Here is a 72,089-nt window from a genome sequence, read left to right as displayed (position 1 = left end):
TAATGCAGTGTTTCTAAATTTTTGGCAGCAATGCTACATTTTTACAGCATTTTCAGCATCATGTGCTGAGTTTTGAGACAGAAACAATTTTTTAAATTATAGGCTGGGGATCATTATCAGCCCAACTATACATAAAGACATCAGAGGAAGTGAACTGGCAGCTTGTTCTTGTATTGAAAAGGAGAAAATCCAGCAGGGTGCAGCTGGATACAGCACCCCCTTTGCACTGCTGCTCACACTCGTGTTTACTTCCCACCACCCATGGCTGACAGACTGCACACTCTTGGTTTTGAGGCAGAATTTTGACTCAGAACAATGAGTTCTATCCATGGAGTAGCTGATCTGGGGCCATGAGTGCATTCCTCACGAGGGGAAATTAATCATTACCAGAGAACACTCCACCATAATGTTCTCTCAGCTATAAAGCTGCTCCACTGGAGATGGGTTGGCATTTTCCAAGTCCTCATTAATACCAGTCAGAACAGAAATGCTTTTCAGCTTCTCCTATTTCATATATATTTATTCTGAAATTATGAAAAGTACCTTTGAAGCAGCAATTGTGTGAAGTGAGTGACCAGAACAACTTAAATGGAGAAGTATCATCATTTTGATATATTACATTTCAAAACACCGTACCTTGGGCAATACCTCACATGAGGATGTTACTGCACATTAATTTTGAGAATGTTAGGATCTGCCCACCACTATTTCAGCAGTAAATGCCATGGCAATAAAGAATAATCGCTGCAGTAGTCACACTATTATAGTTAGAGCTCTGTTGGAGTTTCCATTATAAGTTGTAAATGCTCTTTTTGAAGGATTTGCAACTTGGTGCTTTTGAATTCACATTGGGCTGCAACTTCACATGGGGAAGGATTAGTGTATATAATTGCTTCGGGTTTGTTTGATGTTTGGGTATACTGGCTGACAGAAAAATAGACCAGCTCATTGAAACACCAGCCTTGCCTGCACACTGCTTTTTGCCCTAACTTTTTGATTACAGTGCAGTTTTACCCAAGGATAATTACACTGGAACAGCCTCTCATGGAGCTCCAGTGTAAAGATGTTCCACCAGTATAGCTGATTCCTTTAAATTTTGTGGAATGAACTGGTTTTTATGTCATGCCATTACATTCTTAAGTCCTAATTATAGATCTTTTCCTTTTCCTGTATTTTAACTATGTTGGCTTCTACATCAGCAGGATTAGAGTAAAGCAGAACCCATGGAGGAAAGCCCTAAGATGCTGCATTTGTTTACACGACATGAGCAAACTGATACCTTTTCTCAAGTTGTTTCATCATGAAAAAAAAAACCAAAGTGCTTTTATAGCTTCTTGTTTTGGTTGGTTTATTTTAGAGGGTAATTTGGGAAAAGCATATTTTCATATTTTTTACTTTTCTTCATTTTCCATTTGCAGTGCTGTAGTCCTAAAGTTGAGACTCTTCTGCTGAGAATTACTTATGCCTTAAGAGAGCTTCAGCACTTTGAGTGATCCATTAAATTGCTGGTACTTAAAATCACACAGGGTCCTGGAATGTGAAAGAACTCCACATCATATTTGGCAGTGAGGAGCAGCAGGCATTGGAAACAATGAAAAATACCAGTAATTGGCCCAGGAGTTCATGTTTGACTTAATGGTCAAACTGTTAATATTTCCAAGTAAAGTGAAAAACATTAATAGAGGAGTTTGTAGCAGAATTGCTGTGAAACAAAAAGGATTCAGAAGTACCCTGTAATTATGAAAGCCCAGACATACCAACAAATAATGAGAAAAAATGGGTGTAAAGACTCTAATCTTTGGTAAATTGCACCAAAATTGGAGAAGAGCAGTATCATTACTGTGTGAACAAAACTCCAGCCTCAGTGCAAAGCTTGTCACAACTAATACAATCAGCTCTAAACCTGATGCAGGGAATCATGACCCTACATCTCCACTGCCACACTAGACTTCTCTCACCCAAAAGAACATAATTAATTAATTTCAGCTGGAGGATGTTCTCCAGTTTCATAATTAATAACATGTACATCCACCACATTAACCTGCTGCAGCTGAAACAGTATGTAAAATGATTAGTAAAGGTAAATTAAGGCTGATTTCCATCCAAAAAGAGGCTGGTACCAGTTGTAGTCAACTTTTAAAAGATCAAAACCATGTCAAAACTTATTTATGGACACTGAAACACAAAGAACAGTGCACAGATTGCCAATAGATATGTAGTATTTGAGACTAGGTAAAAACTGTATAGAAGGAAAATAAACATGCCATTAATATGTGGTTACAATGTGTTCTGCATCTGATATGGCTGAAGCAGATCTGTGATTTTCTATAGAATTTAATGTAAAGAGCTTTAAGGAGATCTGAAAAAAAAAAAAACAACCAAAAACCAAAAACCAAAAAACCAACAAAAAACCCCACAAGAAAACCAGCCAAAACCACAACCAAAAATCAAAGCTCCAGATCAATCACCAGCAGTGAATTTTACTGTGTCTTCAGGTGGGTTACAGTTTGTTGGTTCATTACCTTTCCCATGTACAACAGGAGAGGGCCTGGGAAGCCAGACATTTCTCAGCAAGGCTGTAATTGCTTTTGCCAGACTCGTTGGAGACAGTGCCAGTTTTCCTGTGGAACTCCCTGGGAACAGGGATGGGGATCATCAGCCTTGAACTGGCAGAGGGGATGAGCAGCCCCTCTGAAACTGCTTTTATTGAGAGACCTGATTCACAAATTCCATAATTCAATATCCCTCCCACCTACCTCCTCACACTCACATCAGGTTATATTAGCACATACTAAGCTTTAAGAGGCAAGATTTCAGCAAATTGCTGATGTAATTGGAACAAAAAAACACCAAAAAAACCAAACCAAACCAAACCAAAAAAAAAACCCACCAAAAAAAAAAAAAAAAAACAAAACCAAAAAAAAAAACCCAAACCAAACCAAAAACAAACAAACAAACAAACCCCCCAAAAACCAACCAACCAAACAAACAAACAAACAAAAAACCCCAAAAAGGTTATAGTGCCTAAAGTGTTAACAAAAGGTGAAATCATTAGAAAGCTGAGAGAGCTGCAAGATCCTATTCTGTTAAAAAAGTTACCAGATGAGCCTGTTTGGTCTATAGCAGGATTGCAGAAGAAAAATTGGTGTATTAGCTGTAAGGGCTAGAAAGGAGACACAAATAAGAAACAATCATTTTTACCCAGAGGTAAGAAAGTCTGGGGTGTATGAGATCATTTTATTGAGTTCCATTATTCTGACTAAAATATTAATTTGGGGACCCAGAGTGCTAGAGCAACATTGTGTCGGAAAATGCCTGTCTGTGACTTTTCAAAGTTCATCCTCAAGGAGAAAACTGATTTTCTGTGCATCATTCTTGGAGAAACGAAGCTGCCTAAAGCATTTTATGTTCCCACCATTAACACCCCATATGCTTATACTGGCATGTGTTCAAACTGTCATTCTCTGTTGTACATGCTGCCCACAGAAGAAAAATTATCAAAAAAGGCATTTAACATATTTTAGCTTTGACCACATTTTAGCAGGTGTAATAAAAATTAAGAGAAAGTTGCAGGTACCATAATGTTCCCAAAACTTAGCAAATATTCTGCCTCAGAGCTGCTGCTCAACACTAATTCCAAGATAGCCCTGTTTTGAAAATCAACCTCTAATTTGTGTAGTTTGTCACACTGTGAATGCTGCCTACCTGGCTGTGCATGTGCCTGCCTTTTCTGGTGCTCTTTTGGAAATATCAAAACATATCACAGGTGAAAAATATAAAAAGAGACTTTCCACTTCGAGGTCAAAAAAAAACAACTTCTTTTTTTTTAATTCAGATCCCAAAATGATCTGGTTTGGGTCAAACCCATTTAAGTTATTCAATCAATTTATAAACTACTAAAGATTATTTTTAAAGTGGATTTTTTTAACATTAAAACTAATTTTAAAACATTGAATATTTTTCTTCATATACTTCCAAATTCTTCCCCTTATTACCATCAACATTGTTATCTGAATGCAATGTACTGCCCGTGTTCTTTCCTCCACAAAATCCCATGAATATTTATGCATAGCCAGTCCTAGATTCATACTAAAAAATCTTTGTTTTCTCATGTTGTCATGGTTTACCATAGAGCCATACATTGCATATGTACCATTTCTGTGTCTGTACAGATAATAATTCCATGATACCTTAGATAAGGTTTGAACACTTCTGCTGCAACCAAGATTTAAAGCTGTGGTATTTAACTAAATGTTATAATGGAGAATTGAAGCCCTTCCTGCCCTTCCTACCTGGGAAAAAAAAAAAAAAAAAAAAAAAAAAAAAAAAAAAAAAAAAAGGAAGGTCTTGTGCTCTTGTGCTTGCAGAGCTACACAGGACAATCCCATGGAGAGGGAAATTAGAATGAAAGGTTCTGCCTCAAACCTCACTGAAAACACTGGAAGATTCCAAAATGTCTCTTCTTATCTGCAAAGCAGGTGGTGCTTTAACAGTTTCCCTATTCCCCACTGGTGTGTTTCCCAATCTAGCCTCCAATGATAAATTGCATTTCATTGGCCGAGTTATTTCACAAAGCAGAGCAGTAAAGGAAGATTTCTGAACAAGATGAGCCTGTATAAACAGTCTGCCTTCATGGCACTCGTGTGGAGCCTCTCTTTGCTCATCACTTTGTTTATCCACATTCTGTACGTGGCAATCCATCAGCGAATGTTGCATAGGAAGACTTCAAAACAGAAACAGCAGTACCCTGTTTACTGCAGAGTCAAACTTTGGCAAATAAGCCCCACCAGGCTTCTCTTGGAAAAGCTATCAGAATTACTTCTGTTTTCTTGCTTGAGATGAAAAGCCCCCTATTGGCTGCCAATATTTGTATATTTTTACATTTGCATTATCCATGCAGGATTCAGTAGGCAGAGTTGGTCCAGGAGAAATAACAGATTTGTGTGCCCAGAAACACACATTTGCAGCACTGATAGCCTTTTTCTACACTACTGTGAGAACTTTCCTGAGAAAGGAGGCCCTAAAAATGCTGTAAAGATTTCCTAAGTACAATGCTCCCTGTGGAAGGGTAGAAGAGGCTGTAAAGATTGGGAAGGTCTGCATATCTGTATTCCAGGGTTTCAAAGGATCCAGTCACAGCCTGCTGTGTCTGAGACACTGTTCATCGTCTGCCTTTCAAATTGGCATTGCCAGGGCTTCCCAGCAAACATTCCCTACATCACACCAGTGCTGCTGCCTGCCCTTCAATCAGCTCAGGCGAAAAGATGCTGCTGGAGATGCAAGTGCTTCTTCACAAGAGCTTTAACTCTCAGCACTGCTCTGCCAAGCCTTCCTCTGACAGACTGCGAGGCACAGAGTGGGGAACTGGGGCTGAGTAGGACTCTCGATGCTCTTCTGATCTGTTTGTGTCCCTGCTTCAGCTGAGTTTGCTCATATTTGATGTTTTACTGACAAGGAGGATCGTGCTGTACTCAGAGACAGACAAGTTACCTGGCTCATGCTGCTGGAAAGGCCCAGGAGGAAAGCAGGAAAAAAAATTCTCAATAAAAATCCAGCAAAAAAAGCTGAATTTTCATTCTGATTTGACATTAATTAACTCTAGTCTTGCAGGATTGGGCTAACTAGACAGGTGCAGCAGAAATTTACCCTGTACTCAGCTGAAGGATCAGGACATCAAAGTCCTTGCTGTGAGGGACAGTTTTCCCTTACGTGAATTATCACACTGGTTTTGAAAGGCCAGCTGATGTCAGAAAGAATTGATAGGTCTGGCCCTAAATTGATATTCTCTAAATGCTTTTGGCATGATTAAGATTTTCACGTTATCGTTTGATCAATTGACTGATGCATACACACATATTTTCTTCCCAAGAGAAAATGAGGTAATAAAGAATTACTGATGAATGAGTGATTACACATCTTTTTTTTGCACTAGGAATTTTTATCAAGCACTTAGAGATGAATATAAGCCAATAGTAGTAATAAACAGTCTTCCTAAAAAGTGTGTTGCTGGAAATGCACTTAACTTATCAACACTATAATATTGAATTTTAGCAATGCTATTTAGATTATTATACATACTCTGGACAACATATTATGGTAGATAAGATGCTCAGAGAGACTTTTATAATAAATGGATGGCAGCAGAATTTCCATCTTAACATAAAGACTTATTGCTTGGCATTCAGATGGATTCTGTAATCCCAAGCTAATTGTTAAACATTGAATTACCACATTTAATCATTAATGCTGCAGGGAGACAGACATAAACAGATCATTGAGACTGGGATATGACTGTGGATTATTAACACTACTATCCATTTTATTTTTCTGAATGTGTCTTCCAGTGCTGGTGCAGTGTTTGCTACACAGGAATAGTATTTTATTTCCATGCTCTGCAGTACAAAATAACCCTGAGCCCTGGGATGGGTGAGGCTGTCAGTGCCCAGGGGCTCCTTTGGTGCCACCTCCCTGCTCCAGCAGGGCCATCCCAGAGCACAGGGCACAGCAGTGTGTGCACAGGGCTCTGCAATATCCCCAGGGAGGAGCCTGCACAGCCTCTGGGCACAATCTGCTCAGGGCTGGGCACTGCCAGGGCACAACTTGTGCCTCCTGTGCAGGGGCAGCTCCTGGGCTCAGCCCTGCCCGTGGCTCTGGGGCCATTGCTGGGCCTGGAGCAGAGCCTGGGGCTGCTCTGCCCTCCCTGACACAGGGACAGACATGGGGACACAAAGGAACAGACACGGGGACAGACATGGGGACACACAGGGACAGACAAGGACAGACAGGGACACAGGGGGACAGACATGGGGACACACAGGGACACGCAGGGACAGACATGGGGACACACAGGGACACACTTGGGGACACACAGGGAGATACAGGGACAGACAGGGACACACAGGGACCCCCAGGGCTGAGGGCCCCTCTCACTGAGGCTCCTCTCCAGGCTGAGCAGCCCCAGCTCCCTCAGCCTCTCCTGGGCATGGAGATGCTCCAGGCCCTTCCTCAGCTCCAGGAGCTCCTGTCCCTGCTGTGCTGAGGATCCAGAGCTGGACAAACACTCCAGAGGCGTGGCAGCTGAGGTGGATGATACCTTAGCCCACACAGCCTATACAGAACCATAAACCTGAGACCGTGGGAGGCGGGATATGGATATTAGGGTGCCAATGGCATCATTCCAAAATAGGTCATGTCTCCAGTTCTGGTTCTGCCTTGGTTCAAGACTGTTGACATGTATAGTCAAGCCTCTATCCCCCATTTGGGATAGGACTCCTGCCCCAAGATAACCTTTTATATTGTTAATTTATCCATGCCCTGGATCTTCGGATGCTGCATCCCAGACTATGAGGTTGCTGACTTGTGATCAGACCACCATTAAAGTTCTACTTTCGGGCACTCCAACATTCCCATCCTGTGTATTTTGCCACTCTTCCCCTGAGGCTTGGCCAGACCCAAATGTTATTGAGGTTCCTGCAGGGCTGGGCACAGGGGCAGGATCCCTCCTCACCCCTGCCAAGGCTCTGCTGTCCCCTCTGTGTTGGTCACAGCAGGAACCTGCAGCCTGCTTGGTGCTCTGAGCCTGTGTCTCCTTCTCTGTCCTTACACGATTTTTGTCACCTCTTCCCTCTCTGTGCCAGGTGGGACATAGACCTGCTCAGGCCACATCTATCATGAGCTGCTGAAATCCTTTTAATTCTCCCTCCTTGTAATGAATCTGCAATTTTAGTTCTAAATCACTATATACATTTGGCTGTAGGAGTGCCCATTTTATTTGTTAAAGTTTTTAGATTATTTCCAGTTCTAGTTGTTCTGAAGACTTTTCCACTCATCTATACACTAATTTTTTGTCACAACAGGATACATTTGCCTCATACCTGTTCAGTGGTTTCAGATGCCTGTTCAATATATTTATCTCACATAACTTCAGCACATTTAAGACTTTTCACTCTATTTTGAGGAAGTACTTGGCTTTTCTTATAAACCTGTAATTTTCAGTTTGCAGAAACACTTATGCCTTCAGGGAGCATTGTATTCTTTTTTTTTCCCAGTGCCTTTTAAATTTGTTTACTTTCTCAAGTATCAACAAAAACATGCTGTAGTATTGTAACCATCTCTTGTCATATCCAAAGAATATATTTTTACCAGGCAAAAGCTTTAGTTTACTATGGAAATGTAATATGGTATAATTTGTCTAATCTATGTTCAAAATCCAAAAACATTATAGAAAAAAAATCCCTTAGAAAAAAAAAAGAAAATTAAAGTAGAACTGCAGTAAACTGTTCTTCATACATTTGTACTCCAAGAAGCCTCTTTTAAATCACCTTATAAATCCAGGACCAACCATATCTTCATTTGCTCATTAGGTACTCAGTTTAAAAGAAGGGAAAAAAATCAATACTTGTTCCTGTCTCATTTCTGAAGAATGGCACTGAGCCATTTGAGGTCTGGAATGCCTTCAAGTGAGTGACATGCTCAGATAAAGTTCAAAACCTCAATATCACCTCAGCTCATTTTGAACATCAGTCACAGGATTCTGATTTTTGATGGAATCAGAATTAAAGCAGAGGGAGAGAGGGAGGCACACACTGTGCCACAGAAGAATGGATACACTTTGGAGAAGGGAAAAATTCTTGCCATTCTTTAGCGAAATTCTATCACCAAACAAAATCATGATTGTTCTTAGAGTTCATTTTTTCTGCTATAGCTATTTGGATGGTAAGACTATAGATATAAGGTAGATGTAAAGATTGCACTTAGGTGAAATAGATGAGATCTATTAAAGATGCAAATTAGTTTAAAATACAGGAAAGTTTTAGCTATGGCGCCTTGTATGATATTCTAAGGATTTATTTTTACTGCTTTTAACCGCACATATTTTTCAGTGAGAGTGCAGAGAAAGGAGGTAATAGTGCTTTACTGCTTTTCCAGGACCAGTGCTCTCTCAAGCAGTGTCAGAAAAGCCCTTTTCTGGTGTCTGGTTTAAAAAAAAACATATTGACAAACAGAAAGGGCATTCAGGACTAAGGCCTTGAGAAGGCTGATCGATGAGAAAAGGCTTAAATAAATAAATATGTATGGCTTATCTTAAAGGTGACTTCTACAAAACTTTGTACCACATCACTGTTCAACCTGATTCTTAGGATGATTCTGAGAGAAAAGATAGCCAAACCAGAAAAACAAGCTAAAATTTAAAACTGAATTACCTAAGTATATAACTATATACATTACAGAAGAACATTTCTTGTTCAAAATGATCATAGAAAGACTGTTTTGTAAGCAAGTCGTGTAAAAATATTATGTAGATATTTACTACTGAAAAATATAGGTACTGAATGATTTAACAGGGTTTCTGGCATCTGACTCGATCCAAGTACTAAAAAAAATGGACCTAATCATTAACAGGGTATGATGAGGGCCAAATTAGGGCACAGTCAGGCCTTCTGCATTGTAGGGTCTGACTCTTTTCCAGATGGGACAGTTATTATGGCCAGTGTCAGGGGGGCACTTCCACAATTGAACTGCCAACATTATTGTGAAATGGAGGATTTTTAAATTCTTTTCTTCAATGCCTTGGTAGTTTTTTTGAGGAAAAGTATGAATTGGAATATATATATATATATATATATATATATATATATATATATATATATGAAATTGTGCTCTAGCATTGGGCCTTCAAACATTTAAGAGAGGGATTAAAAAACAGGTTACACACTTTAGGTATCAGGATCCTTCAGAAACCTCTTCTCTTTTCCCCACTCATTTATAGCCATGATCCTGTCAGGAGGCAGAATTCTCATTCCCTCCACAGCACCCAGTGAGTGCCTGGAAGCAGCAGCTTCCCAGCTCTGCTGTTCCCTGGCTGGCAGGGGCACAGTGTCACCCTTTGTATCACCATCACCATGACCTGGCCATGGTGCTCTGTGGGCACAGTGTCACCATTTGCTATCACCATCACCCTGACCATGGTGCTCCATGGGCACAGTGTCACCCTTTGCTGTGACCATCACCACGACCCAGCATCACTTCACCATGGCCAAGGCTCCCTGAGGGCCTGGCAGGTGACACTTTGGGGCTCTCTGGGACAAACTGCCTCAGACTGAGCCCTCTCAGCCCAGGCTTCCAGAACCTGCAGCTCAGATTTACGCTGCCTGTGCTAACTGGGCTTTCTTCCTATAAATTTCTTTGTTGACTGCAGAATTTGCTGTCTGCTGCAAATGAACCCTGGGGAAAGAAGCAGCTTTTTTCTATATGTACAGCTTTGACTAATGCCACCTTGGGTGTCAAATTCCAACTTGTCACCACCCTGCCTGCTGGTGCAGGTGCTCAGCAGACAGACACATGATGCTTCTTACAGAGGATTAAAATGCCTATCTCTGAGAGACAAAAAGGGAATACTTTAATGTTTAATATTAAATCATTCTCCTAACTGGAGCAAAGCTATAAAAACAACAACAATAACAGACTCCTAGAGGAGCTGAGATTCAGTCTTTATCTGACAGAGGAGAATATGTAATTATAAAGCTATCAAAGCCTTAAAAATATAAATATCATTAAGAATAAAGATATGCAGAGAACAATAGTGATGTAACCACTTCACATACTTAAGATAACTGTGTAGTATTCTAGTATCATAGAATAATATGAAGGAAAACACTCTGCTATAGTAAAAATGTGATCCCACAACTCCCAGTTTGCATGCAAGAGCACACAGAACCTCAGATGTTTCACCTCTGTCGTGTTGCTCTCTCCAGTCAACATCCACCTCAGGAAGAGACTTCACTGAGATTCACACAGAATTTTAACACCCACATTTGCAACAGGGGCTCGAGGGCTGAGAAAAGGAGCATTTGCCAGGCTGATGTAAGGAGGTAAAGCCAGAAATCCTCTCTCTCATGTGGCTGATGTGCTATTAATAAGTCACGAGGTAAAGCGTATTAGTAGGTGAAAAGTGCTGCTGTGGGAATTGTATTTCCATGTGTGTAATGCACCCACCTAAAGGAGCTCAGTTGCATCAGTCCCAGGAGCAGCAGGATGGGAGAGGGCCAGCAGAAATGGAACAATGTTGCTTTATTTATCAGGGAATGTTGCCTTCTCCTCCCTCAATTCTCTGTCCCTTACAGAATTCTCTGGTAATTCCCATCAGGCACAGCCTTTCTTCAGTTTCAATTCATGTTCTCTAAAGTTCTGTGACACTGAATCAAGTCACTTTTCTCCAGCCATCCCTTAATTCTTCCCACAATTGTGTATCCTGCACTGCAATGCAGTAAAGTCTCCATCCCCTGCTTTGCAAGCTTTCCAGATCTCTGATGACTGAGCCTTTGTTTTCAGTGTCATTCCCAGGGCCCTGTGCCTTCAGGATTAAATCTAGGAGTTTCTTTCCATAGCAATTATTGTATTGTTCTCCTCTGATTTAACAGAGCTATTGACAATTGCTATTTTGCATTAAATAGTAACCTTTTCTCAATTTTTTTCTCCTCTTTTTTGTTACTTTTAGCATTTTCAGCGTCTTCTTCCTGTCTGCTATCTTCTGGCACTATTCTGTGCCTTAACAAATATTCTTGATAACAAAAAAAAACAAAAAATGGTGCCCTGCTCCCTTTATCTATCACTTTTATAGTCTTTGCCCATCACATATCTTCACTATTGAGGTTCTAACTAATATTTTTTTTTTCCCTTTTCCAACATAGTGATAACTACCTTCTAATTTTTTTTGGCCCTCCTGTGAGTTTTTATTTTCTACCAATGTTTGTGCCTCACACGCTTTCTAAAACTTTAAAAAAGATTTCTCTACAGTTTTTCTCTATACTCTGTGCAGTGGAGTTACAACATATATATGTAAAAAAATAATTTCCTTCTTGACTTTTACAATCTCACTAAATCATACCCAACATTCAGGCTTTCCAGATTTTCTTCTCAGAACTTCAGGCCTTATACCTTTGGCTTTTACCATGCAAAACCAACAGATGAATTTTCTTCTCCTTCCAGTGGATTTTAGTATAATTAAAATCATCAGCTATGGTTGGGTGTCTATCTCATGGGTTTGGGGATACAAAACTTGGAGAGGGTAGAATTTTAGCAAGTACTAAAGAAAATCTATAACCAAGAAATAGCAAAAAGCTCCTCCTTCATTATCCATATCAGCTAATGTGATGGGCTCAATTCTATGATTTTTTAAGGTTTTTTTCCTCTTCCAGACCTGTTCTTTGTGCCTGAAGTAGGCTTATAGCCTCCTTCAGCTTTTTTAAAATCAAAATTTAGTATCATGATTGCAATCTTGTATTTCTCTAATTATTTGAAGCTATCTGGAAGCATTCCTTGGTTTGTTTTAATGGCTACCTTGGTATACAATACTGAATATACCAACAGTAACACACTTCCTGGGGTTTGCAAATACAGTTAAATAACATTTTTATTGACCAAAGCCAGAGGGAAATGACTCAGCTTTCCATATGAGTGAAGTTGGTAGCAGCTGATGGGTGGTATGAGACTCTGCCATATTCAAACATCTCAGTGATTCAGGAAAGAAGCAGATAAAAATTTTGATGGAAGGAAATACAATGGAGGGAGACAAAGAATCATGATAACTCTGTGGCAAAGGCTTATATTTTTATATTTGTAGGACAGAATACCTGGTCCACCTCTCCTTTCTCCTTCACTCTTCAAACAATAATTTTTAAGGAAAATGCTGGTTCAAAATGGTACCAAATGCACTTTTTCAGCAAAATTCCAAGTGACAAGGTTTCAGAAGGGCAACAGCAAGCTGTCAGTAAAAGGATAGGACAATTAGGTGGAAATGCTGCTTCATGTCAGCTTCTGGTACAACTAATGACATTTTGCACTTAAAAAAGATGCAGCTGAATTCTGAGTGACATTGGCCATGGACACAGGCTGGCATCATTCCACAGACTTCAGAGAGCTGCAGCCCCTAAACCCAGCAGGCAATGAGGCCACTGGTCATAAATTGTCCATGGGATTTTTTTTCATTGCTAGTAAAAATTGTTCTGCTGCTTGGGCTAACACTTAGTCAAGCTCTGTATGAGGGCAGAAGCAGAAATTCAGTTCAGCTCTCACTGAGCCTCAGATTCAGGGGTTTGACCAGGCTTATGGTTAAAGTGCTTACAAGTCAGTTGTGATTTTCCTAAAAAGAGTGTTAAGTATAAAAAGATAAACAATAGTTGGCTCTAAAATTGCTGTCTAGAAATCTGTCACTTAAGCCCTAGAAACCTGAACTTCAGGGGGATCTTGCTGTTTGACTTTGAAGCTTTCTAGTCACCCCTGGATAAGGCCCCAAATTACATCACTTTTGACAAGCCTGACACCTAAATTCAGTTGAGATCCAGTCTAGGTGCTACTCCATGTATTTTCTTTCCTCAGGAATTTATTCTTTTAACTTTCCTATGATTCCCAGACTGGAAACTGCTTCTAACCAGTGTCTTTTTCTTTGAAAACCTGGCTGCTGTTGTCCAAGGCAGGAGCTTCATTTTTTAGCATAGCTCAGTTTAATTATGAGCCTATTTAGCCTAAGTGTGATCCCTGGCTGGAGGGCTGGGGAGCTCCTTCTCCTGGCAGTTAAAATACTCATTTGTAAGTAAGTCTGTACTTACCTTCCTCCTCTATAGAAAATAGAACTGAATTTTATATTCTACAGGAATTGCATTCAAAAACAGAAAGGAGAAACAGGCCTCGGAGCAGAGACCAAATGTAATGAGCACCTTGAACGCTGAACTGCCGAGTTATCCATCCTTTCTGACCTTGTGAGGGTTGAGCTTTTTTCCTGCACAAAGGTACCGCTCTGAGAGAACAGCAACATTCCCCACCTCCTGAGTAGCCTTGTTTCTTGCGAGCCTTGTGTTTTGGGCACTCATCTGGAAGATAAAAGGTTAGGTTTGAAGTTCACACAAGAGGGAATTGAATCCGTGCTTGCCTTTTACAGGGCAAGCATTCTTAGCACTTGGCTATTGTGCGGGAAAGAAAGGCTCGGTGTCTCCTCCTTCAGTGCTGTTCTGAAAGGGAAACGGGAGCCCTGCTCAAAGGGACTGTGCTCCTGCTCCCAGCACGGGCTGCTGGCTGAGGAGCTCAGCTTCCAGAGACCACTCACACACACACAGGATTCATATTTAGTCGTTTAACTTGCTGTTGGGTAGCCGGAGCTTGAGGAATCCTGCTCAGCCTGTTGGGAATTCAGTCCGTACACGAGTTATCCCTCCCTCAGGCTGCAGAGGGGCTCATGGAATAGGAACCCCCTTCCCTCAGCCAAGCATTCCATTCCATGGACCAGGGCGTGGAAAAGAGCCACTGCAGCACCTCACACCCCACCCTGCCACTCTTTAGTTCAGGACTGGGACTTTCTGCATTTTCTTGGTTCATTTGATCATTTGAGTTTTTGCTTGTTGTTTTGGGTTTTATAGTCCTTGCAAGATGATTGTAATTTTTTTTTCTTTCTAAAATAATATGATTTAGGTTTATAAAAGGTTTTTTTTCTTTTATTTTTTATCTTCATCTTTGTATGAGACTCACAAAGTTTTTGGACAAAACTCCTCACTATGTCCAGAGATGTAGGAACTGGTAGAGGCACCTGTGAGACAGAACCAAGAGGGTTTTTTATAAAATATGACATGGTATGTTTATTAAAAAGCACCTCCACCTCATGAATATTCCAGGAAGCTTTGACCCTTTCAAAATTTCCTCTAGGGATGAAAAAGTACCATTTTTACAGGCTACTTTGTTTTGATACATGCAACACTTAAATGACAGCCAGAAAAGCACAGCAACACATACAGCTCTACTGACTGATGGCACTGATGACGGAAATAGGCAAATACCTGACTTATTCATTTATTTTTCAACCTTTCTATTCTAAGGTATCCAAACATATTCAGATATTCTCACCACTTCTAAAACAGAGTGTAGGCATAATGTGAAGTAATGACTACTGCCTAAAGAGCTGGAGAATATACTTCTTTTAACTGCAGGAAAAGTTCAGATTAAGCTGTTAGACTGAAAAAAAAAGATCTTATTTGGACAACCAGGCAGAGATGTCAGTTAAAATAAATGTTGGTATTAAATGAAGAAATTTTATAGGTTATTGTGGCCTGAAGGAGACACACTGCATTTGTGAATGGCTGAGATCCATGGTCTCAGACAAAGGAGGAAAAATGCTTACTTGGTTTCCCTAAAATCTGCCAATAGAAATACAAATATACTGGCAAGATGGAATTTATCTTTTGCTTTAAGTCTTCCCCTCCAAAAAAAAAAGTCTTCCTTGCAATGAGGATTAAAAACGTGCAAAGATACCTGAACACTCAGACAGGGACCCTTGGTACTTTCTACAAAATCCTGGCCAGGCTTTGTAATGCAGACTTTTGATGCTTTGTGATACATAAGCATCAGTTCCAAAAGAACATCAGGAAAGCAAAAGCTTTATGTGCTGTTCTGGAATCCAGCAAAAAAAATGCATAGCCTTAGGCATTGTATTCAAATGAGCTTTCCAAGATCCTCATGAATGTTAGCTCAGACAGAGTTTATCTACCAGGGGGAAACCAGATTCAGCTCCACTGCCAACTTTCTTAATAAACATGAGCCACTGGCATTGTCCAAAATAGAGCAGATAAGCAGAAGTTGCACATCCCACTCATTACTATGCTATGTTAAAGCTTAGCAAAGTTGAGGGAACAACATTTCAGAAGTTATTTACAGTGATGTGAACAATTTAGTTTATAAACAAATAAGCAGTAAATGTCCTTATCCAGGAGATTAAAAAATAAAGTTAGTTTTTACAAAAAAGTCAAACCAGATTTTTTTCAAGCACTGATTACCAAGGGAATCAGTGCTTTGGGTGTGTTTAGTAGGTTATTTATTTGTTTCTATTTCAATTAGCTAGTGCTCTGTGTGCATGTTAGAGAAAGGCTGCTGCTTTTAGACAATACAGTGTCTGACCAGCATTCCATCTGATGTGGAAAAAAGCACTTGGATGCAGTAGAAGTACTAAAATTTGCTTGGGTTTTACCCTTTTCACAGCACCAGTTCACACCATTTGCAGCTTGTGGCAGCGAAACGGTACCAGGATTAATTGCAATCATTTCCTAATGCAGCAATTCTTGCTTTAGACACTCTGAGCTCAGAGTACTGATCTTTGAGAGAGACTCAGAACCTGAAGGTCCTGTTGGGTTCCCTGCCAAGGTGTCAGGACAGGCTGGGCACTGAAACCCCCTCAATCTCAGTGGAGATGTGCAGCCAGATTCCCCAGAGGGACCCACATGTTCCCCACTCACCCCAGCTGGAGAAGGGCCCCACTACCAGGGCCCCTGGAAGCAGGAATTGTTTTTTCTTGTGACTGCTACAAAATCCAAGGCTTTGGCATCATTTGCAGGTTGCCTTTTAACTGCCAGGTGTTTGTGAAATACCTGTATCATTTGTGAGCCTTGTCTTCAGGTCTGTTATAGCCCCAAAATCACCTTCCACAGAATCCTTGGTTGGAAAAGACCTCCAAGGTCCTCAAATCCAACCTCTGACCAAACAGCACCATTTCCCTCTGCAGCCTAAGCCAAAGAGTGCCAGAGCTGGGCCTGCAGAGGGTAAGGATCCCCACTGATCCATGCCTGTGCTCCCAGAATTCAGAGGCATTTGGGAAGAGACAGGCATTTCAAACCTCCCTTTATAGCTTTAATTAGCATGATTGTCTGCACAGATATGCTAATGGTAATTTTCTTCACTCAGATCTAGAAATTAGGTTGAAATAAATATCAACATTTAAAAAAAAACATGTTGTATTGGCTCAGTGTTTGCTCCTCACCCAACCAATGACACATCCTACAAACCCTGCAGTTCCCTCTACAGCTTAGTGAAGGGTAGAGGTGTGCATTTTCAAATAGATTGTTTCCAGGAAAGCAGCACTTCTTTGATTTGTACATTTTTACACATCAAAATAAAACAGCAGTGTTTCCTTTGGTGCCCAGCAAGCTGAAAGGGGGGAGTTTCAGGAGGCAGTTATTTAGGACACCTGAAATATCTTGAAGAAATGGTAAGAAAATTGTATATTTTGGCAATAAAAGTGGTTTGGTGACTTGGTGAAAGTCCTGAAAATAGCAGCAGCAACAATATTTTTCTGATATTTTCTCCTGCAGAGTAATCTTAATTTTTCATGGAAAATATATTTGAATTCTTTAAAGTCATCGAGCTATTTATTTTTCCTAGAGGAGACTCTAACATGGATCCTCTGATCACTGCTAATTCTACTTCTTTTTTTCCTAAATGAGAAAACAAATGACAAAAAGAAATGAGACAAATCTGAAAATTTGTGAAAATTCAATAGGCTTTACTTTTTTCCTATTTCTTACTTCTCTGGATATCTTTTTCATCTACCCACTAATCTAACTTTCTTTACATTTTGTTTTTACTTAAATAAACATTAAGCATACTTGCCTACAGTAAGCTCTCTTGTTTTATTCTCTTTGCTCTCCTTTCCTGTACAATAAGTCCATTAATTTTTAATACTTTATTTTCTGAGTTTTCTCTTTTGTTATTTGATTCTTAATGAATTCTCTCTTAAGCTTATGATATCAATGCTTATTTATTATGGATGTATTGTACAGAAACATTTTTACTGTGATTTGATTTTTCATCAGAAGACCTTGAAGTTCACTTTATATAGAAGTAATGACAAAAAAAAAATCTTTGGGAAACAATCCACTCAAAATAAATATAGATAATTCAGGAGAGGGGAAAGAAACCCAAAACAAAAACAAGGAATAACAATGAAAGTAAACTGGGAAAATATTTTTGGAAATGAAATAAGTCCATTGTAAAAGACAACCTACATTAAACCTGGCATCGTTATGTGGGATTTTTTCAGAGGGTTTGGTTGGTTGGTTGGTTTGGTTTTGGGAATTTTGTTTGGTTGGTTGGGTTTTGTTGTTGTATTCCATGACAAGTTGCTTAAATTTTTTTAAGCCTAACATTTTCATGGAGATTGTGTCAATCAAAGGAAAGTAATTTTCAACATTTATAGTTACACCAGGAAAAGAGAAAAGGTGTCTTGGTCAGTGGGACTACAGAGCATCACTCTTGTATCCGTTCAGCTCAGATAGAAACGTAATTAATGAGAGATATAAGGAGGAACAGAGCTCCAGGCAGCTCAGGAAACACTGATCAGAGACCTGGTACTGAGACACAGATGAGTAAAAGAGTCTGGAGTGCTCCTTTGGTGCCTGGGCTCCCTAATCCCCTTTTCTCCATCGTTTCTGGCTGTGTGTGCTGAAGTGGGGGTGAAAGAAGATGCAGCCAGGTATTTTGATCCAAAGATTAGATTTTGGGAAATTTTAATGTTGATAGACTTAGAAACTTCTATAATTATCAGAAATTCCTAAATATGAAATACAACGTGGTTCCAGATGCTGCCTGGTAAAAAATGTTTCTAAAATAAATATTTACTCCTGGTTTTTAAATGATAGTGTTTTGATAGCAATTCCAACCCAAGCAGTGTAGGTCTGAGTTTAGATGATCTTGGACAAGTTACTTAGCTGTTCTTAGCTTCTCTGCTTTCCCAGCTGAGTGGGGGATTGTCAGGATGAATTTATTGATTAGGATCATTTAAAGGAGGCCCAATAGCTGGATTTTAGACAGATTCACAGGCTAGAGTAGTTTTCAGAAGAGTAACTATAATGTTAAAAGATGTCAGCAGTGTTTCATGTCATAACTGGACCAGGAAATAAACAAACAATGAATAAAGTGTTGAGAAATACTTGAAGAAGCTTAAAGTTTTAAACAAGAAACTTATCTGCTTATTTTTATCAGTTCTTGCAGAACTTGAGTATAACTTGAAAACTTCCTGCATGTTTTCTGAATAATGGGGCAGAACAAACCCATGCTGTAAGCAATTAATAGAATGAGGGTTTTAATTTTTGTCAGGGCCATCATTTTTTGAATACTGGTATGGAATAGGTACTTACCTGTCCTGGGTTGTAGTGTAGGATGTACACAAGTATTTATTCTATCACCATCTTCATGAGCTGTTGGAACCAGGTGGGGCAGTGTTTTCCCAGGCCCCTCCTTTGGGCTCTTCTGCTCATGGCCCATCAATGCCTTGCCCAGGACTCACAGGGAACTCCCTCCAGGAGTTATCTCTGTTTAATGGGCCATCAAGGACCCACTGCACGACTCCTCATCCCATTGGGAGATGTTCTGCCCAGGGGGAGGAGCCAAGCATTCCCACCTGGATATAAGCTGGGATTTGGGACAGGACAAGCAGCCCTGACCCACTGGATTCCCAGAGGACCAGAGCTCCCAGACTTTTCTACAGGATCACTGCTTCAGGAAGAGCACCTCACCTGGACTGCTTCCACCATCCTGCTCAGGTTGTATTCTGACTCTGTCAGTGGTCCTTTGTGTTATTGCATTTATTTTATTTTATGGTGGGTTTTTTTTTTTCCTTCCTTCTTATTAAATTGTATTTCTGACTTGGAGCCTCTCACTTGTTTTGCTTTCAAACCATGACATTACCTGATTTTGTAAAACAGTATTGGGTATTTCAGAGATGCTCTGATGGAAACAAAACTGCTCCTTTCTTACCAGAAATCAGGAAAACGTTGATGTTTTCATTTGGTGAAGCTGTTATATTAGCTGGAATGGATTCATGTCCTCCCGAGTACCAGTCTGAGTTCTGGATGCAAACGGATGCAGAAAGCTCACGAGGGAGCTCAGCTGGAAGAGCTCCATCCCTTTTGAAGCTCCAGCCAGAAACTGCCCCTGGGTCCCACCTTACCCAGAGAACAGAGCCAGCTCTGTCACAGGAGAGCACAGCTGTGCCCTTCCTCGCCCTCCACCTGCCTGCCTCTGGATTTTCTGTTTGCAGCACAGTCCACAGGAGGAGACTCCCAATTGGGTCGGAGTACGACACCCCAGCTAAGCACCAGGCAATAATTGGTGGAGGTAATTTTACCAGTGAAGCAGGAGATAGCTGTGCATCCTCTGAATCCTATTTATAGCACACCACTTGTGTTCTTTGTACTCACTCTGAAGAGTCAGGAGAAAAATTGAGGTATTTATACAAACCTGCCCCAAAGGGAGAATATTTGAAGAGATTGCTCTATTCCTCTTTCACTTCTTCTTAATTTCTGGGAGTTAATTGTTACCAATGTGGTATAGATATGAGAGAGACAGGAATCTGGACCAAGTTAATAAACCTCTTCCTCTAAACTTGGGTTTCTCTTGCATATTAGGTTCTGTTGTCTCCTAAAAAAGCCTCTCAAACTTGTGATGAATTGCATATTGGGACAGATATTTCTGTGTAAATATATGACTGTTCTGTGTGCACAAATGTGATTTTTCATGCTTAATGTGGGTTTGTTTTCTCATGAAGGAGAAAGCTCATCCTAGAAATTAAAGAATTGGTTTGAAACTTGAGTGAGATGAGCACTAACCTGATCCAGGCTAAAACTTTCCATGTAGCTGGATGTCACATCAGGCCACATGTGACTCCCAGCCACAGCTTGAGGCTGCCCAGCCTGTTCTTGTTCTTACTCCCCTGTGCCTTCACTGGAGACATTCTAGCTGAACATGTCCAGCTGCCTTTGCAAACCCTTTGTACCAGCTCATGCTTTCAGTAGGAGCCTTCCTGAGCCATATCTTCTCATTCTTACCTACACACAGCTATTTCCACTGCAGGTTTTTACCATCAGAGAGAAAATGCAGTAGAAAATTATCAAAACTTTTCTTCGTGCCTTGTAAGCACTAATGAAAACATGTTCATTTCAGAATCTGCTTTTTGTTAATGCTAAGGAATGTGGACTTTAATGCCTGTGTAGCTGATGGTTTATATGATTTACATTCCTTTGCTGGAAATGTTTCTTACCTCTTGGGTAAATTTTATCAGGAATATAGCATGTTTTTCCTCCAGACAAGGTCATGGATGAGAAATGAACAGAAATGCTGTCAGGCCCCGAATCCATGTAACAGTTTTGACTAGTTGTTTTCTAACATGCTGCTTTGCCACACAACAAGACAACTCCTTTGCCAAATAGGAGAGAGTGTAACAGTTGTTACCTTTCAACAACTCTTCATTTCTGATCAAAAGATAAGGAGGTAATTTTTTGAAATCTGTTCATCCAAAGAAGCTTAGCTGCTAATAGTTCCCAGAATCCTTTCGCTGTGTGTGCCATGTTCAGTCTTTGCAATGATCAAAAGTGAGGGAACTCTGCTGATCAAAACTAAAGGAACACATTATTTTGACATTTCAAGATAAACTTTGCTTTCCGTGCTGATGAGGATTCAGAAATTGTACATCACCCTACAACAATTCAGTAAGTCTGCTAAAGAATGCAAATCTTCCACCTTGTAAAACATCCACAGGGAAGAGAGGACTTAGCTTTCTCCTTCAGGAGAACTAGAATTCAAGTGCTGTAAATTATGTAAAGACAGTATGTAAGAATAATATTTAATGTTTTCACTTAATGTGAAAAAAATAGAATTGTGAACCTTGCCTCTGGTAAATAGTAACTCTTGACAAAATAAATCTCCTTGTCACAGGCAGAGTTCATGTTTGCCTTTTAATTTTTGCAAGAGAGCAAGGTAGATTGAAATGATCGCTGAAGAATGACTACATGTTTGCAGAAAAGAAGATTTCTCTTCAGCTGCCTCAAGAAGAGCAGTAGGTCTGTGCCTGCTGTAGTTGGAATTTGTTCAGTGTCACATAAGCCAAAGACATCCCCAGTAACACCTCTGCTCATGTATCTCTTTGCACTAAGATTTTTCTCCATTTACCTACTGAGCCCTGCCACAGGTGCTCCTCTACACTTACGTGGTTCTGTTCACACACAACATAGGGCATATTAAATTCATTTTTTTTAATTCCCACAAACTCACTGGAAATATTTGACAGAAAATGCCTGCATGAAAAAAGCCTGTGACATTCCAGGCATATGAGGAAACCAGCCCTGACCTTTCCCTTTGTATTGGTCGATGAAGGTGAAGAGCAGCTCCATTTATATCAGACCTCCCACAGATACCAACTGTACATTATCCCATGGAGCTTCTGTGCTGAAAGACCAGTTAATTTGGGCAAATTTCTGAAGTTGTTCTGGCACCAGCAGATAGTGGCTTCTGTTCACCTTCAGATTTATTTGTCTACCTTGGATGAGAGAATAAAGGTCTCTCACAACATGGAGATTACCACCATACCTTGGTGGTGGACCTTTAGCTTCTTAGCACTGGAGGAGTCTCTTCTTTGTTCTGGTGGATGGGGGGATCTGACAGGGAACAGAAAGGGGGTTTTCTTTTTAATGTATTTTTTTTTTTTCTGGATCAGCAAGTACAAATGGTAACATGTTCATGTCAGAGTGTTGTACTTCTAGGAAACTGTATGTGTGGGCTGACCAGAGCTGTTCATGACATTGCAGCCATTTCATACAGACATTTCTGCAAAATATATTATTTACATATATATATATGTATATATATATACCACTATGCCCTCATCTATATTTTTGAATCATCTATCACTTACTTCACCATGGCAGCTCCTCTAAATTAAACTGTCCTCATTGCTGTTCTTTGGACTTGCTGCTGTGGATACTTTGCCAGCATCCAGCAGAGCTGTACTTAGAAGTGACTGTAGAGCCGTGTAATTTTGCTTCTAGTAGCTCAGCACTATCACGTTCTCTCCTGCCTCTTGTCCCTCAGCTCTTTCCAGTCCCATAATCACATTCTCTTGATTTTCAGCTGTGTGTGCCTGGAACGATCCTTCTGATCTCATATGCAGGCACCCTCTCTCTTCCTTTGAATTCCTCACTGAAACATTTCTTCAGACAATTATTTCTACCCTTTATTTATAATCAGTGATCTCTCCTGAACTGTTGCCTCTTGTCTTGTCTTGTTTTTATCTCATATCAGATTATAAGATCTTTGAGTAAGGGAATATGTCTTGCTATGTCTTTGTAAAATGCTTTATAAACTTGCAGTGACAGCCACGATAATTCCTGGTACATTTCCACTCAGATCAAGGAATCACTACTTACTGATTCTGGGCAGCACACGCTCCCATGGGCTAGTGAATTCAGGTTTATCAGGGCACTAGACTATCCTGATAATTAAAATTTGCTGTTGTGATGATCAGGAGTGGTGTGACTGTTGCTGACGTTAATTCCCCTGCCCTGGATCCGTCTGTCAGCGGCTCCGGTGGCTCAGGGTGCTCTGCCTGCTCTGGCAGCAGGGCTGGGGAACAGCACAGCAGCAAAGAGAGCAGCCTCCTGCCTCTGTCACTGTTAGACTTGCCTGCTCTTTCCTTTTATCCCTGCCTTTTCATGGTGCTTGAAAAATAATTTCTGTCAGATGTTAAGAAAGGCAAGGCTTCCATCTCCAGCTCCATGGCGAGGGAGCTGCGTGGAAGCAACCAGGACTTCCTTCTGAGGCATCATTTTCTTTACAAAAATGCAGAGAGGCCAATTGTTCTCTGGGAATGAAAAGTTGAAGAGCTATCCTGCCATACAGTCTTAATGGTTGAACATGCTGCCTGTTTTATACTATTTATCAGAAATTCCAAGCTTATTTCTGTGCCTTGCCAGAGCGCATTCAAGTCAGAGTTTCACTACAGTTCCAAGGAGGGAGGCTAATAAATTACAATAAAACATTATATTGTACCTCCAAGTTGTCAGTGACCGAATGCTTAAATTGCAGTAACTAGCAAGTGGTATTTTTCTTGGTGGAAAACAAAGGAATTTTTCTCCCCAGTATTGTAGTATGAAGTTTAGAGCAAATCATGGGATTCATTCAGTACTATAAATATAATCTGCTTGTGATATGTATTACAGTGCTCATTAAACTTTTAAGAATAGCTACAATATTTGCTGTGGAAACAGCCCTCTCCCCTCTAACTTTCATCTTATATCCATCAGAAAAAAGCTGAGCTGAATCGCTTCATAAAATGAATACATCCCTTCCCTGTCCCTCCCTTGTCACCATTCTTAGTTTGCTGCTCAGAAACAGAGCTGGGTCACTAATTCAGGAACTCTGCATGTACTACTGATTTCCAAAAGGCTTTGTAAATTTTAATGGGGACAAGGGTACCTTCTCTATCACATTTGGCCCCATGGAAACTCATATCAAATATTTCCTTGCAAACCCATTAGCAGTGATTTGCAATAGTCCAATTTAGAGGTCACTTAAGCATGAAAACAGTGTACAAGAAAGTGTATAATGAAACAATATCAGTAATAGCATTTTTAAATGAACAATGTCAGTAATAGCATATTTTAAATGTTTCATTAAGTCTGAATTGTTATATTGTAGTACTGCTGTGAAATAGCTGCTATTTTCACTAAGATTCCTTTTATATCTGTACTACTGAGGCACAGAAACCAAAAGATGATAAAAGTCAAAATATTTTTATTAATCATGTGTTTTAGAACATTTGTATACTGGATGACTCAGTTTATATGTCTTTATATAGTCAATAATCCTAGATTAGATCCAATTAATATAAATTCAGTGTGTTCTTTATGGAGGCAGTGTGAGGAGGAACATTTTGTAGTCTTGCATATTAAATTAAAATGACTAAAATGCTTCTTTATTGCTTTCAGAAAACTATTATCCCAGCAACATAGGCTGTCAGTGTCCTGATTTAGAGGCATGAAACAAACAAAAATTTCCATCACAACCTATCAATTATTTTTGTTCTTGCTAAGCAAAGCTGTCCAGTTCCCTGGGCTGTGCTTTCTGTTTTGCCCAGTGGCACCAGGTCAGTCATTCCCTGGAGAAATCTCAGGAGAGGGACAAGGCTCAGACACATTCCTGTCCTCAGGGCACAGACTGTGGTGGGAGAGAAGGGAGTATTCATTTGGGACAAGTCAGCCCTGAGCTGTCTCACTAACAGTTAAACCCAAATATTCTTGGCCTAGGTGGCACTGCCTTGTTTACAATACCCAAGTTAGCAGTACATTAGCTGGATTTAATTGTTGGACAGCATAAACTGATCTCATTCCACCAACACAGTATGGCCATGGAAGCTCTGCCAGCTGAGGATCTGGTCTTTCATTCTGCAATGAAACCGCAGATTATTCAAGAACACTGCAGTACTGAGACCTGCCTACTGAGGTTAAAAATTGTGTGGGTGCTTGTTTGGGGTTTTTTCCCTCTTTTTTTCAGCAAAGGACAGTTCAACAAACCCTCTGAAAATGGATTTGGCTTTTGGAAGCAGCAGTTTTGAATCTGTGAGCTTCTAAAACCTGGAATGGTTTTGGCTGAAAACTGTTTCCAAGACATAAAACAACAACTCCAAAGCTCTGGACTACATATATTTCTATTATTATCTTATAAGCAATAAATCCGAGGTAGATGGGAAGATTTAAACTCCCAGAACCACCAGAGAGGCAGAACCTTGTCCTGGTTAGCTGGACTGGCTGTGGACCCACAGTAATGTTTACAGGGCTCCTCACCAGTTGAGTTGCTGGCTGAGGCCAGTGGTGGCTCAGGCAGTTCTGTCCTCAAACCCTCATGCAATGACAGAGCCTTAGAAAGAGATCAGAAAACCTACGTGAAGTAACGGAGATTTTGCTACACCATCTAATAAAAATACTCGTTGCTTTAGTGTCAGTTTACACTTTGCTGGCTCCAGATTCCACCTCATCAGATCAATTTTGCTTTCAGCCAGCAGGACAGAGTAATCCCATAAGCACTGTCTCGACTGCAAGAGCTCTCTTGTCTTCTGATCATCTATTGCAGGCAATCAATCAGTTCAATCTGCCTGAATTGCTCTGATTTCACTTCTGTCTGGAGCTCTGCATTTCCTTCCCAAGGAAAGCATTGGCATGCAAAGCCAGGAGAGTTTGTGTGTGAGGCCAGAGTGTTCCTGCTCAGCCTTTAGTCTCACCAGTTAGAGCTGTAGTTGGTCTTTGTTTCTTACATAGGCAACTAAGCCTTAAAATACTAGCATGGTTCCAGCAAGAAAAAGAAGTCATTAAATCAGCTGATACCCATCAATATACATTTCAACAGTCATTTCAGACTGCAAGATTCATCTTGTTCTTAAATCAATATTTGTGTGAAATATGAGCTCTCTAGAGGCTCTAAATCAAACAGGAATATCACCCACCCAGTGTCTTCAACTTTTAAAGAATCAGCTTCTGTGATTGTGAGGTCTAAATGTAGGGTTAAAAAATATTCTTGGGGATGTTTCTTGTGGGTTTTAGTGCACAAAATTGACCAGCATAGGAGAAAACAAGAAGCATCTAACAATATAACCTTTTGGAGCTGTTTGCTTCATTGGACGTGCCTTTTATCGTGTGTGTCTGACAAGCAAGGTTAAAAAAAGCAATACTGAAACTGTAAAACCCCTCTCCTCTTATTCACACCTAATTATACTGTCTGCTCATTGTACTCAGTATCTCAGAGGACCATGGGTATTATTGGTGATTTATCATCACCCCATTGACAGTGCTGTGGCATTACTGCAGAAAAGAAGCCAAATTCAACCTTCAGGTTATACCTCTGGAAATTGTGTGCTGGTTAGAATCCATCTAATGGACCTGTTTATGACACAATAATTCCTTTCCATTTGGGCTGCATCTGCTCAACTTATCAAATAATTTTTGAGGACTTAGTGCTCTATGTGGTTTAGTCCCCAGGACCATAGAACGGCACTGCCAGCTGAAGGTTACCATAGGGAGACACTAAAAAAATAGGATGTTTTTCTCTTCTGAGGGCAAAAGGAAATAATGTCAGTGACAGGCTGGAAGAGGATGGATATATTTGTAAACTGTGACAATAAAAGTTAACACTATAGCAGGAATAAATCAAGCATTCAAGCAGCAGCTCTGGCAAATACACACTCCAGCAGTACTGCTCTAGAGGAGTGAGCTTTCATATGACAATATCCATGCCAAATTTAGAGGCTAAGGATGCTTTTGTTCCACCTGCCTGTACAAGACTAAAATATAATATTTATTGCTTGTATTGAGCTGCTTCTGCACATCTGCAGTAGGAAACTTCTCGATGCACTTTTGTAAATAATGGATTGTCTAAAGAGGCGCAGCAGAGGTGGAAGGCGTGATGTGAATATGTATCTTCAGAAATGGATAAATCACCTCAACGTTTTAAGGAAAGCTGGCACGAAATGAGTGCAAGCAGCCTGTAGCTAAAACCTCACTTTCTCTAGATTATCTGCCTTTTGTTTGGGTAAAGTTTGAAGACTGTGTACCATTTCCTAAGGTTTTAAGGCTTAGCTGCTCCCAGTCTGGAGATCCCAGGTGTATTTCCAGGGGCTGTTACAGAGCAATGTGGAAGTTCAGGAAGCAGGATCTGTGTTGTTGTTGTTGTGTACAGGTGCACAGAGGATGTGCATGTCCCTGCTGGTGTGGCTGCACCCCACAACAGCACCACACACCTTGTTAGCAAACACCAGAGGTTTAGGTCCAAAAAGGAGACAGAGGAGTCCTGCAACTTTATTCAAATAAAGGGAGAGGCCATGGGGCATTTCCCCTGGGGTCTCTCCAATTTTTTGAAGATGCAGCCACCTATTTATCCCAATTTCCCTGCCCCACTTCCCTCTCTCTTTCCCCATTGCATGTGTGGACTTGGTATTTTCTGAGCCTGAGAATTGCTAGCTCTTCCCAAAGGAAACTTTTCAACAGTTTTCTTTTTCCCAAAACAACCTCGTGTAAACAATATTCCTTTCCCATAACAGGTGTTGTTTGCTGTTTCTGTTACTGAGCCAATGGGAGAGGTGTCAGCCCTATGGACCAATAAAGTGTCTTAGCACAGCATGTTATACAAGGGCTGAATGAATTGTAAATAAACCTTCTGATTTCTACTGCCTTCTGACTGGAGTCAAGCATCTTTATTTTGTGTCCTATCATGACAGCATGAGGTACTTGAGAGTTACAGACTTCCCAGAGTGCCTAATACCTAAATTTCCCCTTTCATGTGTAAGACCCCTTTTAATTTTTAATTCTAATGGAATTTATGGGTTTCCCTATTGTTTCTTTCATCTTTCAATATCCCATTCCATTTATCAGCAAATCTACAGTCTGTAAAGGCAAACATCTTATTTTCCATTCATCAATCAGTGGAATCCTTCCCATTGTTTCTTTTATCTCTCAGTGCTGGTTTTATTCACCAGCAGATCCACTGCTTGTTTGTAAAGACATGTCTGTCATTCCTTTCAGCCTGCTCCTGCCAGCAAAGCCCTCCACAGAAAGAGGCTTTCAGTGTCTAAGCGAGGTTGTAAGTTTTCCTAGGAGCTGGAGGCAGAGAAGTTAAATCCGGGTTGAGGTCCCACATGCAAACACATAATTTGTAACACAATAGGAGGCTCATTCCCGAGGTCAGAATGGATCTAATTGTTTCCTCCCTTATATCAGACCTTTCCCTTATCGTTCTTATGGTTCCTGCTCTGCCATAGTTACAAAATCCTGTTTGTTTATTTCTTTGCCTGTCTTTGTCATCTGCCGTGCTTTGATCAGGTTCCTCCTGAGCTGGACGTGGGTGTCCTTTCTAATCAGACCTTGCAAAGCCTTGTGCAACTTGGCTGAGACTTCACACTCAAGGCCCTTCACCTCAAAATGTCTGATCAGAGTAAATAGCAAAGAGAAACACTTGCTAGATATGTATGTCCTGCCACTAATGATGGTGGGGAGCTGCTATATGGAGGGGCCTCTCTCTGATGCCCTTGATACATATATGGCAGGAGTCATTTTCACTGCCAGCTTATCTTTCCACTGTCAGACTTGCAGCTTTAATAGGCTCATTAATCATCTGTGTCACTCACTTTCCATTCCTTCCCTGAAGCTGCTCAGCAAAAGTTCTGCTGCTGTGTTTTGCCAGTACCTCGGTGTTCTGACAAGGGGATGTAAATGCCACTGTCGAGGGCTGCTCAACCAGAGAAAGGTTTAATTGGGTTCAATAAGCATCACAGACTTTGGATGCTGATGAAGAGCAATAACGTGTTTGCCCCAGAGATGGACCCAGGGGGGAGCAGGTTCTGTTTATCATCTGGATCAGGCCTTTCCTTGGCCTGGCTGTTTGGGCTATTTCTCCCTGGGCACCTTTCATTTCCCTTGAGTTAGCTGCCTGCACTATTTCATCCCAGTTTGACTACACTCATATAAGGGTAGAGTCTGACTCCCTCAAGATTGATGTTTATGGATTTCCACCTTTAATTTTCATCCCTGTCTTCGCATTTGACCTAATAAAAATATATTTCCTGGTTCTCAGTTTTCGCATTTGTAATCAATCATACTCGATGTATTACTTAATCCCAAGTCTGGTATTACTGACTCACTTTGTGATGGAGCCATATGCTAATAGTCTTATATTAGAGCAGAAATCAAACCAGCACCATTAGCATTTCCAGCTCCAGCATTTTTGGGAATTTTTGGGGAGATATTTTTACCCTCTTTTTTTGAAATATTTTAATCTCATTTATCTAGTTTTATACCCTAGCTATTTACAATTCCATTGTCTGGGGTCTTTTGGTTAATATTCTATTGCACCTTTATTTTTAATATTTTGTAAACATCCGAAGAGGAATAAAAACCGTCTGAGCTTCACAGTCACTTTTTCAACTCTCCTCCTAACTCTGAAGCATGAAGCTTCAAAATAAAGAGAATATTACTTTGAAAAAGATCCCACTAGAAATCATTGATTGATTTTAAAACATCAGGTCCTGTCAATTATTGCTTATATAAAGTCCTTAAGTCAGGCCTTGCACTATTCACGTTTTAGTTACTGATCCCAGGCCTGGAGTAGAGGTTTAAATGCCTCAGTTCAGAGGCATAACCTCATCCAGAACACAGGATGACAGAAAGCTCTGGGTCCTCTCCAAAACAGCCACAACAAAGTTCAGAGACCCGGAGAAACCTGGATAATCCTGAATACAGCGAGTTTATTAAAGGCTTTAGGGAGTTGCCTTAATTTAGGATGCAGAGCCCAGAAATTTCTTGTGAATAAAGATACCTGTATCTCTTTCCTTCCCCATATCCCTCGTCCCTCTCCAGAGAGATAATAGCAGGAGGAACCTTCCCACACACTCCCTGAGCTGGGAAAGCAGCCAGATAAACACACTGATTACCTGGGAGAGCTCTGCCAAGCTCCTGCTCTGAGAGTGCCCAAACACCACTGAGGCTACTCAGGGTGGTGACACCCTGGAAAAACAGATATATGACCAGATAATGCCTCAAAATGCAGCAGCTAAAGGACAAAGAAAATGAATATCACAGCTTTTAGAGCATTTCTTTAGAAAACAGAAGTCCCCATTAAACTTTGACTTAAGGCTGTCTGAGCTGAAGGAGTGAAGAGAACCAGAACAGCCACAACCCCTCCAGACCTGACATCCTTGTGCCAAACAGAGGTCTAGGTCCTGCAATTCTCAGTTTAAGCTCTGATTACTGTAAAAGCAGCAGGAGAAAACCTCAAAAGCTTGGCTTAATTAACTGATCTGTTCTAACTAGAAAACCAGTTTATCAGCCTTTGCAAAACAACACCAACCTACTCCACTTGGCCTCGAGAGAAGTGCTGAATTCTGTGTTATCCCAGCTCATTCATCTTCCACAGGATTTTTAATTCATGGCTTCTAAAGGTGTCATTTGGTTCTGTCAAAAGCATCCTAAACTCATTTTGAGTGGGTTGAAGTTTCTGCTGAAGCTGATGAGTTTTTGAAAATTCAAGCAATGCTCACTGTCTGTACATGCATTCAAATAAGTATTAGCAGTGTAAAACTGCAGTGTCAAACACTTCCAAGCAGTGAATGCTTCATTTCAGCCATAAATACATGTTGTCAGAGGTCATTAACTTTCCTATTGTAATAGATTAAGCAGTTTTCTCTATACCCTGGGAGCTGACAGCATCTCTGTAATCTCTGAGGGGTACTGAAGTCCTCACAGGAAGATTTAGGGAACTGCTGGAGCAGTAGGGTGGTCCATAGGCACTTCAATCTTTAGGCCAGGGGTTTCGTATTTCACTTTTAAAAAAGTGTTTCACCACCATGAGATGGAAGAGCTGTGAGCTGCTGTTGCTCAGTGTTCTCCAACTTTCAAACACTTAAATACTCCCTTTCCCATTCATCTTTCTTTTCATGACAGTTGACTGGTTTAAGAACTCCCACTTTTCCTAAAAGCTGAAAGATAAGTGACTCTGTTCAGTGCCCAGAATCATCTCACTGTGGATATGGGTTTGCTGAGGAAATGTGTGACAACAGAGGCTCGGGGATAAGCAAGACCCCTGAACAAACACAAGAAATTTCAATAGATTTGTTAAGGAAAATAGAGTTACATACACAAGACACTCTGTTGATAATGTGCGTTTGTAATAAACATGAGTTATAATGGCCTTGGTTCCATACACGAGAAAGCAAATATAAAAGGAAAGCTAATTAAGAAAAAAAAAAGATAATTAAAACCAAACCAGTCAGATCCAGCTTCTTCTCATCAGCTTTCAGTCTTCTCCCAAACCAGCACTAATTCAGGGGTTCCTTGGGGAGAGCTGAGAGTTTAAAGTATTCAAGACAAATTCCCTCTTCTGATGCCTTCCACTGTGTTCAGAAGGAATTTGGCACTCTAGAGATGTACAGTTCACAGAGTAGATTTTTCACTCGTGAGAGAATTTAGAGGCATGAGAAAAAGACACATTGGCTATTCAATGGACAGTCAGGAAAGAAAAAAATAGTAGCCAGGAGAAAAAAAAAAAATCCAGATTGGGTCAGGTTTTGTATCATTGTTAGCCAGCTGGCAAAAGAGCAACTGGAAGAATAAGATGAAATTACTAGAATGTGTTCTAATAAATATTCCTTTGATTTATTTTTTAATTCAAGCTAAGTCTTTTACAGCTGCGTGAACTATTTTGTTTGACTGAGCTTGACATGGTCTGTGTGGTTAATGATGTATATTTTCATCAAAGGTGTCTCTTAATATGTGCTGTGATTGAAAGAATTGAGACAGCACCTCTTGTTTTCCCAAATTCTTAAGCAGGAGGTATGTGAGCATCCCCTAAACCACTCCAAATTCATTCCATATGTTTTACAAGCCATTTACAGTAGCCAATAAATACCTGCCATGGTGGGAATGTAACACTTGGCCAGTTTTTGATGCTTTACAACAAAGAGCCCTATACTTTATAAATACCCTCAGTGAGGGGTTGTAAGACTGGCAGCATCATGTTGGAATAATTCACCTTATTTAATTACACTGGCAGCAGAAATTTGAGTTGAAAACAAGCTGGTGCCTTAACTTTGGCAGGACAAATTTAACAGACCCAGTAGACGCTGGTGTCAGGGTAAATTTCTGATAAATTTAAACTGATCATTAAAGTGGTTGGAGCTTAGTTTAGCATGACCCCTCTTTTTTTTATTATCATTTGAATTCCAGATGAAATGGTAATGAGGCAAGTGCCACACCCATTTCCTCCCATTCTGAAACAGCAAATATTTACATTTCCGTTAAAGGCAATGTGTAAAAAAATTAAAATAAAATAAAATAAATAAAATTAATTAATTAATTAATTAATAAAGAGTGGTATTCTTTCAACTGGCCATTCCTCCTAGGCGCCTCCCCTGAAAAAAGCAGGATTGTGGTGCTAATCAGATAATCTTGGGGAATAACTGGAGCAATGTGTCAGCCATGAGGGGAAATAAAACCAACAGCTGCAGTTGGATTATGTATTCCTCTCATTATCCAGATTCAAATGCCTGATGAACAGTGTGTGTGCAATGAAAGGGATGTCAATGCTGCATATAAAGCAGCAAATCAAAGTGTCTGGGCTTCAGACAATGCAGGACCCAGGCTGCAGGCACAGCCCCGGGCCAGGGGGGCTCAGGGGCTGCTGCTCCTCCCGGACCCCCCTGTGCCCCAGCTCCTCCTGTGTTCTGCTGCTGCTGCGGGGAAGGGAATAAATGATTGCAGCTGACATCCCTCTTCATGCCTGGCCAGCTCTTCTGATCATTAGTAAGCAGTGGTGTGGAGCCAATTCTATGCCCATTCTCTGCCAACTCCTTCACAGGGGGAGATCTCTGGAAAGTGGAGTCGGGATCTTGCGCTGCTGCTGGATCCGAGCTCGGGCAGGCATCAGCCAGTGGAGGAGAAACTCTGCTTGGCTGGAAAGAGAAATAATATCTGGAGTAGCAGAGAGGAGAGGGCATGTCATTGCCATGTGAATTGCTGTTCGTCTCTCCATAGAGTTACAGAGCTCTGTGAGGTGAGACCATAGTGTGATAGTTCCTAGAGTGACTGGGAGAAAATCTTAATTTATCTCTCCAGATTAACACCTGTGTATCAATGTGGGTAATCCAGGGGGTTGAGAGGAATTTTATTCGTTCTGCCTTCCCTTAGGGTGCCGCTGTGAACTTGGATCTGTTGGTGTTTGACAGAGAGATATCATTACAACTTCTCATCACCGAGATCATCCTTGATGAGTATTTACTAGGACTGACTGAAAAGTATTCTTGAGAAAAACACCAACTCTCTTCTAACCTCAGGAGCAAAAGCAAACAGTTGTCATTGCAAGACTCAAAATTTTCCCTATTAAAAAACACAAAAATTGTACAAAAATCCTAGGCACCAATTATTGGCAAGGAATAAAATCTCTTTTGTCTACTTTTTTATTTTAATGTAGAGAAAGATAGCAATTAAGGCAGGTTTCTGCTATGGTAAAGAGCAACTTCTAGCACTATTTCTAGCTATCTAAATACATTGAATACAGAATATATACACCTAAATACAGAAAAAGTAGCTCTCTCCCTTCTTTTGCTCAACAGAAAAGGTCCGAAACTTCAGGAGTGTTTTGTGCTGAAATTGGGAGCAACACACAGAAATAAACTCCAGCCAACAGAAGTCTTTTCTTTCAGATTAGAAGACACAAGGTGAGAGATATAATGCACATAATCTGTGCATAGAGAAAAACAAATGCCCTAAAAACTAAGACATAAAAATTCAATAAGATAACTTGCCTTACCACAAATCATCTGAGACTTCACATGAAAAATGTCACCAAGATATCAAAAAGTCAACTTTCCTTCAGAAGAAGTCAGGAAAATTACCTCATATTATGAATAAAGAGGAATTTCCTGATAAATGCAGCAGTTTTCTATTGTTGGATGATATGAGAATTTTGGGTTATTCCTAGGCCATACTGGCACATGTTTATGATATTGAAGGCTACACCCCCATTTGTTTACTTGTTACTAATTGCTATTGGTCATCCTTCCAAGAAACAGTAAAATTATGCTTTTCTTGAGCTCTAATCCCAGCAGTAGAAGAACTGCTAGGGTTTCTGGACTCAAAAATGAAATATGTACTCCCACATCCCGTGGAAGCCAGCTGAAAAGGAGCTCTTTTTATGAATCACTGTCCCCCTGCTCTTCCTTGTTCATTATTTTCTGATCCTCAGTGGAAAAAGGCAGCCAGCCTGGAAATACTCATTTGTTGTTTATTTGTAAAACGGTGCCATTGTATCCTTTATATTTTCCTCGATATGCAGATCAATGTACAGATGATGCTGTCAGGTTTGGGCTGCTTCCTAAAGCAAACAGAAATAGCTCAAAACTTTGCTGCCAAGTGACTCATTACTGTACAGAAACAACATTCAGGAGCAAGAAGCCACAGTGAAAATTGAGTATTTTGACTAATAAGTGAACTGTATAAGAATACATCTCCTACAGCACTTGTTTCTTGTTCAGACATCCACTTCTTCTTTGCTTGAATTCTTTTCCTCACTGAATGATGTCTCAGCCCCAAATCCCTCTGCTACAGACAAACATCACTACAGTCAGCAGAGCCGAGCCTGTCTCAAGCCTTTGCACTGATTAAATATTTGGTAACTTAAGTTAATAATGAAAAACCTGTTCTGGATTAGAGCTTAGTGTCAAACACATGGTCATGGTCAGGCAGAAGTTTCTCCACAGGATGAAAGGAGAAGAAACACCTTTCTGTACTGGTGCCAGTTATAATCCTGATGTACTTAAAAAAAGCAACATAAGTGAATAAACTTTCAAAACTTGCAGAGATTTACACAGACAAATATCCACATGCAAGAAGTATTCTCTTTATGAGGCCCGAGAGACTTGCTTTTATGGGTAAGCATTCGTTAAGCAAATTGCCAGCTACTTTATCCAGGTGCACAGAGCAGCCACATAAGAGAAGGGAATTGGTTTATGGAAGCAGAACTGAGCTGCTGAAGTCACGCCAAACAAGGAAGGGGCAACCCCATCCGGCAGAGTAAGCAAATGATGCCATGGATCCATAAGCAAGTAACTGAGCCACCCACACGCTGCAGAGTCTGCCAAGACAGATGGTGCTACTTGTAAAATATCTTCAGATGTTCCTCAGAGTTTACAGCTTATATTTTATGGTGGAAATAAATGGGAAAAAAAAAAAAAAAAAAAAAAAAAAAAAAAAAAAAAAAAAAAAAAAAAAGTAGTCTTTTATTCCTTAGATTTTATTGGCTACAAATGTTATGTTATGTCCTTTTAAATCAGCCTACAGAAAGATCTGCTCTTAATTAAACTCTTTAAATAATTGGTGGATTTTAACTTGCCTGTGGAGGTTTGATCTCCATCCTCGTAATTCAATCTCAAAGGCTTAATCCCCATTTAGTTTAGTTAATCGCTAGTGTAGGCAAATGCCCAATTAGGAACTGTCCATACCTTTAGGGCCTGCTCAAGCTTAAAATACCTGTGCTAAATAAAAACATTTTACAAAGTCTGTGGGGTTTTAAAATGCCTTAATGGCGTTTGACATCCTGCCTCTAAAAGATTAAATTGTGGCACTTATATTTTAGATGTCACTGGAGCAGCTACCTGTGCTTCCCTTCCCAGTTTGGGGATATGAGTAAAGAGGGCAGTGAGGTCTGCAGAGCACTTTGAGCTTGGAAGTTTTGGGATATTTTCTCAACAATCAGTTTCTTTACTTCCACTTGTTTATGCTGTGCACTTCTCTTTAAAATAATGAAGTTTAATTATCAGGCCACTGGCATTCATGTGACTAAGCTTTATAAGCACAAGAGGAAAATAAGTGATATTTTGATATCATCTGTTTTTTGGGGTTTGTTTGTTTGTTTGTTTGGGGTTTTTTTTCAGAAAATGCAATATTTAGCAGGTAGACAATTCTCAAGAGCACATACAAAAGGGGATTTCACCCAGACAGGCTCTCAGCTTCAACAGAAATGCTCACTCTCCTTGAAAGACATTCAGTAGAAACTTGGAGGAATCTCCCAAACAGCCAGTACCCACAGGCAGGTGAGACAATGCTCCTGTCCCACCTGGAAGCTATTGGTCTGGAAGCTATTGGTGACTGGAAGCAGCCACCCCACACTGGTCTCCAGGTGTGATAATGCTCCTGTCCCACCTGGAAGCAGTCACCCCACACTGGTGTCCAGGTGAGACAATGCTCATGTCCCACCTGGAAGCAGTCACCCCACAATGGTGTCCAGGGGGAGCAGCCCCTGAGCTCCAGGGTGAGGGCAGCACCAGCCCAAGGGGGGGTGCAGAGTGACCCCCAGACCAGGGACAGCTGCTGAACCCCCTCTCTGAGCCCTGGGGACACAGAAAGGGCTGTGCTGGAGCTCTCAGCACTCACCAGCCTTGGTAGGTTATCTCAAGGACTGGTCAAGGCTGACAATAAACCAACGTGGACTCCAAAGCGTTGTCCTTGTTTTCATTCACATTTTTTCACATCACAACCTCTCCCCATCTCTCCTTTTGTCAGCACTGAATTCAAGCCATTAACAGCATTCAGTAGAGGAAAAAAGGGCACAGAGCTCATCACTTAACTTCTTCCTGGCATTATCATTCTGTACGAGTTATTTTGGTTTAGAAACCCACACACATTCATCACAATCATGCTCATTTTTCCACCAAAGATGAGGTCTACAGGTAGCTACTATTTTTCAGCCTGTGTGCACTAAACCTCATAATCACTGATGAACAGTCTGCAAGCTTTATGTCAGCAGACTCTGATGAAAAATATGTATATAAAGATACTCCTATTTCGTGGCTTTTTGTTACTGTTCCTTTTAAAATCAGCTCAAGATCTCTTACATCCCCCATATTGAACAATAATAGATATATTTAAGAGCTGAAAACTGACATTTCAAAGTTCAGCTCAGTCAGCTTTTAAGCTGTCCAAGGACCATCTTTGTCTCTTATTCCCACTCTGGAGAGTCTGTTGTTTTTTTCAATAGTACCTTTTCATTTTGGCTTTTTTTTTTTTTTTTTTTTTTTTTTTAAGGCATTGTAATTTGAACACCAACAGTACCATGAATATTGTTCTATTTTATGTTTGTGAGAAGACTGACACGAAAGGAGCAATCTGCTTTTGTGTTTCCATCCCACTGTAGCCCACTGGAATCTTCTCCCTGAGAGCCTCCAGTGACCAACTACCACAACATTCAATGTCCAGCACAAGGACATCCTTCCTGGCCTTCCTTCCCACACATTTTAGTCCCACCTTTCCTGAGCAATCAGAATGAAAAATTAAGAATAAAGCAAACGAGTGAACAAATTAAAGATACAGTAATCCAGCAAATATTTTTAAAGGACTAATCCCAAGGCCCAGTTCCTCTTTTATGGTTATTTAGCCTGTCTCCCCAGAGCTCAGCCATGTGACAGGAGGCTTGGGGGACAATCCAGCTGTTTCCAGTCCCCAGCTACCATGAGGATTTTTCTTTTGTCCTCCTTTTCAGCAGGCTGAGCTAAACTCTCACCAGACTTGATGCCTGTAGCAAGACAGGGTTAATTATTCCTCCTCATTAACCTGTTCTGAGCCAATGCAGCACTGAGAAGACCCTGTCTCCATGGGCTTTTATCTGTCTGACCATCAAAATTCTGTGCAAGTTCTCCCTTGGCAAATCCCTTGGCAGTGCTCCCCTGCCACTCTCAGCCAGGCACAGAGGTGCAAACACAACTCCTTGGAATATTGGGTGCTGGTTATACTTCCTGCAAAGGAGGGAGAATTGCTGGAGACTCAGGATCCATACCCAGCCCCTGCTTTAACAATTTATCTCCATGAAAGATGGGTGTTAGGAAGCACTTACTCTGCTGGGAGATAAATCCAGTGTCCTGAGCACCTGTGGGCATCCACGGTGCTGTTTCACTTGCAGGGGAGAAAGTGTTCAAACCACGAGGCAGATTTAGACTCATTTCAACTTTCACTCTCTCCTCTCCCACTGCAATTCAGTCAGCTCTGTCTTGTATATCCTTGTATATCTTTATTTCTAAATGGCATATGGAACCTTATCTACCAGCCTGTGCATGAGCCTACTTTGTTTGCCATGTGCTTCAGTTTAGAATAATCCCTTACACTTTAGGTGCAATGATCAGGATTGTGTGTGAGCCCTGCCAGACTGTAACACAGAGTCTTTCTCCCTGTGCAAGGTCACATATGCACAAACACCAATTGCCTCTGTGAATTCTTCAATATGTTAACCAAGGAAACATTTCAGCTAATTAATTCAGACAGAAGCATTTGGAAAAATCAAATATTCCTTGTTGCAGGAGACTGAGTGGCTCTATGGAGGTCTAGCTGTTGACAAGCCAAAATAATGTTGTATCTTTAAATGGTGCTGGAAAGGGCAAATTGACAGTCTGGAGATGTCACTTCACCCAGAGAAAGAGATATGAAAGATTCCCTATGATCTGACTGGCACCAGAGCCGGGGTGAAAGGACACTGAGTCATTTTTCAAGGCAGGAATAAATCAGCTGCCTTCTGCTTACATTTATTACCTACCTGCACACATCCAAACCTTCCCAGAACTGGGCTTGCTTTTGCTCTCTCTTGCCATGGCCATTAATTCACTTGTTCACTGATGAACCCCCTCACATTTGAAGTCTTTTTTACCACTTCCTTATAAAAATTATTGGCTAATTACTGCCTAAATGACTGTATTGATTTCAGGACCTGTCTAAGTAAAAACCCAACAAGCAGCCTCAGGAACACAGAATTTCCTCAATGCTTTGATTGCTCAGACAGTATTTCCTCAGCCTTTTTTCCCCTGACAGCCCTAATAAAAGCTGTTACCTCTGATTTCTTTGGAGCTATGAGCAATATCACCTGTTTTCAATGCAGCTCCTGTAAGGCAAGATGCAGGAAGTTAGTCTCAGTACCAATCTCTCTGATGGAACGTCCCTTTATCCAAAATCAGAACAATACATTCAGAAAAAAGGCTATTAAATGTAAACCCCACTGAGGGCTGCACTTGTCTGCTGTGCCCTCGTTAGTCCATGGAAGTAACTGCCTTGAAGAACAGACAGAAAATTCTCCCAGAAGCAGTGAAAACCACCCAATAATCTGCAAAAGAAATGAAGTTTGTTAAAGCTTTAGAGAAGTAAAAAATACTCCTAAAAGGCCAAATGCTGTTTCCATGAAGAATCTCAGTTAATTTTCACTAAAAGCAGCTCCAAATCTCTAAAAGTAGGGAAAGAATATCTGTTTTCAGCAGATACATACTTTCAGTAGATTACTTCTCTCTGTCTCAGAGATATAACTTTTATTTTGGCAACATCTTGTAATGTGTGGTGATGAAAAATAATTTTACCTTTCAATTTTAGTCACAGAACTTTATAACTGTGTCTTGAGATAACTTTAAAACATAGTGTCTTTTTTCAGGCCTTTGGTGACACAACTTACAAAGATCCGCATTTGGAATTTATTTTATTATATTTTGTAATTATGCAAATGATGTGGCACATCAGCATTAATCATACTAAATGAAGCTATCTGTTTCAGTTTGAAATACTGAATTATTATTCATTAAGAATGACGAGCAAAGAAGCTTAAATCAAACAAACTTGCACTTTAAGAGGAGCAGCTTGCAAATGTATTCTTCATGAGGGCTGATTTTATTTATTTGGGGGAAGCATGTGGGCAAAAATACTTAAAACCAGATATGAGTGGTGAGAAATGTTGCAAAAACTGTCCTTCAAATTAATTAATATTAAAATAACATTGTAATATAATGTAATATATAATAATATAATAAGATAATAATATAATAATAATTCGGATAAATCTGTAATAGCTTCGTTTGCTTTATTTTGGCTGAGGTTAGGATGAAAGACATGGGAAATGTAGAATTGAGTTTGGTTTTGGTTGTTTATTATATTTTATTTATTTACAGTACTTATAGCTTGCGCTCTGACTTGCTAGTTAGAGAAATGAGGCAAAATGAAGGGTTTTTAACTTTTATCAAGGCTATTTAAGAGATAATTATTCAATATTAAAGTGAACACGTCTATTATTTATGTTTTTGACTCAATAGTGATTATTTTAGGTTCACAATGCAGATATTTTTTATTCAATTAGAGAAAGCTACTTAGATTTGTGAAAAAGATGGAAGAAGAAGGTGAAGAAGAAGAACTCAGACAACACTTTGAATTTTCTATCTTGGCTTATACACATTGCCATATACTAAAAACTCTAAACTTAAGTTTTTACTTTGTGAGGTTACACAACATTATTTTAACTACACACAATTTCTGTGCTATCACACAATTTTGGATGCTTGTTCCAAGGCTTCAAGTTAAATGCGGTGCTTGCTTGAGGATCAGCACCTCTCAGCTCAGAAAGCTTGAAATTTTCAGCTTCCAGGGTTCCAACATAAATCCAGTGCCTGTAATTACGGAGACACGCTTCGTATTTGCTAATGCGAATTACGCTTTAGATTAAGTGACAGTGTAAATCTCACTCATTTTTCCCCATTTGAAAGAGCAGAGGGGTTGTGTCTCGTTCCCAGCAGAGGAGCAGTCTGTAAGGAGCAGGTCTCCGGAGGAGCTGTGGGGCTGGGAGCAGGGCTGGCTCAGCCCTGGGCCCCACGGGTCACTGCGATCTGAGGCTCTCGCTGTGCCGCCTTTGCTCTGTGCCTCTCTCTCAAAATCAGCTCTGGAGCTCAGTTCAAATGCCTCAGCAGCAAATTGATCTCACCAAGTTCACGCAGCGAGCCCAAACTCCTGCAAGAATTCCCTTCTTTCCTTAGAGCCTGTGTGCCTTCTTCATTAACTTTGATATAGGCTCCCTGCCTCACGTCTGCTGTTTCTTGTGCTTATCTTTGTACAGGGTAGTCAGCAGCTTCACCCTTTCAGCAGCTTATCCAAGCTTACACTGTAAAAGCTGCTCTCATCCTCAGCCAGGAAGAATGGCTCTGTATCAAAGGTGAGGCTGGATGCAGCCAACTTCCACAGGCCAGTCAAGCTCAGGGAGTTGGGAACTAGTGCTGGTGGTGGTGACAGGGACCTTGGCTGGGCTGGCAGTCTCTGCAAGCCTCCTCCAGTTAACATGTGTTTGGTGTTGACAGATAAAAGGGGTTATGGCTATAAGACTCCTAAATGCTATCTTGTTCCCTGTATAGGGAATATTTCCACTTCCCTGTTCTGTGAATTGGGGAATTAAATGTCGGAGATCAGGGAAAGGTTCTGCTCCCCCAGAGGTGCTGGCACTGCCCAGGCTCCCCAGGGAATGGGCACAGCCCCGAGGCTGCCACAGCTCCAGGAACCTTTGGACAGCACTGCCAGGGGGGCACAGAGAGGATTGCTGGGAGATTTGGGCAGGGACAGGAGCTGGGTCAATAATCCCTGGGGGTCCCTTCCAATGCAGGTCATTCTCTGATTCTATGAACAGAAAACTCACGTCATGGGGTAAGAGTTTCTTTACACTTTAGAGGTCATTTGTTTTAAGGAGGAATTCCCTGTTTCTCTAGGTGATGGAAAGGCTACTTTGGCTGACACTTACACGTCTCACAGAAGCAGTTGTATAGTCACCAACCAAAGAACAGACCCTTCTGGTTTACTTCATTTAAACACAGATGGCCAGCACTGAGGTGAGTGAATTAATTCCTCTCTGGAATGCCACTCCCTCTCCCCAGACCGAGGGGCATAGACATTTACCTTTGGTTAGATGTGTAAATTCAGCTCAGGCAGTTTGAACCAAGTTATTCTGCTGGCCCTGTGAGGGGCACAGCCATGCTCACACCCCTCTGAGTGTGCCACCTCTTGGGACAAACCTCAGCAAGCTGCTCCCCAGAGAGCTCCAACATGAGCTGTGTTTAGACCCAGCTCAAAGGCCCTCTGTGGTTTAAGGTGGCTTCTTTGACTTTGCACTGAAATGGAGCTGAGGAGATGGGCTTAAACTGCTCTGAGCAGCAGGAAGAGGCAGAACAGCCCTTGCGCAGCAGCTTTTTTCTGGGACATTGCTCCTCTGGCATTTTCCAAGCTCTGTTGGAGCAGCTGGAGACCCACATTCCCTGATTTCATACCTGTGTTATGAACTGTGGGCCAGAGCCAAATTCTGCACATGCTGAACAAACAGTTACAAATCTGGTGGGCCTGGGGGATCTGGGGACCTGCAAGCGACGGAAAGTGGGGGAATGTCACTGAGGATGAGAAACACAAGAGGGGTGAAAGCTGGAGGCCAAAGGGAGAAACAGAGCTGAAAAATGATCAGAGTTCCAGGTACAAACATCCTGTGAACTCTGCGTTTCTCTTCTAATCAGCTGCTTGTTGTTTTTCTCTTCTACCTCTGCCCACATTAACCTTTCCTTGTGGATGGGACTCTTCCAAGTTTATTTTTCTGGCTTTTTATTTTTCAGGTTTATTTTGTAGTTGTTTTGGGGTATTTTTTCTTATTTGTATCCATGTTTTCTGTTTGCAGACTTTGGTAACCCACCCCATTTATCTGTGCTAAATGATTCTGGGCCCTGCAGGATCCAGCTTCACTTACTTGACTTCTATTTTAATACTGGAAATAAATGTGATTAAATAATAAATTTGATTGTCTACTTAGAAGTGTTTGTCTCCTCAAGCCTAATGCTAATTTCTTGCTTTCTTAAATCTTTCTTGCTTTTAATATGACATGTATCATGGGAAATTGCTCACTAAACCAGAAGCAGATTTAATAAAAATCTTTCCACACACTCAACACCAAATGCTTTAAATCTGTGCAAGCAAAAATTAAGAGCTATCATTCAGACTTGTGTTTTCAAACACATAAGGGAGTTTTCTCAGGCGAGTTTCTGAACTCAAGCATACACAGGCTGTAGTTCTTTGTTTCACTACCCAGGGTTCAGATGTAAAAGAATTTTGGTACAACTAACTTAGTGCAAGGATTACAGAAACATTTTCAGTGGTAAGACAAGGGGTTTACTTCTGGTATGCTGGGAAAAAAATGGGATCAATAAAAGCCTTTACAATGCATTACAGTGAAGAAAAAAAAATAATTTGTGTAGAAGTTACTGTGAGCTTTAGACTAATGGTCATAACCATAAATTACATTGAAAACCAGATAAAATTAAATAAAGACTTGTGAAGTATAAATTTGCTGCTGGCAATCTAAAAAGGATTTTCTTGTTACTTGCCCATGGGATTTGGGGTTCTATCAAGGAAGCTTTCCTACTTGTCATACATCATTTCAAAGAGACATATATAGCCTGGAAACTGCTTTAAGGCAGCTGCAAGCAAGTGTCACTTTGAGTTAAATGCATTATTAAACTGTTGGGAAATTTCACATCATGGGTCATTTATCTATGCTAAATGGGTCAAAAGCCTCTACACATGCCTAGATAAATGAGAGAGAAGAGCAAAATTCTCCCTTGGGAAGTAATACGTTGACAACCTCTTAGAGTTCATGTTGTTATTTTTAGTAGATAAGAGAAAAAAACTACTTGGTAAGTGCACTAATTCATAAACCCAGGTGCCAAGTACCCACAAGGTAGGTTACTAAACATCCCCATTTTCTGATGACACTTTGTGCAAGATGTCAGCAAAATTAGGTGTAATGTTCTTTGTGTCTTTGTCTTTACTGGTGATTATATGGCCCCAAAAGATGTTTGCTGAATGAAATGTTCACAGAACCATGGAATCACAGGATGGTTTGGGTTGGAGCAAACCTTAAAGATCACTCTGCCATGGGCAGGGACACCTTCCACTAATCCAGGTTGCTCCAAGCTCCACCCAGCCTCACCAGCTGAGCTGTTTTGGGAAGCAGTGGTGGGTGCACTTTGGAAAGGCTGCAGGGAAGGAAAACAGAGCCGGGCAAAGTTTCTAAAACTTTGATGTGCCCAATATATGTGATTTAATTTAGGCACAGAGCACCCTTCAGTTTAGTAAATCCTGCCTCTGGCATGTCACTGGGAGTTCCCAGACCCCAGGACATGCCCCATCAAACAAACTGGAAGCTGACCTGGTAGCCAATTTTAGGCGATTAGCAGCAGTGTAAATCCACATGAGAGGAGAAGTGAGCTAGAAACAGTTCTTCACAGTGCATTGGCATTCTTTCATGTTGAAAGATTATGTTTTCCATTTCCTTGCACATTTGCCCATCAAGCAGACCAGTCAGAAAAATACTTGAGCAAACAATTGCAAAGGGAGGGTTATCCTCTTGATTAGAAGCAATTTTGCTTTCTCTGTAGCTGATAGAGGGGAAAAATGATTTGGTGTTGGTATCAGCTCATAGCTGTGAGCCAGCTGGGCTCACATGGGGCTGTTCTGGCTGAGAGGCACCAAAGGCTCTGCCCCTTTCTCTGCAGAGGGGTGGCCAGAAATATCCTCCTTGGCCAGAAGGTTGTGGGATATTTTAACAAATACTCCCTAGGTTTTGGGGAGGGTTCTTCACTTTAACATATGAAGCTGATTTACGCAGCTGCTGATGTTAATGAGGAGATATTTATTTATCCAATACATGAGGTTTTTAAAAAGGATTTTTTAAAAAGACTTTTTTTTCTTTTTCAGTGAAGAAAGGTTTTCTTATTTTGAAGTTTAGTTGATTTATGGGTGAAAAAATTTAAAGACTGAAAAATATAAAGGATCTGTATGTAGTCAAAATCATTACTGCTTTTAGTTGGTGCAGCAGGTAAAAAGGCACCTTAGCCTCCCAAAAGACATTGAGAATTTCAGTTTCTACTAATCAATACTGACTCAGGATAAAGATGAACTATTTTATTGCACTACTCACCTAGAAAACCTTCAGCCCACAGCATTTATTTTAACTTTAAAAATCAAATGCAATTAAAAGTTACATCAATGTAACCTCTCTCCAGCTATTTTTCAAAATGTATAGTTTTAAAAAATAATTTCATATGAGACAGATTTATTAAAACTTTAGCACATTAAGAATTGATGGATCAAAGAAAGCAAAACATAGCAAGATGTTTGGCTGATGAACCAGGCAAAGCAAAGCTGATCTGCTAAAGCCAGCTGACACTGCTGGCAATATCCCAAAATGTACAAACACATGACCTGACCTATCACTGCATTTTATTAAGATGTCACTGAGAACAAAATTAAAACATCTAATTAAAATTTTTCTCAGACACAAAATTAATGTATATATCAAAGCCATGACACGGGTTCTCAATTAATTAATTAACCTACTTTCAAGTACAAAATCTCTGTGCTCAGGTGTTCTGTCTATGGAAAGTTTCTGACCAGGTCCCCAGCTAGCTTAATAGGTTTTTAAGCTAAATTGTCTTAATACAGTAAGAATAACTTATATCACCGTTAATTTCTTACTTTATTCCTCTTTATAAATTTGCTAAAGTGAGCTTAGAAAAAGATATTATAGAACAGATCTATAGATCAGAAAATATTCCTGATGGTGTGCATCTTGCAGTGTGAGTATGGGTTCAGTGTAGAGAATTCAGCTGTGCACAATGAGAATTAGAATTTGTTTGTGCACAATGTTTCTTGTCATAACCTACATCAGGCCATTTACAGTGTCAACAATGGCTCTAAATTAAATAAGCCAGATTTACTTAATTTGCTCCATAATAACAATATTACATTATTTTAGCCCAACATCGATGTCAAACTGAACAGAAACAAGAGGAAAGCAGTAATTAGTCTAGGTTAAAATATATCCTCAAAGGATATTAAATATGCAAGAGCTCATCCATGAAAATTAGACTGCAAGAGGTTACACCATGTATTGGCTTATTTTGTTACATATCAAATTATCTCTCATGAATAAATATACCTAATAATGTTTAACTCTATAATTTAATAGTGCCCTATTAAAAATACTTTCTAAATCAACCAGGCTGTGTATTTGATTTTCTGTGATTATCAGATTTTAAGTACACAATAATTAAATGTGCAATTTGTACTGACTCCTGCAAGCACGTTTAGAGAGAGACTATGCCCTTCCATCCCTCTAGTAGATAACTTTAATAAATATGAATGCCAGGACCTAATACTTCAGTGAGATAATGCAAGTTAAAAACCACAACAAGATGCGAAGTTTCTTAATAGGAAAAACGAAGGAAAAAAAAAGTCAGTTTGGTGCTTTTTTTGTGTGTGTATGTGTGTATTTAAAGCAAAAGAAACAATCCCTGACCTACAAAGGGTAAGTTTGATGTGCTCTGCAGCAGAAGCAGTGCTGTGTTCCCTTTCCCACTGATCCCAGATCACAGACTCCTTAAAGGATTTGAAACACATCCCAGCCAGTGTAAAAGACTCCCCTTGCCCATCATTAGGTGATAGTGCAGTATTTTAGTGGTTAGTTTTATTTATTTCAGTATGATATTTAGCCACAGGATTTCCCTGTCCAACAGCTCTGTGAGTGACCTCCAGCCCACCCCAGTCCCCACCACCGGGGCCACCCGGGCAGGCTGGTGGCATCTGCTGCCCCAGAACCCCAAGGGACACGGTGACAAATGAGCCCCTCGATGGGGCTGGGGAAGTGCAGGTGAGCTACAAGTCCCTGCATGCAGCATGAACCCGGAGCCAGCCCTGCTCCCCCAGAGCAGCTCCAGTTGCCATGGTGAGCTCCACTCAAAGACTGGAGCTCCTGCTCCCCTTTTCCCTGGGAGGATGAAGATTTGGCAGAGTTTCTGTTCCTGTTTGCTGTGGTCTCTGCCCAGCACCAAGCTGATGCTGAGCTGAACAAAGGTTTGGTGCTGTTTGCTAATTCTAAAAATTCATGAAGATAAATTAATCTCCTTCCTACCAAGTTTCCTCCACCTTAAGAAATGAAGATGAAGAGTGGAGCAATCAGCTAATTAACCCTCTTCTGCAGGCACAAAGAGCTGCATTACAATGTGACATTGCTCTGCCCTTTTCTTTTTGAGACGTTTTCCTGGCCTATCAGAGTCTGCTCCTCGAAAAGACCCTCTGCATCTGCTCTTGCAACCTGCTAATTACAATACTGTAATTAAACGTGCACAGAAGCAATTACCTTCATATATCACCATGTCTGACAAGCACGCAGCACCTTCCAGTTGTGCCATGCTCAGCTCCCCTCTCGGAAAGGTGGAGAGCTGGGTTTGGCTCAGCCTGGTTTGCCTGCTGTCTGAGGACACTGAGAATCCAGAATGCTGCCTGACCTGCAGCTCTGTGAAAAATGTGCCCAAGGATCCGGGAGCAGCAGCTGCAGCCACACCAAAGTTACCACAACTGGAGGGATCCAAGGGGCCAAAGAGACTCCAGTGTTGTGCTTCTTCCATCTCCCCCTTGAAACAACTTGATTGTTTCTAAACTCCTGTTGCTGGTGCCTGAGTCTCTGCAAAGATTCAAAGCTGCAACAAAATCCTGGATTTTCCTTGTTTTTTTCAATTTCTCACCTTGCTGCTTGATGGATACGAAAGAAGGACACTCACACTGTCTAGTTGTGAGACAAGAAAGAAGAGGAAGGTTTATTTTGGGTTTGGGGTTTAAATAGGGTTTAGACTTTGACCAGCAATTAAGGGATGAGGTTGACACCTCTCTGACCCCACTGGTCAAGCCAGAAGTCCATCAATTTGTCTTTCTCACAAGAAGGAATGCATTATTTACAAAACACCATTCTTTGTTTATGTTAGAATGTGTGAGAAACTCCAGAACAGAAATGTAAAACACCAGAAGGCTGAAAAATCAGAGCGACATCACCCCTCTTCTGGTCTCAGCATTCCCAACATCTTTTCTCTACGACAACAATAGACTTTAGTTCTTTTACCTAGTAGCACTTCAGCCTCATGGAGAGCAGAGCTTAAGGTTTTATTTTGCTTGGTGAGGAACAAATAAATAGATTTTTTTTGAATGGTTCAGGCTTTGGTGTTTGCTGTACAGAGCACTTTGAGCCTGTGCCTGAGTCACACTTAGAGGAGGTCCACACCCAGAGTGCTCAGAGCTGTGCCCAGCTGTGGGATACTGAACAAGTTCTGTAAATCACAGGCTGGCAGAGTAAGAAACCACACAAAAGAGTCCAGCCAGGGAGAGGAGCGGGTATCTGTAGGAAAGCAGGAAAAAGTAGAGGGCTTGGCAGTACCCCCATCCTGCTTCTGTATCCTGCCCTGGTGTCACATCATTATCTGAAGGGAGAAGAAAGAAAAAAAGCTGCTGTAAAATGTCAGTGCCTCTGAATTATAGACAAAACGCAGACACATCAAAATGTATTTTCCTTTTCAATACCTTTTCTTAAATGAAATATAATGGCCAGCTCTAGGCTGGGTGCTGCCACGCATTGCCAATGGGAAGTGAGAAACAACAGCAACAAATCCATCTTTCTTCCTGAAGTACTGCTTGCAGCATGAGGCAGCACTAATCAAAGACAAATCACAAAGGTTTGGATTTCTTCTGTTCAGGACTAATACCTAGGGGCGAGGAGGAGAAGAGAACTGTTTGATACTGAGCAGCCATACTCCCTTCACTCTTTACCACCTCATTTCATGAAAGCTCAGAGGTTTTATTTTGTAAGAATTTAGAAATAGTATTAAATCATAGAGAATCCTATTATTTGATGGCACTTCTGTAGCAGCATAGAAGAGCTGGGAGAGTTTATACCCAAATCCACTGATATGCATAAAAAGTGATTATTTCCCAGTGCTGAAACAAAGAGTTACACCTATGAGCAAGTGTCTACAGGACCTAAGAACCAAATAAGAGGAAACAAACAGCAGGAATGCTCCAAGAGTGGAGCAGGCTGCACATAGCATTTCTTTGAAGTATAATTACAGCCCCACTGAAGCATGACTGTAGCCTCCCATCTTTGCAACAACTGTAATCAGTGTAATCATGCTGCCATTTCATTTCCCTTCACACATTCTGTTGAGGCATTAGGACTGCTGGGTAGACTGTTGGAATGATACAGTTAATACTGTCCATTTATTTCCTTCATGCTGATAAATCTTGTTGTTATTCTGCTGTATTCATGCTTCCTTTCTCTGACTTTAAGGCTAAAGCAGCCCATTTGATAGCACTACAAGAATGCTGTTTGTAAAAGAAGAATAGAAGGTTTTACCAGATTTTATTTTCAAAACCTTTACAGGACCTTTCATATCTGCTGTTAATTAACAGTTGTGGGACCAAATAAAAATAACAGATAACCCCCTCTTGTAAAATTATTCCTTCCAGTAGTTATTATTTAGTCACAGTGAAGGGAGGGGGGGGGAAAAATGAAACAGAAAAAAGCACCAAGAAGCCTAATCTGACTGCCAGCTTACACTTTCCTGAGTGAATGCCCTGCCTCCAGTTTTCTTTCTTCAAGCAGGTGCATTAGCAAAATAAAATAATATAATGAGAATTGCCTTGAAGATATAGAAGGTAATTAAAATAATACACACAGCTAAGTGAAGCCAGGGTAAGGTGCAACATCTGCTCTAGCACACAAAGCCCTTGGAAAGAAGACACAAACTGATTAAGAACACATTATGTTGCTGATTTTTTTAAATGATTATAACCCTTCTTCCCTTTAGATGGTCCTTCAATGCAGTTTGCATAAACCATGGACTGAAGTAAAATCACTCCAGTGAAAGAGCAGTGATTTCCCTGCTGATAAGGGCTGGTGTTGATGTTGCTTTTCATTTATTTGCCTTAACTATTTCTGAGCGTTGCATTTGCCTAATTTTTAAGGAAGCATTTTCTGTGGTTCTTCCTCTATCAACCCATTAAAAAGGAAAATGGTGGAATGAGTATTTAATGAAAATCCTTCACCTTGACATCTATCTAGGAATTTAAGCAGCCTCACAAGAAGGAAATCTATATAACAATTAAAATAATAATGCTCTTCTAATCACTTAAGAGCCTAGAGTAGGTATCAAGTTAATCACATTCATTTTAAATTTATATGCTATGCATATCCTGGCAAGCATTTTGAAAGAAAGTGGTGCAGAAGACACAGGTGCCTAAATTAATAAACATTAGAAAATCAGCAAGAGGTTTAACTACACTGGTTATTGTTTTCAACTATTAAATAATTAGTTTAAACATCTTTGCACACCTGGCCCCAAATCCTGGGATTCAATTACCTTGAATTACTCTGGGCTGCTCTTTGATCACTTGATACTAAATCTGCAAAGTGCTGGGCATTGGGAAGGATATCTGGAGGAGGACATGGGGATTTCCCAGAAGTTTTGTGAAAAAGTTCTCTAATCAGAACGTTTTCCTTTGCAGAGTCAAAGCTATAATTAATAATGGAAAAGCTTTATTAAGATATTTGGGTTTTTAAGAAAACAGATGGCAGGCAGCAGACTGAATCCCAGCATCTCTGTATTCCAACAAAGAAGTGTTTACCTTTCCAGGACAGCTACATTTGAGAGAATAATTTCAGAATTGCCACGTGCCTCTCCAACTTTCCTATCTTTTTTCCTTTCCACACTGACCAGCTCAAGTACCCTGTCTGGTTCAGTTTGAAGAGCACTGAATTCATCTTTTACTGCAGCTCCAGTAGATGCCTTCTGAGAATTTCTATGCAATAGAAAATTCAGAAAAGCTTTATTTGAATTAAAGTCCTCCAAGAGGCTCTTAAGCAATACACTCAGCCTACTGGTGATATATCTTGAATTCTGTTACTCATTTAAGCAACATGCTGAAACAGTTTGGTATAAAATTTCAGATTAAAAAAAGGATTTAATTAAAAGTTTTGGGAAAAGTTTCACATTAAATGTCACTGTGTTTGGCGTGATGTTCAGAGCATGTAATCATTTTCCTGTAGAAATTGAGGAATGAGAGAAATATTCTTATGACATCCTCTTTCAATGGGTCCAGTAGGATAAATAGGATAACTAAATAAATCCAGACTTAGGAGTCCAGTATCTCACTTATTTTTTCAGAAAGACATGAAATAGCCAAGTGCCATTTCTGCACACAATTCTCAATAATGTATATAATTCTGTCAGAAGTCTCAATAGGTCAAAACATCTTTTTCTTTCCAGCTTTTGAACATTCATTGATTGCAAACCCTGTAATTTCACTAGCAAGATACAGAGCAAGATGGTTTTTTTCCCTCTGCCTAAAAGCTCCCTCCAAGCAAACTGCTGTCGCCCTTCCTCAGTAGGAAGGAAAACAACAAGGGGTGGAGAGTGTTTTCCAAACCTTGAAAAGGCCTAATTGATGTGTAGCTGATTTTTCAGGTCCAAACACAATAATGCAGCCGAGGCTGGCACAGGAGAGGTCGCTGAATCTCTCCACGTTTCTGTTTCTTGTGGCTGTCAGTGACACCACCAGGGACAATATTGGTGACAATCACTGACATTCTCAGATAATCCAATTAAGGGAAACTTCTACAACATCATCACACATTCCAGGGCATTGTGGCATCATTTTAAGAGGGCCTGAGACAGCCAAGGATATTTCAGACCTCAATTTTCTACAGCACATTTCTGAACAGAACTGCTGCCAGGCATGCTGATCATATTCATGAGATGTTAATTCTTGTGAATTATATAATCTCTTATTTGGTTAAGTATTACATGTATTGTGGTTTCCAAACTGATTTTTGCACTAACCCAAAGAAAATTTATGAGAGGATTTCTTTTCATCAACCTGACTGGTAATGAACAAGTCCCTGTGACCATTTGGAGTCATGATTGGGTTGGGTTGGGGCTGATAACAGCACCCAGATGTCTGCATTTGGAAACTTTGCCTTAATGCAAAGCCAATGAAATCTTTCATGTGCTACCTTAAAATGTACTTTGCAGGTCCATTTGTACAGCTGGAGGTGCCATGGGGATTGCACACAACCTATGGACTTGGGAATTCATTCCCTGCTGTGCCACACAGGGAGACATCCCAAGCCTTAATATTTTAATGTGGAAAATGTGATATAAAGATTAAATGTTTTAAAGATGAAATACAACTATGATTTAGTGAATAACCTTTTTTATTTGTGACATTTCCATTGTGCAGGTTATTCCTTTTATTTCGGTTCTTTTTGTGCCTTTGAATTTAGGATGCAACATCATCTTATGCAGTCTGCCTCTTAAAGGGTTTCTCCTTTATCACCCCAAATTATAATTAGTGAAAATCATCCCAAATATAATTTGATAAATGGTTTAATTTCTTCAAATGCTTTGAGATACAGTAACTGCCTCAGGATAGGCAGACAGAACTCAATGATCACTGCCTGCCATAGAGTTTGTACCCAAGATGGATCATCTGAGAGGATTTCAGGGAACAGACTTGGGATCCTGTCCATTTTCATGTGAAGTGCTGCAAGGGAATTTGAACACCATGGAAGTTTACAGTATGTGTAATATCCAGATGGTGGGAGTGAAAAATCAAGATAAGGGTGTAGGAAGTAAATTGATTCACCTACAGGTTTGGTTACATGTTTGGGTAATGGAGTCCTGTCTCTTCTGGGGTTAATAAATGAGGTCACCTCTCTTTTTTCCATCTTCTATCCCAAATTGACTTGCTGTTTTGCTTTGCTACCTCAGCAGAATCGAATACAAACCAATTTTCTCAGCACAAGGGTGGTTGTACCAGTCAGAGAGTGGGGCTGATATATCAGCATTCTCCCCTATCACCTCTCCCCAGCATTTTCCTCAGTGAGATTTTGCCTCCCCCATTTCCCCAGCACCCTCCTCATACCAGGTGAGCAGTGAGAGCTCAGAAAAAAGAGGAGCTTTAGGATTTTTCTGTGTCGATTTTGCTCCACCTGCCTCAAGCTGTACCTTAAGTGTAAGAAAGGCAGCTGTGACATGAGAGCTGTTATGGTAAATGCTGGAGACTGCTGGAGGAAGGGATGACACCGGTGTGTCACAGCATAGCCTGGAGCAGACAGGCTGTGGAAATTGCATCTAAAGCCAGGTGTGATCCCTTCAGTAGCAGGCTGCTGTCAGCATCCCCTGGCAGAGAGTGAGAGAAGATGCAGAAAGGACACAGCAGTCCCTCTTCTTTATGTACAGTCCTGCTGGATGTTTGAGCTTTCTGATAGATTCAGGGGAAGAATAAAAGTGTGGGGATCTGTGGTGCTTCCTATGACTAAAATAAACTCTGTGTGTGTCTCTGCTCCTGTAAATGAGGGTAGTGGCTCTGCCACTTTGAACTCGTCAAAGCAGCAGTGAGCATCAGCCAGAAAAGCAGGGAATATGCAAGGAACTGGAATAAAACAAAAGGGTCAGGGGCTGCTTGTCACCCCATCATAAGGAAAGTCATTTCACCAGGGCAAAACCCCTTTTTGGTCTCAGCAGTAACAGTGGGCATTAATATCACTGGGAGCTCTTGTGTTGCCTCTGACAATGAGTTCCTTAGAAGGATTTCCTCCCTTTGAAGTGGCTGCCTTGCCTGCACAGCAGACAGCTGCTTTCTGCCTGCTGTCTTGCCTGTCTGCTCCCCTACGTGCTGCTCTGTTGAAACACCCTGTGTTATTACAGTCACTCTCAGCACCTGGCTGCAGGAGTGAATCAAAGTGTTGTGAAGGCAGCATATCAATTTGGGTTTGTGCCATGTAACAGTTACTTGGCGGCTAAGTGGGATCATTTCAAAGACACTTTTTCTTCCTTTTTCCCTATTTCTCTGTGCCCAGATCACTGCTTGAGCTGCCTTCCCCCTAAACACTACGTGCTCACCTTTTGTGACTGTCTGAAATAGAGAAACCTCTGCTCTTGTCAAAAGGATAAACCGAAACAGTCACTTATTGCTGGCTGAGGAATTGCTCCTCCAGCACCTCCCAGTTGCCACAGCCCCTCTCCCAGCTGGGCCAGCAGCAGCCAGATGTGAACCCTGCAGAGGGTGACTGACCCCCCCAGCTGTCACAGCCCAGGACAACCAGGTGAACACAGATAATCAAAAAATATATTTGGAATTGTTGGTCTTTAGAGAATCCCCCTGAGTCCAGAAGAGGTTGGGTTCTGTGGTGGTTGATTTCATGCTGTGCAGGAAGAGCTGTGTTCATACAATAGTTAGGCTTGGAAGGGACCTTAAAGATCATTGAGTTCCCTTCTTCTTTTCTCTTTCCCCTGCTCTGAGCAGGCTAGTTACGGATCTCAGAAGTGAAATCTGCACTTCTCACAGCCCATGGTATCTGCATGGAGACTTCATGGATCTCACAAGTGCAGCGGTGCAGGTTTGCTTGCCAGTTAACAAGATTTTAGTAAATTCAGAAGACTGGAATGTCCCCAAACACAAGCCAAATTAATTCATATTTTAAAAGATTTCTGTCTACAATAACAGGAGTAAATGCCACATAAACCCCAGTCCTGCTCCCATCAGAGACAATGGGAATTAAGCCACTAACTTCAAAGAGCGGTGCTCTCTCTGTAGAGTGTATTTCATGCTTCTGCAGTCTTGGCTAGATTAGTGCAAATTAAACATTGGGTTAAGTTGCCAGAACCCATAAGCGCTCCATTAGGCTCTGGAGGATTTGGCTAATTTTAGTCAAATACTTACCTATTTTACAGAAGCCATGCAAAATTCCTCCACAGGCTAAGCCCACTGAGCTCTGCTAGAACACCACTGATGAATTTGGCCTTACAGCTCCTGCCTCTGCATTTATGCAGGGCTCAGAATGCAGCCTTGTGCACCTTATGGAATCCTAACAACTATTTTATACCAGAGCACACCAAATAATTTCATAAGGGCTGTAGGCAAGGGGCTTTCACAAGTGCTGAGGGGCCCAATCAAGTGACACGGAGAGCCCAGAAGGCTCCCCTTGCCTGCAGGGCCATCCTGGGAAAGGCTGCAGCAGCCTCCTCCCTGAGCTGCTCACTGTCCTACATCCTGTGAGTGGCAAACTGCCCCAGGGAGCTACAAGCTACATTTTTCAATCATCTCTGCTTTATGTTAAATACACTTACAAGCAGCCAAGTAGCATCCCCAGAGGGTCTTACTACGACAGAGGGATGTTAACAATATACTTCTGCCTTTTTTTCTGCCTCTTTTTTTCTTTCAAATATGCTTCAGCTATAGCCGTCCCTGAATAATCTCCTAATTAGTGAGGAGGCCTTGAGTTTAGCTTCACAGACTGCAGAGAAGGAGACCCGAGGTGGCATTTCCAAGCTCCACAGTGTAGGATTTTAGGGCCAGCCTGGACAAAGCCTTGCCTGTTTTTCAAGGCTCATTTCTTCCCTGAGCACAGGGAATCCCATCACTGCTTTGTGTCTCTGTTCCCATCTATCCAGGATGGGCCTGTAAAGGGCTCTGACACCTGATGGGAAGCACCAGAGCTCATTTCCAGGTTTGTACAGTGGCTGGAACCACTGCCTTTGCAGTCCCTGTCAGGACTGCAGGGTGTTCATACAGTTACAAACATCAGACTAATTAGTCACTTTTAAACTCATGACTCAGGCATTTACTAAAAGCATGTGTTCAGATAAAGGTAATACAGTGCAAAAAATAATACAGCAACATCCTTTGGGAAGGCAGAAAAGGTCAAGTACAGTGCTGCTCTTTGCTGAAGTGATACACAGAATTTGTATGTGGAAACTTGACCACTCAAGCAGCTAATTGCCAGTGGGATATCTTGCTGTACACATCTTCTGAGGTACTTTAATTATGCAAACACACCTTGTTGTCACACAGATATAAATAATGTTTAAGGCTCGTGTTCCTTTGATGTACTGTGGGGATTATGTGGGGGTTTATTTTATTATGATTCCCCTTTGGGGAGAGTATCATGTAATAAACAACACAGCACATCAGCAGAGTGATTTTTGCAGGTGGGTTCCCCCCTTCTTTAAAGTATTTTTAAAAAGCTTCTGGCTCTATTTTTGACTCCTCTTGAAAAATTGGGTACTTCAGCAAATTGCTCGGTTGACAAAAGGGAAAAAAATTGTTGTTTCAAAACAAACAATTATGATGACTTTGAAGCATAACATGGAATGTCTCATTGATTTTGTCCCAGAGGACGGGTGTAAAGAATGAATAACCAAATGTGCAATGGAGCACGTAATATTAGTGCATGCACCATTTCTTGTGCAGTATTGTTTTAAATCCATTTGCTCACCTTTGCCCTCTGTGATCTCCTGCTATCAACGGGGGAAACACACACGAGCAATCTAAATACTTGATTGCTTGTAAGAGAAAAAAATTCTCCCTATTCAAAGATAAAGTGGCTGAGTAGTGGCAGGAAAATGTTCCATTCCTTTCCCACAGTCTCTAAGAGGAGCATTAGAGACAGAGATTATAATTTCAACCTGCGGTGCTTGAATTCCTGGCCGCAAGGTTTCAGCATTTGTTGCTCTCCTGGAGAATAAACTTTACATTTAAACTCTGATTAGACCATAGAGCTGGCACCAAGAAGCATTTTCCCCTTTTCTTCTCCTTATATTCATAATGCTAAGTGCATTCTGAAGGGGCATTGTGCAAAAGGCACAGGCAAAGCCCAATTCTGGAGACAGCCTCTCACTTGGGTGCACTCTGTTCACACAGCCCAGCATTCAGGAATTAGGAATTTTGAGTGTTAAAGCCAGAACAGGGAACAGCAAATGATCAATTGTAGCAAATGTTCTGCAGTCATTTCTTCAAACACAAGTGATGCAGTATTTTGTCCCTGAGCTGAAATATCAATTCCCTATTAGGCTAGGAAGAAAAAAAAAAAAAAACAAAAACAAAAAAAAACAAAAACCTCAGTACAGCTGTTGTGCTACCTTTGGATAGGGCTCTTTTCTAACAGATCAACTTATCTTCAGCCAAGGTATTTGCTTCTGTGATGGAGAATCTGTGTCCTCTAGGTTTCCTTTCAGCAAAGAAAATCTAAATTGCTTAAAAAATGACATTATTCAGATGGCAAAAAATCGTTGAAAACAATCAAACAGGTGATGTCAGTCTGAAAGTTTGATTCCTAACAGACTTGGAACTGAAATTCTCTCATTTGTATTTCTCTCTCTAGGTATGTCTGAAATCAGTTTCCACCACTGAAGTGGAACAGATAATTTATTGTCATGGGTTTCTCAGCATCTTTTCAGTGCTTAAATATTTCTACATGTATTTCCACTTAGGCTCCCTGCTTTGGGATTCTGATCCCTCTACGAGTCAAGCCTCAGTCTCCTGGATGTGCTGATCAAATCCATTTTTTGGACTGGAAGGATTCTGTTGAGTGACTGCAGCTTCTCCTCTTCCCCAAAGATTTAACCATGGTGTGCCACAACCCCTGCCAGACACGGTGGGAAACAGCATTTTTGTTTGACAAAGCTCACAATAACAGAGCCAAGACCATCCTCTTAGGCAATCCACTGGTTTTGGGATGTTGCTGTCTAAATACTTTGGAAGATTTCAACCTCTGTGTTTTTGTGTTTGTGGGTTCCTGGTTGCTCTACACAACTGCATTAACTGTGCAGGAAAAATAAAAAAACCTTTTCTGTTTTCAGAGGTGCAGACTGACAGCAGATATATCTATTCAGCTCTGCTGGGCAGCAGGGCTCAGCAGTGAGCTAAATTAGCCCACACCATGTTATCCTAGGCAGACTTTCCAACAACCTGCTGTAGGGCTCACACACACTCACAGGGCGTATTCAAAGGAGAAAGGAGGAATTTCAGTACGTTTTTCTTCCTGGGTTGATTATTCCTCCAATATTCCAGATCCTGCTTATGGCAATTAAACCCCAGCACCTCATTCTGTGCTCAAATCTACCTGTCCTTGCCTCCACAGGTTTACTTGAGCTTCTGTAATGAATGAGAATGAAAAAAAGAAACAATAAATAATGACTGTGTAGCTCACGAATATGCAAGGCTGGTAGTTCAAAATAACTGTAATAAGTATTTGTAAAAATGTAGTAATTCAAGTGTATAAATGAAGGAAATTAAATGTCATGGTAAATTTACATAAAACAATGTTTAAAGCAGAAATTGGAATAAATATAATATAGATAAGTAGTAATCCTCTTCCTTCTTAACTAGGCCATTAATAAAAAAATTTCAAGGACAGACTACAAAATATCTTTAAAAGTGGAAGGTCATATTAGAGACTAGAAAAGACTGATCCAGGAAAAAAAAAAAGATCTGAGCCTAAATTTGCCTCCAGCTCTGCATCCTCAGTGCAGAGGTTCCTATTGGAACCCCACCTGTCCTAGAAATCACTAATCCTGAGACATAATGGTGATATCCATTTGCTCTGGTCTTTTTTTTTTTTTCTCCCAATATTTTGAATTTTGTTGGGTTTGAGTTTTTTTGGGTTTTTTTTTCAACTAAATTCACTGTGGAATGGCATAAAATATTCGGCCATAGTTTTTTCTCTTTAAGAGTGCAGCAGAAAAGACTTTAGAAATAGAAAGAAAATAAGCTATTCAGTCTGGTCCTTTGAAATTAAGCCACTTGCAATTCATAAAGAAGCTATTGGAGATGACACAGCTGACATTTTTGCCTTGTATAAAGCTGCAAAGATAGCTGCTTTACAAAGACAATCACTCCTAAGAGTGGGAGCATTATTAGGTTTTCTCTGCTGATCTTCAAGGTGTAAATGACAGGTAACTTAAATACCCTGCCAAGTGCAAAATTTCTTCGCAAAACACCTCAAAAATACGATTTCCTGTTTTACATAAGACTTCACAATCCATATTATTTCTAATCCTCTAACGTGTATTCTTCTGTTTTCTCTATACCTGCAGGATTTCTCGTGAGCAGTGCATATGGCTTTAAGTATTAAAAAAGTAAATGGTGTCTTGAATAGCAGAATTAAATTCAGAAGCATCCTGCACTGATAGAAAATCACCTCTAAAATATCTTCCTGCAGGCAGTTGTTCTGCTAATTCCTGGGTACAGAAAAATATTGATCTAATCCCAAAAGTAACAACTGTCAGGAGAGTGAGGTCTCTGCGACCCACATCGTGTCTCTGTAACTGACAAGACAGGAGAAGAGCTCTTCTGCAGGGAACAGAATCATGCTACTGTTTGCTGACATTCTCTTTGATTTTTTTCCTGCCAGCCCTGTTGATCAGCAGGTGAGTGTTAATATAAACCACCCAGCTGAGGCAGGTTCACAATCTCAGCACTCTGAAGACAGATGGGGGAAGAGAGAGTGGGTCAGATGACTTAAATGTACCTTTTTCTTCTCATGGGGAATCTCCTCAGGCATAAAGGATGACTCCTGCCCTCTTCTTGTCTAACAGTGGCCACAATAGCAGATTTCAGGCAACACCAAACATGCTTTTATCAAACCAGCCCTTTGCCAGTGCACTACTCTGCTCTGGCATTAGCATGCTCACCTACAGGTAGGGCAAAAAGGAAGAACTGGTATTTCCACCTTGGCTGAGCAGTGTTTGGATCCATTTCCCAGAGCAAATAACAGAGTCTGCAAGGTCTCAAGGTGCTGTCACCAGGATATAGTCTGAATATAGGACTGTTTGATTAGGCAGCTGAGGTATCCCCTGTCTGAAGGATTTGTTTTCTGCAGCATCTGAAGCATATCTGAGTCTGTCTGAAAGGAAAAATCTTCCCAGGTGAGAGTAAGATGAGCAGGAAGGATGTTCCGCATCCCGTAACTTCAGGGATCTGTGAAGGCAGGACCTCAGGCTTCTTTTGCAGCCAGTAAAACCTTCAGAAGCTGGAGGGCTGGAAGCTCAGCTACACTTGTCAAGAAATCTCAGAAGCCAACCAGGGCATCTGCAAATCCAAACTCGGCTGTGTAAACTTCCCCTTGTCTCCCTGTGCCCACAGAAGCAGGGCACAAAGGCATCAGCGTTGGGATCAAATCCATGAAGGGTTGCTGTGCTCTTTGAAGCTCACCGGCAGCTGGAAGTTCAAACGGAGTCAAGCACTGAGTGATATCATCTCATTTTGGATGTAACACGAGGTGAAATTGAATCTTTCACATGGTAACACCTTCAATGACACCAGGAGCCTTGTCTGTGGCTGTGGCACTGATGGGACAGTGGTAACAGCGCTGGGAAGTTTTCAGAAAAACTGCCAGATCCAGGATTCCTTATTGTTTTCCTGTGCTTTGCCCAGTGAGATGAACTGATTTACAGGGAGGTTTAGGACTTGAGGGAGAGGGATCAATAGCTTTTTCGTGAATACGAAGTGCTATTTGTGACAACTCAGAATATAAAAGAGCCCCAGGCTGTCCAGCTCTCACAGAGAGGGAGAAGAGCAAGATTCATTGCCTTGAAGGATGAAAAACTGATGGCAGAGTTCCATTTGCATTTAGCTCAGTGGTGGAACCGGGTGATTGTGCACCACTGGGTAAAGGGCAGAGCCCAGGGAGATGGGACACTGGTGTGGAGAAGTCTCAGCTTTACTCAGGTCTGGTGTGGCTTTAGCAGGGTTCCCCAGGCAGGCTCAGTGAGCCTTACTGAGCTCCACACCTGTGGCTGTCAGGGAATCTTCCAGGGCAATGCCTTGGAAGGATCTGCCACAGGCTTTGGGAAATCCTCAGAGCTCAGGGTGAGCAAAAAGGCTTCCCCAGGGTGTCCTGCAGCACTTGTTAATTACCTCAGTTTGCTTTTCCCACTGTCCCATGGGCCCTGCCCACCTCTATTCTCATGTATGTCCCTGGTTCTCCAGGTTTCTCCTTTCCCTGTTCCCCATGGGCTGTGGTATCTCTGGTGGTCAGCCCCTATATCCCCTATAGGTTCTGTAAACATGACTTTTTGTGCCAAATTTAACTCTACAGTTTAACTCTACAGGGCCCTTTGTCCTGCCCTTGTGCTGCCCCTTGCCCTCAGAGCATTGGCCTCTGACCCCATAATTAACCCTGGACATTCCTTTGATCTGGGTCTTTCTGTCCCTGGAACCCTTTGGTGTGAGTCTGCAAAATGAACCTCACTGGGACTTAACCAGGGGACCCTTCCTGCCTTTTTTTGCTGACTTATCTGTGGTGTGGGCTTGAGTGACTGCTGTGTGCCCCCGAACAGTTTCTCCAGAAGAGATGTTTTTTGGGGAAAGGTAGCGGCAACTGATGCCTGAAGTTGTAGCTTTCATGTTTTCCAGACTCTGTGCTGCCCAGGGGTGCCGTTCTGAGCCTCACACTCAGTGTCAGTCCTCTCTCTTCACAGAGCAGGGAGACAAAACAAATCCATTTCCTGCTGCACACTGAGGACAACTTTCAGGCCCAAAAGCACAAACAAGGGTGGCTGAAGAGATGAATAAGAAGGATGGGACCTCAGAACCTGAAGCTGTAACTGGACAATTAAACCTCAATATGCAAATGGACCAAAACTTATAAAAGTGTGACCAGTTAGCCATTTTGTGACCATTTTGGGTCCACCTTGGGTGTAGCTCTGGTCAGACTCTGTCCTGCCCAAGGTGCATCCTAAAGGCCTTTCAATAAATACCTACTTTATTCTCCAGCTCTGCCCAGTCTCTGTTCCATGTCAGCCTTCCCAAAGCATGACAAGCACCCCCATGCCCACAGTGCTGCAGACCCCATAAGTCAGGACACAATCACACAAACTCCTGGGAAGGAGCTCATTGCCCAATGCCAACTCGATGCCTTTTCCCACCACAGGCTGCTGTGTGCAGGTGGGATTTGGGAGGTGCATCAGATCCAGTGTGTGCACAGGAATAGCCTGGTGCAGCCTGGGTGCACAGTCACTGCTCCCAGATAAAAATGAGGCTTTCTGCAGCCACACTGCAGGTTTCAATTATGCACTGGGTCGGTCTGGTGCTCTGCAGGAGTGTCTGACCTGCTTTACAAGTACTTTGTGCTACACAGCAAATTCTTGGTAGCCCAACACGCCTTGGACCCAGTGAATCAGAGCGTGGGTTTGATTTATGAATGAGATGTAGAAATGCTGCACCTACTGCCTGCCAGGAATACAGTGCTGAGGGGAAATCTGGTTAAAAACAGTTTTGTTTTGTTCAAAAGGGCGTAATCCTCCTTACATATACAGAATTCATGCTCCCCACAGGAATAAAGGAAGGAAACAAACTCAGGTTTTGCCTTCCTGGGTGCAGAGATATTAATTAAAATAGAATAATTTAATTAACAAGAGCCACTTCTTCCTTAGGAGAATTTGAGCAGCATTCCCAAGCCTGTGATTCAGTAAAAACATGTCTGGCAAATAAAAAAATTGAATTGCAGTGATAGATACTAAAAAGGGGAAAATATCTTGTTATAAAAAAGAGAATTATTTGCACTTAAGACCATCTGTTTCTTGTGCTCATGGAGTTTAGATTAAAGTAATTTATTTCTGTCTACTAATTAGGACTATTTATTACTGACTTCATACAATTTTGAATTATAATTCTCACAATACTTATTTTAATATGGTATCAGCACAAATAAAGGCTGACCCTTGAGAATCTCTGGAAAACAGGGAATAACATCAAATCCTAATGAAAGTGGTGGCAGTTACCATGCTTTAGAGACACTCTCAGCAAGTTGTAGAATCAGATGGTGTCAGCTGAATTCTCGTTCCTCAGAACTTGCCAAGCACAGTGCACTGGGGAGAGCTAATGCAGCAATCATAACTGGGAGATCAGACAAACAGGGAACCTGAGAATTCCTGCAAAGTTTGTTCCACAAGTATCAACAGCGAGTGTGGAAATATTTATCCCTGAAATCCAATTAGAAATTAGCAATTCAGCTGAAGGCTGTGTAGAAATGAAAAAGATGATCAAATATTCACCAAATTGCTGTGATGAGTTTTGGAACGGAGCAATTACAGACAAGTGTTTCTTTATGGTTTCTTTAGGGTTTCAAACCCACAACATTTTATGTGTGGAAAGCAGAGAGGAAGACAAACACTCAGCTGGGAGAGATCTTTTAGCAGCATTAGAGGGGTTTGAGTCATACCTGCACTGTGGTGCTTCTCAGAGCTGTGACAAGCTAAATGATGGATAATAAAAAATAATCTCTCACTTCTATGAGGAACCTTGATGCAGTGAGTTAGGTGGAAGTGACATCACCAGAGGAAAGTACACAAACAGAAAAATTGTAAAATAATCTTAGACCTTTGAGGCAATTTTCCCCAACTTTTTCTGGCTCCTGGTGCCCAACAAAATGTTCTCATTGAGGGAGGCACACCAAGGGAAGCCAAAAAGACACAGCTTTTAAATGGAGCATGAATCCTGACCTGAGGAAAATAAAAAGAAAGGTGCAGTTAAAAGAACATAACATTACATGAACAGAGATTAAAAAAAATAATTTGAACAAAAATATTTGCAAACCAAAGTATTATTTTTATTATATCCTGTTACTAGCACTAAATGGTCTTCAGATCAGGATCAAATTTTCTAAAATCTGTTGGGTTTTAAGTGAAGAAAAATGTTGAAGCTTTTAAAATAAGTAAAGGGGCAGTAAATAATGGGAATTTGAATTTTTTTTTTTTTTTGTCCACAGTTGTTTTATAAAAATTCTAATTCTGTATGGGACTTAAATGAGGCATTTCATATTGGCAATATGTCATTAGCATCATCCTAATCATTCCCACCTAATCTCATCTGATTCTCTAAGGACTTTTTCCTTTGGAGTAATTGCAATTCTCATTTCACCAAGTGGAAATACTGAGTCAGGAGAGACTGCTATCCTACAGCCCTCCAAATAACTCTTGCATCATTTCTTTTTTAATCAGGCTTAGCTTGAACAAATATCCTTGTTTATAGAAATGCATGTACATAACCTCTACAAATGACTAAACAAGATGCTTATTAGAGGCACAATTACCATTATTAGAATAAACAGCTATTTTCTGTGTTGTCCTTCAAAGAGAGAGAGCTGGTGTCATTTGTCACCAAACCTGTTATAGCCGAGGAAGTATTTTTTTAACCATTGCTTTTTTATCTCAGATAGAACTGGTAATCTGCAGGTATTAATCTCAACATTGAAGAGAATCACCCTGCAAGGTAAGATGGTAGAAAAATGCTTTTTGATCAGGTGGTGAGTGTGTGAAAGCTCTGAGGTGGCTCTTACCCAGCATTAGATACAACCTGGGCAGTGAGGATTCCTGCCTGGCCATGCAGGGAGGACATCAGCATTCAGAAATATGTGACAGTCTCACAGGAATTCAGGGAGTAAGGAGCAGAGTGGGTTAGATTAGAACCTGGAGGAAATCTCACAGCAACCCCATGGAAAATTTAGATCTGAAAGCTGTCTTGGTGAGAGACCCTTCAGAAAGTGTAACATCAGGCACAGGGAGCAGATTAAAGAAGATACGACCTCACCCAGCACCTCACATCCATCCATCTTATTTACCCTGTGCTGAGCAGGTTTCAAGATCCCTGAGAAAACCAAGGGATTTCAGATTTGTGGCTGCAGCAACCCCAGAACAGGTGTCATGATACACTTTCCAAAAATGATCTTCCCAAAAATGACCTTCCCAGTGCAAACCCTCTGCATGTGCTATTTCACACAGTAACTCCACATGTGCCTTCACTGAGCAGCTCAGGCTGGCACTGCAGGGCTCCCTAAGAACTGAGATCTCACCACTGGAAACCACCAGCCAGGTGCTCCCTATTAGCAAGGGAGAGGAGAAAAATGTGAGATTCTATAGCAAAAAAACCTATTCCTGACACCACATGCAAGTTTTATCCAAGGACACACTCCTGTTAAGAGGATCCTCAGGCAGTTTCCACACGGTGTTGTGTGGGTTAACTGAAAACTGTGAGAATGATTTCAGTGCAGCTTAAGTCAACCACAGCTGACAGTGTGAGCTCCCAAGCACTCACCTAAGCACACTTTCAACCAGTCTGCACACAGCAGAGCTTTTCTGATTCAAGCAGTGAGCCCGTTGCTTTGTAGATGAGGCACAATAACAAGTTAAAAAACTTCAACTTATCAGCTTCACTAAGAGTCCCACATGCCTTTAAAGAGATTCTCCTTGTAGTGAGTGGTTTCCCCCTCCTAAAGGATGCTGGAGCTCTGATCATGAGACAGCCTTTGCCCATGGTGACACAGGGACTTGCTTTGAACCCCCTCTCTGTAAATCATGGAGGTGTGAGCCTTCTGACAGCACCTTGACATGGTCTCCACTCTGAATTTCTACCCAACACTTTCTAACTATGAAATTAGTGGTCCCTGCTGTCCTGACATCCTGTTGAACATCTGTTTTCCAGTCTGGACAGAGGCTGTCAAATCCCAGTTCATTTGCTTTGGGGCTGTTTTTGTCTGGTCTCCCGACACAGGATGAAAAACCTTCACTCAACTACTTCAGCTATGAAACACAGGCCAGAGATCTCTTTGATTTCACAGTATATCTGAAATTTTCCACTTTATGGATAAGAGGTCTTGAATTTACAGCAGGATTTTCTTGCCTTAGGAGGAGCTTGTTCTGCTGTGGTTCTGACCATGAGACAAGTCCTCTTGCCAGAGAAGATGGATTTTTCAGGCAGTTGCTTCATGAGAGGCAGAGACAGAACCCTCGTGGTTAACTTGAGTGATTTGGTCCTTGTTCCATACCAAGAATGCAAAGAAAGGTTAGTGCCCACAATCCTTGGCAAGTCTGTACCTGGCAGCACTTTCACCCAATGCTTTAGATATTTCTATGCACGTGATGTGGCAAAGGGCAGGAAGGATTGTAAATTGGATTTAAGTACAAACAGGGGTTTAAACTCCTCTCCCACTCAGGAGCAAAACTTCCAGCTGACTCATGACATGATTTGCCAAGGCCATCCAATGATTCAGCTGCAGAACTTGCCAGTCCAACAGGAAAGCCAAACTTTAGTCTCTGCTTCAAATTGCAGTGGCTACAGGACTGTCCTGAAGGCAGATCCAGCCCACCTGCAGTTGACTGCAAACTCTGATGTGTCCAGAGGAGGCATTCACAGAGCCTCATAATTAAAATCCAAGAGATTTATGAATATCTCATTAGTATTTAAAGCTATTGTCCCTTACCTATTTCATGTTGGTTTTTTTGGGTTTTTTTTCTTGAATGGGACATTCAAGGAAAACGGTATAAGAATATTGACAGCATTCAGCATAAATACTCAAGACATGGAACCATAAAATGGTTTAGGTTGAAAGGCACTTTAAAGATCATTTCATCCCATCTCCTGCCATGGCCAGGGACACCTCCCACTGTCCCAGGCTGCTCCAAGCCCCAATGTCCAACCTGGCCTTGGGCACTGCCAGGGATCCAGGGGCAGCCACAGCTTTTCTGGGCACCCTGTGCCAGGGCCTGCCCACCCTGCCAGGGAGGAATTTCTGAATCAAACTGTTTCAGTAAATACTATAATGAGAAGGGTGAAAAGACATAAAAATCTGTTTGTACAAAACTGACACATTTTTGAGTGAGAAGAAGGAGTACTGATGGTCCCACCTTTCAGTGTCCATGAGGGGTTTTGCCATCCTTGTCTCTGCTCCTTTTAGTAAAGGCATTCTAGGCAAGTTCCAGGCAACATTACATGTTCCTTGGCTTCCTAGGAACATACCAGTGGTTGTACTGGGTTAGAAGTGTGTCTAATTCATGATTCCAGCTTTGGGGGATATATGAGAAAAGCACACAGTGATGTTCCTCCAATACTGTCCCAGCTACAGGAAATTACAACTTGTATTAAGAGTCCTAATATAAAGGAGTTTGTCTAGATATTCTTCAAAACCTGTTACAATTCTATTTTGCAGCAATGATTTCCAGATTTTAATCAATCTGCTTTTGTGACAAAGGGTTATTATTGTTGCATTTGTTTCATTCTTTTGGTTTTTTAACTCCTACCATTAGATAATTCCATTTGATACTGATTTCTTATATCATGATAAAGTGAATACCATGTTTTGGTTCCCTCTTAAAAACCACTCAGAGTTTCATCATTGCCTTCATTGTATTCTGGTGTCAGTGCATTTTTTCTGGGCTGAAATTATTAATCTATTTCACCTCTCCTTGGACACAAGGCATAGAGTTCTTTGTCACCCATGTCTGTTCCTGTAGTTCTATTTTAGCCTTCCTGGGAGGGGTAAACAAAGTATATTGAGGATGGAAACAAGCCTTTCTTCTTGATCAGCCAGAGGGGGCTTTTTCCTTAACTGAACACTTGCAAAGGTAGAATACAAATCCATCTGGCCATTTCATTTCTGTGCCTTCAAAGGGATGGATTTCACCAACATTTTGAAAATGTGTTTCCTAAGCTTGGAGAAATCTGCTAAGAACCCTTGAACTGCATTACCTTGAGAAAAGCCAGCATCTCACAGGATCAGGCTATGAAATGTTATCTACATCCAAGGTTACAATGACCCTTTTATTACACTGCCTTTAGACTTAGAGGAAAACAAAACAGAACCCTGGAGAGTTAATATTTTCAAAACCAGCCCCAGCTGAAGACAATCAGTGCAGCTTTTGATAAAACTGATCAAAGGACAATTCTTGACAGCTTGGAAACATGAAATGCTATTACTTGCCCTCTTTTAGTTTTGCTCTTTCTTCTCAGAAGACCAGTATTTGTTTTGCATAGTAGCAAACATTATTCTTGTGGTGTTTAACTTTTGCACAGGAGCCCTCCTTTCATTACATCAGGGTAAAAGCAGTGTGAGATTAGCAAGGGGTTCTTTGTCTTCTGCTGTAATAAAAGCTTTTCATGATTTATCTTTCTTTTCTTTCTCTCTCTTTTACCTCTTAGCCACAATTTACACACCAGCATCTTCTGCTATTGTCTTTACATTGGGTGAGAATCCCCTTAAAATATTCCACAGAGCTGCTATTTCTCCTCTTTTCATTATTTCAAATTGAAAGTGGCTAAGATAATGTATTTGGCATCAATCTCACAGAGAAAGAAAAAAGAAATAGGGGAAAAAATGCACTATGAATTGCTATGATCATCTCAAGGACAGCTTGTGTTGGGGCACCAAGGCCAGGGGAAGAGGGCAAATTGCTGATCCCTTTTAAATTGTGGTACTAATCAAGGGCTATAGAGGTCCCTGCAGACAAGTGACCAGGAGCAGCTTAAAACTGCTTCCCCTTAGGTTTAGTACAAAAGCTGCAGGGCGTATGTCTCAACTCCCTGCCCTCTCACAGGAGGGGATGCCTCATTTGGCCATCTAACCCTCCAGAAAGGCCCACAGGATTCTAATCTCTCTTTCATAATCTCTAATTAGTCACCTCTCTCAGCACCTCTCCTGCCATTTGAAATGAGGATGCTTTGCAGATATTGGCATGGAGATTAAACCACGCATTCAGCTGGCAGCAGTCCACAGGCAGTGTAAAAAGCTTTTTGGGTACAGTTTCTGCTCTCTTAGACCAGTGAAAAACTACAGAAAGTCTGAAGATCTCAGTGTCAAATCTTCCTCTATATTCAACAATGCTGAGGCTGTGAAGCACAATGCAACCCTTCTAATTCCTGTAAACCAAAAGTTGACATAACTAATACAGAAATGCTTAACTGAGGGACCAGCTAATGGAGGTAATTTCTAGTCCATCAGATCTCTATATTAGTTATTGCCCTCAGTTTAGTTTAGAATTGCTTTTTAAGCTTCCCTATTTAAGTTAGTAGCTTTAAAATGCAAGTTTCTGCATTCTCAATTCATTGCTTCTTATTGAGCATTTGGGGCATAAAGAAGCAGCATTATCTCCTCATTTTAGTTTAGAATAGGGAGCAAAAATACCTTGCAGATTGTTTTTTGTTCACAGTGAGGACCTGAAAAAACCACAAAGACCTTTCTGCTCCCCGGTTTCCTCATTGGTGTAATGGAGTTGAAAGCCTTCCCTTTCTCACCCGGGATACTGCGCCTATACCAGCTGCTGGTTGGTGTCTGGTTTCAAGAGGAAAAAAATTTCCAAATACCAAACCTAATCATTCATGAACATTAATTCCCTGGGCAACACATCTGTGAAAGCTCTTTGGGTAACATCCTGCCTCTGAGCACATTGACAGAGGACCTGACTGGGCACATTTCCTACACAAACGCTGTTTATTTGTTTGGCTTTGGCAAAGAGCTGTCTCTGCTTACACCTCAAAGGGATGCAAGTCACAGTTCTGACTGACTGGGGGAAAGCCATCAGTGTCAGTGGCATCCTGAGAAAAATATCTTCCCTTTCCAAGGAAAAGGGAAGGTCTACCTAGCAGGCAGTGTGTTCTCCCCAGAGCCAAGGACGTGGAGAACTGTGCAAGACTTCATTTTTCTTAAAAACTGATCCAAAAGAAAAAATCATACAATGTTTTAGAATGATTGATTTTTTATTTTTTTCCTATTGGAATTGTCTTTTTTCATTAAAAATGCATTTTGGCAGCATTGTATCTTTCGCTTGGAAAGCTTTCCACATGAAAAATCTCAGAAAAGTATAAGGTGACAAATGCTGCACTGGCATATTTCATGTGAGAGACAGAGAGATTTCATGACCAGCAATACCAGAGGAGGGTACTTTTCTAACAGAGTATTTGGTATTTATAACAATAATAACTGTGTGTTTGAGCACATCCCATTTCCAGCGTGTAAAGATGGTGGAGTCACTCCCTGCACATGCTTCCCAAAGAAATACCATAGTCTTGGTTTGGAAAGACAGGTGTCTGCCAGGGAAAAGCCAGAGCCTCCCTTGGAATGGAGAATGCAAACCCCCTCCCTCTGAATTATTATAATTTTGAAATTAAGGGACTTTCAGGCAAAGATATGGGAATAGGAATAACAGTTCTTTACTAGGAATATTAAAAATGAAAATGTAATAGTATAAAAAGCAAACAAACAAAAAAAGAAACCCTGTCAGAGTCAGAACACAACCTGACACCCTGTTGCTCAGGGTGTTTGTGTCAGTCCAATCCAGTCCTCCTGCAGTGACAGATGTGGTTCTGGTGGAGCAGAGATGATCCTCTAGAAGGGTCCAGTGGTGCTGAGATGGGTCTGGTCTCCCTCTGGGAATCCAGTGCAAACAGGCTGTGCTGCTGTTCTCAATGCCAGGTTTGATCCAGGTGGGAATGCTGGGCTCCTTCTCCTGGGTGGAGCATCTCCCCATGGGCTGATGGAATTGGATCAGCCCTGCAGTGAGTCTGGATGGCCCATGGACAGCAGAGATCCCCTGGAGGGAGGATGGCTCAGGGAAGGGATAAAGAGCACGGCCCCAGCTGGTTTAACAGATAACAGAATACATACTGCTGGTTACATCCTGCATTGCAGCACAAGACAATCATGCTTTGGAGGAAACAAAGAATGAGCTCTTTGGGTCACCTGTCAGGAAGAGCCAAAATGGGCCTTTACAAACCTGGAACAACCTTCCAAATGGGTTTAGTCCTACCGAGTTCCCCTTTGTACATTTGAGACAACTGAAAAATGTTATCCAAGGAAGGTGCTCCAGACCCAAGAAGGACTTGAATTCACATAAATTACAGTAGGTCCAGTTTCTGTGCCCACATGCTGGGAAAAAATGCAGCATAGCAGGGGCCCAGGAATTTCTCTGATTCCAACTGTTTGGGGTTTTTTTGCTTAAAGAGGATTTTTTAGGCCATTCCCACAACTTCCTTGCCCTAAATCTGTAGAATCACTAAAGAGCTTGCCATTGACATTGGTGGGACTTGGATCAAACTCTGACAGCTATGCCTTTCCAAAGGAGGTTGTCATTTCAAGGCAATTATTTTACAAAATGAATGGATTTAGATGTAATTTTCTCCCTCTTAAAACTGAGCAATCCTATGGACCTATGTGTTTTTATTTCCTACCAGAATCACCAAAATGGATTAGACTCTATTTGCCTTCTACTGTACCTGGCATTTGAACAAATCCCATCTTAATTCCTTCCTTACTCTGATAGTGGCTTTGGCAATTAGATTCATAGCCCACCTCCTCTCTGGCACTTAAAGTCCCTTAGTATTAAAAAAAAAAAAAAAAAAAAAAAAAAAAAAAAAAAAACCCTCTTCCTTTGTATGTCTTTCTGACCATTCTATAAATTTTACCATTCAATAAACTTCATGACATAATGCAGTGACGTAGATCCAAAGAGGAGTATTTCATTCTGCAGAAACTAAATGAAACACAGAAAGTGAGAAAACAATTTAATTACTTGCGAGTCGACATACTTTTGATGTCGTGCTTAAAAACTAATGGTGCCTTCATTTGTCATGCACATATTTATCCATCCTGTGGGTTGTACATGACTCTAATTATTCTGTTTGCTCCAAACACTGCCTATACATCACATTGTGCTCTCTGGTGACCAAGCTCAGGAATCAAGGACTTAAATTCACCTGCTACAATTTTCAGGGAGGCTCAGGACACTTTCAGTTTATCTCTGTGACCAAGGAACAAATAGTTCTTCCATTTTTTAACCCTTCTGCCAACATCCTCCTAAACATTATCTCTGCCTTGCCAGCTGTCAGCCTCATTCCAAACTCCTCATGTGTAGCAATCTCTCTTGCTGGTGTAAAATCCCAACCTCCTCCCCAGCTTCCCAGGAGCTGCTGCCCTTTAGCATCAGCCCTCTTAATGCTTGCTCCTCTTGCCCTTCCTGCAACCTCCATGGTTTAGAAGTCTGTTTCTCAGTGGAAGTGCCATTTTTGTGTAATCATTGGTTTAATCCCTTTAAGAGTCTGCAATCTCCTCCCTGGATAGGTATTGAACATCTCTGTGAAAAAGTCAGATTTTCAGATCCACTTTCCCTCTCTAATCTATAGCTGTTAAAGACATTCACTGCTTTGCCTTTCAGCCTCATCCTTTTCTCAGACCAGAAATTGATGGAGGTGGCCTCTTCTATTTTTTTACTTCTCCTGAGCATTGACTTTTTCTGATAAGGCTGGCTCTCCTCACTAACCCAGGAGGTTGCATAGTCCTGTTACCCAGGTAAAGCTTAATCCTTCTCATTTTGTGCAGCCCTAACAGATTTTTAGCTGATTTAAGCCTGCATGGTTCCATTCAAGGTGGAAAAGTTGCACAGGAACAGTGTCTGTTGTTCCCTGCTGTCAAGAGGAGTTTGGATGGATAAGCCTCGGGGGAAAAAAATTTAGAGTCCCATCTTTTAGACATTTTAGTAACCAGGCAAAGAATTCATTTACTAAAATGCTTGTGACAGGAAAAGGTGTGTTGAGACTGACTTTCAGAGGTCATTTTGTTTCAACTACATTTATTGGGTTTTTTGGACTCACTCTCAATGAATGCCCCAAGTGCATGAGCTTTACCTAATACCAGTACTAATAGAATGTGATATTAATTTAAAA

Source organism: Zosterops lateralis (assembly GCF_965231275.1).
Source record: "Zosterops lateralis genome assembly, chromosome: 12".
NCBI classification, from domain to species: Eukaryota; Metazoa; Chordata; class Aves; order Passeriformes; family Zosteropidae; genus Zosterops; species Zosterops lateralis.
The sequence above is the reverse complement of the archived record's forward strand: the minus strand, read 5'-3'. Positions refer to the sequence as shown.